The sequence below is a fragment of the Lotus japonicus genome, chromosome 3 (genome assembly GCF_012489685.1).
Source record: "Lotus japonicus ecotype B-129 chromosome 3, LjGifu_v1.2".
Lineage (NCBI taxonomy): Eukaryota > Viridiplantae > Streptophyta > Magnoliopsida > Fabales > Fabaceae > Lotus > Lotus japonicus.
In genome coordinates this window covers 8,508,730-8,580,333 of record NC_080043.1, presented here as the reverse complement: position 1 = coordinate 8,580,333, position 71,604 = coordinate 8,508,730, and the positions used below count along the sequence as shown (strand labels likewise).

General features: G+C 35.9%; 7 protein-coding genes and 1 non-coding gene across 9 annotated transcripts in view; 4 read left to right on the top strand and 4 right to left on the bottom strand.

Moving 5' to 3' along the window:
• Positions 1-2, bottom strand: part of LOC130743540 (uncharacterized) — a 654-nt gene extending 652 nt beyond the window's left edge. Inside the window, exon 1 of the mRNA XM_057595787.1 lies at positions 1-2. This exon is cut by the window's left edge and continues 652 nt beyond it. Coding sequence (XP_057451770.1) covers positions 1-2 — 2 coding nt within the window.
• Positions 3-9,365: 9,363 nt separating this feature from the next.
• On the top strand, positions 9,366-10,969 carry LOC130748758 (uncharacterized). Its single transcript, XM_057601999.1, has one exon. It carries the CDS (start codon positions 9,724-9,726, stop codon positions 10,609-10,611), a length of 888 nt encoding a protein of 295 aa, XP_057457982.1. The 5' UTR covers positions 9,366-9,723; the 3' UTR covers positions 10,612-10,969.
• Positions 10,970-14,820: 3,851 nt separating this feature from the next.
• On the top strand, positions 14,821-14,892 carry TRNAQ-CUG (transfer RNA glutamine (anticodon CUG)). Its single transcript has one exon. It is a non-coding gene; the product is annotated as a tRNA-Gln (tRNA).
• A 1,758-nt stretch (positions 14,893-16,650) lies between these two features.
• On the bottom strand, positions 16,651-32,302 carry LOC130742634 (trafficking protein particle complex II-specific subunit 130 homolog). Of its 2 annotated transcripts, none has more exons than XM_057594734.1 (21): positions 32,049-32,302; positions 31,539-31,768; positions 30,652-30,833; positions 29,507-29,690; positions 29,274-29,364; positions 28,953-29,113; positions 27,923-28,012; positions 27,644-27,805; positions 27,358-27,419; positions 27,115-27,205; positions 23,719-23,882; positions 23,400-23,610; positions 22,631-23,176; positions 22,331-22,543; positions 20,350-20,731; positions 20,168-20,258; positions 19,942-20,026; positions 19,381-19,570; positions 18,298-18,647; positions 17,483-17,573; positions 16,651-17,343 (listed from the first exon to the last, which is right to left on the bottom strand). In XM_057594734.1, the coding sequence occupies exons 1-21, from the start codon at positions 32,110-32,112 to the stop codon at positions 17,162-17,164; spliced, it is 3,822 nt and encodes a 1,273-aa protein (XP_057450717.1). In that variant the 5' UTR covers positions 32,113-32,302; the 3' UTR covers positions 16,651-17,161. The 2 variants fall into 2 exon arrangements, with proteins under 2 accessions (XP_057450717.1, XP_057450718.1); XM_057594735.1 differs by having other exon boundaries at positions 18,352-18,647.
• A 2,143-nt stretch (positions 32,303-34,445) lies between these two features.
• Positions 34,446-37,991, top strand: LOC130746317 (uncharacterized). The gene is made up of 7 exons (XM_057598898.1): positions 34,446-34,971; positions 35,876-36,016; positions 36,142-36,255; positions 36,354-36,527; positions 36,876-36,991; positions 37,446-37,527; positions 37,632-37,991. Exons 1-7 carry the CDS (start codon positions 34,522-34,524, stop codon positions 37,650-37,652), a joined length of 1,098 nt encoding a protein of 365 aa, XP_057454881.1. The 5' UTR covers positions 34,446-34,521; the 3' UTR covers positions 37,653-37,991.
• A 2,466-nt stretch (positions 37,992-40,457) lies between these two features.
• Positions 40,458-41,183, bottom strand: LOC130746318 (uncharacterized). The gene has a single exon (XM_057598899.1). It carries the CDS (start codon positions 40,908-40,910, stop codon positions 40,599-40,601), a length of 312 nt encoding a protein of 103 aa, XP_057454882.1. The 5' UTR covers positions 40,911-41,183; the 3' UTR covers positions 40,458-40,598.
• A 9,142-nt stretch (positions 41,184-50,325) lies between these two features.
• On the top strand, positions 50,326-51,908 carry LOC130743539 (uncharacterized protein At5g48480-like). Its single transcript, XM_057595786.1, has 2 exons — positions 50,326-50,758; positions 51,719-51,908. Exons 1-2 carry the CDS (start codon positions 50,499-50,501, stop codon positions 51,906-51,908), a joined length of 450 nt encoding a protein of 149 aa, XP_057451769.1. The 5' UTR covers positions 50,326-50,498.
• Positions 51,909-55,839: 3,931 nt separating this feature from the next.
• Positions 55,840-57,859, bottom strand: LOC130748751 (NAC transcription factor 56). The gene is made up of 3 exons (XM_057601994.1): positions 57,546-57,859; positions 57,158-57,465; positions 55,840-57,065 (listed from the first exon to the last, which is right to left on the bottom strand). Exons 1-3 carry the CDS (start codon positions 57,730-57,732, stop codon positions 56,502-56,504), a joined length of 1,059 nt encoding a protein of 352 aa, XP_057457977.1. The 5' UTR covers positions 57,733-57,859; the 3' UTR covers positions 55,840-56,501.
• Between the last annotated feature and the right edge of the window lie 13,745 nt (positions 57,860-71,604).

Sequence of the window (71,604 nt, the reverse complement as noted above, 5' to 3'; positions counted from 1 at the left end):
ATGGCTGCAAAAACTCGAAAAAACAATTAAACAAGAGTGAAAGCTGATTGAACCGGAAAGAAATAACCGGTCTGGGTGAACCAAGGGCCTTTGTTGGACCGTGAATATGTAACACGCGTGACTGGGCTGTCACGGGTTTGAAAAAAAAAATTGCAGGAGGGAAGACCCGAATGAGAGGAAGCGGGTCTGACTTGCTTGAGCGGTTCCTGGCGATGTGAACGGCGGTCAGAGGAGGAAGCGACGGCGCTCGGGCGTGCTGGAGGCAGAGACGCACTTGTGTGAGGAGGAGAAGAGGAGTGTTGCGTCTCTTACGGTTGCTGGGCACGGAGGAGCAGCGGCTGGTCCAAACAGTGGCGAGCACAGACGGTGGCAGTGACACACGCTGGTGGAGGAGCACGAGCGTGGGAGATGGACAGCCACGTAGAGGCAGCGCAAGGAACGGCGCGGCGCGGCACGGCGAGGAGCGGTGCGGCGTGAGAAGGAAAGGAAGCACAGATGTGCTTGGCCGGCAGCGGTGTGACCCAAGGGAGGAAGAAGGATGCCGGCAGGGAAAAACAGAAGCGGAAGCAGTAGGGATCAGTTAGGTCGTGATACCATGTAAGAGAATAGTATGATTTGAATGGGTGTCATTCTCATTGATAGCAATAGGGTATAAATACAAAACTGAATATACAAAAGTCAAACTATTTCCTATTTTGCCTAGCTTAATTACAGGAATACAATCAATAGAATTTCAGGAATAAATCATATTCTATCACAAAATCATCTTCTTCACTCTAAAGCTATTCACAGGGCCAAAGTGCTGGGTTTATTGTTTAGTTTGACTTCCTGCGATTTGGAGATAACACATTATATATCTTTCTTATTCAGTGCAATCTATATTTTTTTCCATAAAAAAATTGGAAATCGTGGCTTCATTTTCACCATACTACAATTGTTGTAAAATAGTAATTTGGTTGTGGAGAAACATTTAGTGGATTTTTTTTTAATTGTCGTATGCCATTATCAATTTTTAATCATATTTTAGTAAGTAAATTAATTGATGGATGTTCGAACACACTTGAAGACTACCTGATCCCAGTATTAACGAAAAAAAAATGGCCAACATTAACCAAAAACTTTATTTTAACGTATTAACCAAAAACTAAGTAGAGAAATAATATTTGTTAACCATAAAATTCCATTCAAAAAAAAATTAGTTAACCATAAAATACGCATGTCAATATGGTTTACAAAGAAATTATAATATGCCCGTAACGACCAATTCTTTTCAACATGTACGGTATGATCTGATAGACTACCTAACCTAATCCAACCCGGGCTATGAGTTGGAAAATAACTAATAATCTACATTATAATTAATTGAACCCAACTTGTCATTAGATATGAATTAAGCAAATTGACTTGTTTTTTTTAAGGCCAATTGGCTGGATCAGAAGGAGCAAAGGTCAAGGATCAGATATGTGCTCTTTAGAACTTAGAAGGATCAATTTTTTTATCTAGATCCAAATATGCATCGTTAATATTATCTTTTTTTCAATTGTTAATTGGCACATGAAAAACGTAATGGCTATTTTGGACAATCAAAGGGACAAGCTAATCATAGTCTAGGAACTGTTAGAGCATCTTCATCCCTGTTTTTAATTTTTAGTTCTAGTACTATTCACGTGGGGTAGAATCGACACATATGTTCTAAGCAACTCTAACAACTTTTTCATATTTATCTCCAACCACAAGTTCTTAATTTTGAGTTCTTAACATTATTTATCTAATCTCAGTATACCACATTATTTATGCATTTTATTTTCATAAAGCAATAAAAAAACTCATAAAGTAATAAAGCAATTTGGATGAGAGAAAAAAAATGTTTTTATGCTATGAACTCATATAGCAAAGTCGTTTATATATATAAAAACTGATTCTTATTTTTAATTAAGAACTAAGACCTCCACGTCAGTCATCTCTAATGCTTAACAACCCGATTTATAGTTCTTAACTTAAGAACTCACCTCTAAAAACTAGCATTGGATATGTGCTTAGAGAAGTAGTCGAAGAAGGACGATTAGTCGTTTGCACAACTTTGATGAAATAACTAAGTAAAATTGGGCATGTATATCTAGAAGAACAAAATGAATGCATAGTAGTACATAGGGGTGGCAATATGGGTTGGCGGGCTGGGTTGGGCCCAACCCGCCACTAACCCGTCGAAATGCGGGTTGGGTTGGGCTAGCCCACTTTTGGTATTTGGGTTCAAAGTCTCAACCCAACTCATATTTTGACGGGAAAACGGGTTGGCGGGCTAGCCCACTTAGAAAATGTAGTGAAATAAAAAAAGAAATGCAATGAGAAATTTTAAGCAATCTTTCACTTTTTATATGTTGACACATGAAAAATGTAGAATTATACTTGTTCTTTATCTTTAAATGTTATGAGTTCAACTAAAAAGTCTCACCAATAGCAATAACAAAAAAATATCTATCATGTGTGGTTATTAAAAGTTGTAAAACTGTAACCTCACTAGCAACAAGAGTTTACTTTAGCCAATAATAGTCAATCATCAATTATAAAATATAATGTCGAGTAGTCATGAAAGTTTTAGACAAAACATAACCTACGAGTAAGAGCAGCAACTTATATTGGTGAATCCATTGAAGGGAGTTTTCAAAATAATTTTTTTTTAATTTAGATCTGTCGTATTATATGCGCACCTTAAAATAATCTACTGAAAGAATAAAAATAGAAAGAAATTTTTAAAAAATTCAAAAAAAAAGTGAAAAATGGGTTGGCGGGCTAACCCAACCCAACCCGTCATTAACCCGCCAAAATACGGGTTGGGTTGGGTTGACCCACTTTTAAATTTGGGTTCAAAATCCCAACCCAACCCGTCAAAAAAGGTGAGCTAAACGGGCTGGCCCAGCGGGCCAAGCCCATTTTACCACCCCTAGTAGTACATCTCTTGTTTTTTGGAAGAACATAATGGGTTGCTCTCTAACTTGGGCCTCTCGGATTGGGTTTGGGAGCTACACGTTCATTTAGAATAGAATTGTAAATGGATTGTGAAAGCGTCGGTGGATGAGTGAGAGAGCGATATCGTGATATTCTTGTTCGAACTTGGGTTTCAAACGTCAACATGAACGGCAGTAGTAGCATAGTATAGCATCAGCAGCATGGATGCCAACCAGCCTCAATCTACGCGGAATTGGCTTTTGGCTTTTGCTTGCTCATTGCCGCGTTTAACTCCTTTTTCGGACCCACTTACTTCCCTTTCTCAAACAAACTTGGGATTGCCACCAACATAACTTTCACTTTTATTTTGAATAGATACCTTTGTATTGAAAAAAATGAAAACGTTAGCATATTGCCTTTGTTCGAATGACAAACATAAACACCAGCAATTAAGACACATTTGGCAGGTATGAGAATAATTCCTTTAAAACATTAAGATTAAATGATTAGGTTTGTTTTAACAAATTCTTCTTCATACATATCATCTAGATATCAAGTCATAAACTAAATGGTTAATGAGTCCAACTATTTACTAATTGTATTACATCTTATTAATAAACACCGCTTTTAAGATTGGAGTGGAACATATTTTTATTCATTAAAAAAACAATAATAAAAAACCGTTGACTATGGTATTTTTAATTGATAAACTTATTATAATAATTGATAATTGATATTTTAGAATTTCATATTACACTAACAATATACAATTATACATACACATTTCTTAATATCTTATAATCTTTTTAATATTTTTTTAATTATAATATGGTTGAGCTTCTAATAAGCTCCATAGGATCATGGGTACTTGAGCTCAACTATTTGATCTAGGGATTGTCTTTTCTTCTTCTACCTTACTTTCTTAAGGGCAAATTGCTTTCGTAAGTATGGTAAAGATCAAAGACTTATTTAAGAGTGAGGTTCTAAATAATCAAAATTTCAACCTCAAAGTTAGGTACTCGTCAGGTCCTTCCTTTTCTTCTATGTTTATTCTTTTCTTCTTCTTCCAATGTACTTCATGTAAACTAATCATTTGAAGCATGTAGAAGATAAATCTTAAGAATTGTTAGTTTTCATAAATAAAAGTGGTTGCAGAATACTAAGCTTTATCCATGATGGAGATTGGTCCTCTTTGAAGCTCCCAAAGACTAGTCATCCTACTGTCTCCATGGAGCTAGCCCGTAATTACTAGCTGTCACTAGTCGCCTTAGGTCCCGATCCAATTTCTCCCGCGCGTCCTCCATAAAGCCAAAATGGGGCGACCATTAAATTGAGTCGTCCTAATCCACAAGACACCTTACGCGAAAGATGAAGGCAAAGGGTATCTTCACTAAGCATTCGCCATGGCGCTATCTCGAAAGTCTTTACTATGCCTCACCACGGCTCGCCGGTTCAGTGGATGAATCCAGAAGACACCTTGGTTGAAGCATGAAGAAAAAGTGTGTTTTCACTAAGCACTCGCTATGGCGCCATCTTACCGGTCTTCACCATGCCATCGTCATAGGGTCATCTTGCTAGCTGAGTCAACAAGACACCTTACTTGAAGCATGAAGGCAACATGTGTCTCCACTAAGATCTATATGGCGCCATCTCGTAGGTACCCTGACTCTCTATGCCCCGGTGACCTCTTGGCTATTGTCTCATTTGAGACAGTTTCAAAACAGTACCAAATGCAACCAATTAAGGCATGACACGTGTTAATTCTATTTTTTTATTTTTTATTTTTAATAGTAACTAGATATTCAATCTTTTAACACCAACATTTTACTAAACTAAATTTTAGTCCCAATTAATCTACATTATTATACTTTCTTCTCAAGATATCATAAATTAAGATTTAACCCATAACATTTATCAAATTATATTTTAAATCTTCAGCAATCAATATTTTATGTGGTATTTCAAAAACTATCACAAATCTTGACTTTGTAACCGTTAGTTCAAAAAAAAAACTTAACAACCATAAAAAAGAATTCAACCACGTTAAAAAAAAAGAAACTTCGTCCTTAACATCATCTCCATTAGTTTACCGCCGCCTCTCGTCACCGCCGCTCGCTGCAAACCGCCGCCAGTGACGCTAGCCTTTCGCCTACAAATCCTCTTTTTACGGTCGAAATTATAATTTATTACATCTTGAGAAAAAAGTATAATAATGAAAATTAGTTGGGACTAAAATTTAGTTTAGTAAAATGTTGGGGTTTAAAGATTGAATATCTTGTGACTATTAAAAATAAAAAATAAAAAATAGAAATAACACGTGTCATGCCTTTATTTGTTGATTTGAGACTGTTTTGAAACTGTCTCATTTGAGATAATACCAAAAAATTACCCCTATGCCCTCGCCATGGCGTCATCGTCTGCCTAGTCAACAAGTGCACTAGACACATTGCCTGAAGCATGAATATATTTGAATGGCCAGAGATTTTTATTTTTGTTATCCCTTTTGTTCAATTTTTTGAGCTTAATCTCTTCCCTATTTATTAATATATTTAAATTTTAATATATATATATATAATAAAAATTATGCTTATGTTATAATGATTTTAGAATTACTAAACATAACACATATGGAACGTTTATTTTCATGATCTATCCTATTCTATTTTGTGCCATTCTTTTAGTCATACTCATATATAGTTTGTCTCGAGTTTTTTAGGCATTTTAATCAAAAAAGTTGACAACTATGATAAATGGGTCATTAAGTCAAATATATATTATCTAACTCTGGTTGAATGATCGAAGAATCTGTGGATGGTAAATGGAAGAGGGCAAGTTCGTTTTTCAATTATCAGAATTTATTTTATTAAAGTGAAAAGCGTGTTGACATATAAAATTGTAAGTAAAGCGGCATTCAGAATCGTTTCCTAATGGATCGCTGATATTATACTTCTGTTTATGATTCCCATAATAATTTTAATATGTTAGCAGTGTTCTGGTTAAAATTTAAAAATACAAAAGCAGTCTTGTAGTTATGAATGCTTTAGTTTTTAATAAATAATCCCTTTTTCTTAATTACTTCATCAATATTTATAGGCTTTGATCAATAATAAATTAATAATAATAATTAGTCAAAGCGTAGTAGTTGGCCAACTCAATTCGCACGACGTGTTGCGGCGGTGCGGCCTAATGCCTGCAACGGCAGAAGTATAATTGGAAAGAAACCTAAAAACGGGGGGGCTTTTGTGAATTTTCTGAATCTGAATTGTTGACACGATGAAGAAAAAGGCTGATGGAATGGATTAAAAGTCAAAGAAGGAGTGTTACAAAATAGGTTAGGTCCGATTCAATTTGATTTCCTATTGACACAATTTTGTGGGTTCAAACTTCACCTCAATTTGTTTAGATTAATGATCTTTTCTTTTGGCACATCTAGATTAATGATTTATTTTGTCCGAATGATAGTTCAAGTGGTAAGAGATATGAGACATATGAGTTGGGCGGAGGATGTCCAATGATCAATCCTTAGAAGATACTATTTATCTTTCCGATGTACAATAAAAAACATATTAATGGTCTATTTAGATTAAGTTGTTGCAATACTTTTTTTATTGAATTTTTTTTCAGGAGTTCAGGTAGGGGATGCTTTCTCTCCACTGTTTTTCAACATTGTGGTTAATGATATATCATGCATGTTGAATCAGCTATTGGAGAGGCTTAATCTAATACAAGGTGGAAATTACTTTGGGCTTGCACGTAAACCACTTACAATTTGCATATGATACTTTACTTTTTTGTGAATTTGTGAATGTGACCTGGAGAAGAGCGCATGAGGCTTTCCATGGAGGTTTTTCTTTTCTATTCTGGAATGCGTTCGAATTTTCAAAAATTAGAAATTATTGGTGTAAACGCGCCAAATGATTTGTTAGTGGAGGCAACCGATTTTCAAAGCAACTAACAAGTTTCAAAGCAACTAAACTTGACCGAAAAACACATACATAAGCTTGGTCACACTCCCATAAACATACACAAATTTTCCTTTTTCCCCAAATCATTTCCAAAGCTATTTTTAAAACTGAAAAACAACAAATCAAAACTTGATCAAAATTATCAAAACTCAAACCCCTTTAACAAGGTTCGGTCGAAACCCTCATTTTACCAAGTGGATTTTTTTCTCACACAACACTTAACCAAAAATTGCAAAACTTAATCTCAAACATCAAGCACATAAACTAGCTTTTCAAAAGTGATTTTAAAACTCCCCAACTCAAGCATGCCCCACGCCCTCTCTTTTTCATTTGTAAGACAAGTTTTTTTTCTAAAACCATATAGTACACAAGTTGATGAGGAAAAACTAGTTTCAAGATCAAAATGACTTTTAGCCAAAAAAAAATACTTTTCTCAATGGATTGGGTGGGACCTGCCATAATAGTACTCGCCCAAAACTGAGCTTGGAGCGACCATGAGAAGGTTAGGCGAGGCCTCTACGGGGCCCTAGAATGGCGACCTTCCACTATATTTAGCTAGGGCAGGGACACTTGACCCTCGCACTGCTAGGAGGCACCCCGTATGCATTAGACTTAGAGCGTGCTCTTGTACGGACTCTCAGACTGAGGATTTATAAGGCCCAAGAGTCTAATTAGGTTAGAATTAGGGTTCGGACGACCCGACTATAAAAGGAAGGTCATTTATTGTTAAAATGACTTTTCTCACTTAATACATGACAACTACTCTATTTGACCTATTTCTCTGCTTGGGTTTCCTTTTAGGGTTCTCTTGTGCTACACAATTCTCAGCGAGCCAGGTGCAGAAGGCGACTACTACAAATTGGTTCAATGTTAGGTAAAATCAGGGAAAGTCAATGAAGATTTACATGGCTCATTTCAGTAAGTTGTGTCATATCAAATAGAGGATGCAAAATCCTTATTGGTGTGCGGTGTAACATTCAAGCATGGTCTTCGGATTGGGTCCTTATAAATGAACTAAGGGCACACATGAATTCATTTTAGCTAAGGAGGATGACATGAACGTTACGGGCTAGCTTGCTTTCAAATATAGCAACACATTGTTAGTATAACCTTTTATCTATTAAATGAAGAACATATTATATATTGATTTTAAATTTAGCACTTATATGTACTTAATTTATAAGTGAATTTTCCTTACAAAATAAAACAATTCTAAGAGAATTTGTTTGAGTAACACATATATTCATACGTTATATGAAAACATATCTAATAATCTATTGATCATATCTTAGAGTATTATATATTAACTTAGAGCAATTAAGGTAATTTAAATTATTACTTATATTGATTTATTTCCTTATTTAATAAGGATTATAAATCCTCATTTAATAAAAATCAGGATTCTTCTAATCACTAGTAAATATTATACTATCTTTTATCAATCGAATTATTTCTGTTTTCACATCATAAATAAAAAAGGAATGATAAATATGTGCACTTCTTTACTCCTATAATCATACCTAGTTGCCTAGCTGATATTTTTTAAAAAAGAAAAAGGAAACAAATCCAGTAATCTACGGACTGATAATTACGTTTTGCAAGTAAAGCTGTGAGTAGTAACAGTCACGTGACAATATTTCTACCGGAAATTCTCCTCCAATGAAGCCAACACAACAAGGATGGTAATATTCTCGAGACATAAAAGCACCTAGCGTAATATCCAATTTACCACCCAATGAATATCATGCTTCCAAAGGTAACACTCAGTTTTCCATTTTCTTTCCCCACACAAAAGAAAAAGTCCATATATATTACCATGAAAATTATTCGCATTAATTATAGGTAATAATCAATCCCTGTAAACTGATGTTGCAGGCTACCAACGGCGAAAACAATGACCCAATCCAAGCCCTTCTTTTTCCAGCATACAACCTTGTTTTATACTCTCTTTTATTATTTCCCAAGTATCCCGACGACCGACAAACATGAGTCTAATCCTCTAGCTTTGAGAGATTATATTTTACGTAGTATATTGCATCCTCAAAGAATCGATCACTGGATCTCATCTCCCCCACCCAACTCATATGTCTCATACCTCTTATCACTTAAACTATCATATTAGATAACACTTTTTTTGTTTTATACTTTTTTTTTTTATCACTCTTCTTGATTGACCAGTCAAATTTTTTCATATAAAACCTATTAAATTATATGAGGTTCACTTTCAATTTAGTGCGATTTATATGAATTTTAGCCGTTACAAAAAGAGTGTCAAATAGAGTGTCGCTCATCAAAACCCTTATTCAAACCACTCCAAACCAAAAAAAAGTCAGTAGCAATTAGCAACCGCCCAAGCCGGTGAACCAGTAAACTAAACCCTTCAAACTTTCAAACACTCTCTCTCTCTCTCTCTACCCCACCGTACACACTATATAAAACGCTCTTGACCCCATTAGCATCTCAGTGCTCATTCATTCATTCACTCACTCACTCATGCTTTCGTTTCGCTCCTCTGTCCTCACTCGCCTCTTAAACGCAGTTTAACGTCGCCGTTTCATCCCTTTTCTCTGTCACACTAGTGCCAAAACGACGAATCAAAACGCGTTACAGCACCAGAATCCAAACCTTAAAAAAACACTCACAACACAACTGCGCCGCCATAGAAAAAAAAAAACCTGGATCTAGTTCTGGGTATTGTTCTTCCAATTTCTCAAACACTCTTTGTTATATGCCTTATGATAATGATATTACAGTAAATTGATTTGATTTGTTGCGAGTTCGCGACGATTCAGTTACTAACTGAATCAATCAAATGGGGAAATCATCAACAAGTAGTAACAGCAGAGATTGGAATCAGGTGTACGCGATCTACGGAATGGAGCAGTGGCACACGCTGATTTTTCTCTTATGTCAAGCGATCTTGTTCTCAGTGGTTTCAGTTATGTACTTGATTTACTTCAACACAATCTGCGTTTTCTTCCAGAAGATTCTCTCCGGCGCGGCGGCGGCGAGGTTCGCCGCCGGGTTTACCGGCTCGGTTGTGGCGCTGTCAGCTCTGTGTCTGTTTTTCGCGGCGGCGAACTTCTTCTACTCCGCTGTGCCGCTTCATTATGACATGGCGCAGAGGATCGTCTCCGCCGTGCACGACTGGTCCTCTGTGAAGCTAGCTCTCGATCTCGGCTGCTGCGGCCGTGGTGTTCTTCTCAACGCGGTGGCGACGCAGCTGAAGAAGGAAGGGAGTTCGGGGCGAGTTGTGGGGCTGGACCGGTCAAAACGGACGACGATGTCGACGCTCCGGGCGGCGAAGATGGAGGGAGTTGGGGAGTACGTGACGTGCCGTGAAGGCGACGCGCGGCGGCTGCCGTTCCCGGATAATTACTTCGATGTTGTGGTTTCCGGCGTGTTTGTGCATACTGTAGGGAGGGAGTATGGGCAGAGGACGGCGGAGGCTGCGGCGGAGAGGATGAGGGCGGTGGCGGAGCTGGTGAGGGTTTTGAAGCCTGGTGGCGTTGGTGTGGTGTGGGATCTGGTGCATGTGCCGGAGTACATGGCGAGGCTGCAGGAGCTGAAGATGGAGGATGTCAGAGTCTCAGAGCGTGTAACAGCTTTCATGGTGAGTAGCCACATCGTATCATTCAGGAAGCCCAGTCAGCACGTGCATGGACCCGCTGAGGTTCGTTTGGATTGGAGATTAGGCTAACTTGGAAAAAAATGGAAAATTTTCCTTAGTTTCTAATAACCCATAGAGAAATATCCAAATATATATATTATTATATATTATATATATAGTATAGTATATAGTATAGTATACCCATTTATAAATATTTTGTCTAGGGTGTGTCTTTTTTTGTTTCTCAATGTGAATGTGTTTCTGAAAGTGAAGAAATTCCTGGGGAGGCGAAGTCAAACCAGATGTTGAGATTGATAGAATTGGAGCTTCTGATTTATGTGTATATTATATTATTTTCATGATTTTGTAGATAGCAATGAAGTAGTACCACTAATGTGTAATGGTGATTGTGTAACACTAATTATAATTTGCATTGTGTTATGTTTTAGTATGTTTTTCAGTTTTTCTGATTTTGCATGCTATGGATGCAAAAAAATTCTACTGAATGCAACCAACAATGTCTAGAATAACTGATAGATACTTGAGTTTTTTAATAATTTAGTTGAGAATTTGTATCCTAAATTCAGTTTATAGAAAAAGATTTGATGCGAGATGCGTGTCACTTAATGTGGTCTTAGACTTCGAGAAGAATAATATTACAGGGTTGGTTATGGCATGCCTTAATGTAAAATAAATTTTAACTGAATTGGAAAGGGGGGAAGATTTGTGATGGGCAGAAAAGCCGCTGATTGTGGTTGAATTGGAATTTGGAAGAGAACAATAGGGATGGAGACTAGTAGTTTTTGAATTTTGAGCTTGAAGGGGTCACTGTCTTATTTAATACTGGGGGGTCGTGTGTGTTACCTCCATGTGAGAGTGGATTTTATTTAAAAATGTTGAAAGGCGATGGTGATGAATGGGTGGGAAAAAGTAGCTTAGTGATATTTCTTTCCAGTACAATTCAACTTTGTGGACCTTGAGGGTTGAAATGATGGTGTGGACCGGTAGTGGGAACAGGTTGCTGTTTGAAGTATGGAGAGTCGCAATCGGAGATTTTCGATGGTGAAGCATTAATAGTGACATGCTGGAGTTAAGGCATATTTAGATATACAGTATAAAATTACGGTGAATTCGACTTTTGATGGATAAAAACTGCCTATAAAAGAAAAACCGGATAAAAACAATTTCTTTTAACGTTATGGCTTTACTATGATTTTTGTTTCAGCATTATATGTTTAAATCTTTTCCGATGTATATAAAAAAAAATTATATGTTCATACATGCACTTACTTGAAAGTTTACATGGTGGTTTGTTCAAATGACCGCCTTTGAGTATCTCTATTCATGCTTCCTATTTTGGTTTCTTAAACACTACTTATGTGACCCGAAATGCCACATAGGACATAAGTAATTCATAAGAAACCGGTGTAGATTTTGCTTCAATTACGGTTTGTTATTTTACTATTAGTTGGGTCTCACAGTATCACATATATTTATAAGTTTTATACTAGTTGATAAATGTAAGAAAAACACATTATTTTAATCTAAGATCCCAAAAAGTAAAGTCCCTTATGCAAGCAACGTTTCTTATTTTTCAAAAATGGCTCTCTAACTCAACCTTCTTTAAGGGCATTCAAAAATAAGGAATGCATCTTAGCATCTTCGGCTGGTTTAAGAAACTAGTATTGGAGATGCTCTCAGTACTAATGTAATGGTTCACAGCCAAAATGGTTTGCTGAAAATTACTCTAACCTCATTCAGCTTTGATTAATGTATTCGTGCATGTTTGTTTCGGCATTAGAGTTAGTGTAAACATGATTTCATGTATCCGACTGCATAAATAAAAAAGTTAGAATATATCACATTAAATTTAATATGTATCGAAGAAGTAGAATTTTAACACATTAGCTTCAACATAAATTCACGTTAACTTCAACAAAAATTTAAACCTACATGAAGTTATTTAGTAACATTGTTTTGTTCTATCGATTTGGGCATGATCTGCAAATTTACTTGGATGGCCAGTTAATTGAACAATAACATGCATGCTTGATTGCTTCACTGTCAGTGTCTCACATGCTAGAAAAAAACGTGCTTAAATGAATTCCCAGCAGATATTTATCTTGTTTGATCAACTTTTCTTTACTCATAATTAATTTTAAAATTAAGAAGCAGGTCACAATTTTTTAATATGAAAAAAATTTCTTTTATTTGTTGCTCTGTCACTGTTAGGCGTTATTGATCATGTACTTGCTTACTCACAATTAGTAAATGAGCATGTGATATGGTTCTTAAATTCCTTTTACTCCATTGCCATTATGATGACCTTTGATTGTCTAGCACAACTGCCTTTCCCAGGACGACATGGTGCATGTGCTCCTCTAATCCTGACACAAGAGGAGGGCATGGGGCCATACTTCCTATGTCATAATCATTAATCAATAACGACCAATGGGAGCTCAACATCTCACAGTAATAATTAGGGATGGGTAATGATATATACACACCTCTTTTTTTATACACATTATTTCAACCTATTTTTATTTCTATCTCTCTCCTCTTATCATCTATCACATCTTATACTTTCTCACTCTTACTTTTTCTTTTCTTCCTATCTCTCTCTTCCTCCACCTCATTCCACCTCAAAATGAGGTGTGAATAAATAATTATTGAATTAGGGATGGAAGTTGGATGGGTTAGATTAGCCGAGTGAGCTTCCAGGTTCAATCTCCACACAATACACTTTAATGGAGGGATGATATGCATTAATTGTGATTAAATCCCAAATTTGGAATAGTTGGTATTCAAAGGGTGATCGGGTGCCCAATAATTATACAAAAAAATCACAGTTGAAAACATTTCAAAACTATTTTAGTGGATATACATTTTTCCACTTATAACGAATCATTGCATGTTATATAAGTAATAATTTTCGCTTTATATTTAAATTAAAATAAAGATATTTTTAATGTGTTGAAATTCAATTGAATGACTGTGTAAACAATATTTACATTAACGATGTACACACCTTTAACTCTTAATAAAGATTTAAATAAGATTTTAGTCCCCACATTTACACTTAAATTTGGTTTGGACCCCCTTACCATCAATTTTTTTTATAGTTTTAGTCTCTAGTTTTAAATATAACATTGGTTGTAGTCTCCGCTTTATAACAACTCAATGTCAATTGATGATGTGGCTAATAAACGATCACGTTGTCATCGCCACTTGCCAAGAATGTTCTTATATGGTATATGTTCTTTTCAAAACTTCGAGGCAAGACTCAATGACAAGCATACACCATAGCTCCAAGTATTAGTGTTACGGTGTTAAAGTGAAGATGCCATAAACCTATTATCTTAGCCTCTTTATGCGATTAAGAATGTCTCTGAGCTTTTAGTTGTTTGGGTGTTATACTTAGAGCGATTTATTAGGTTATTAAATGTGATAATGATTAGTTAGTGACCATGAGGTTACATAAGACTATTTAATTAAGGGGTTACCCGTATTTCAAATTCACGCATGTGACACGTGTTTATTCAGTTTGAAGTGTCCCTTGGTGATTATGTCTAGTTACTATGGATGGTAAGTCGGTGATTAGGTCACGCTACCGTGAGCGGTAGCTTGGTAGGCATACAACCTGCCAAACCCTTAAGACGTGTGCTTATTGGGCTTCAAGTGTGTTCTGGAGATTAAGTCAGGTTACCGTTGTTGGTAACTTGGTGACTAGGTCGGGCTACCGTGAGCGGTAGCTTTGTAGGTGCATAACCCTCCAAGCCACTCAACCTTGTGCTTATTGGGTTGGAAGTATGTCCTGGAGATTAAGCCAAGTAATCGTGGGTTGTAACTCAGTGATTAGCTCGGGCCAGCGTGGGCGGTAGATCAAAAGGCACACAACCTTCAAGCCCTCAGCCTTGTGCTTACATGGGCTTTAAGTGTGTATATTTGCTCGTTTTTGGCATTTCGGGTAAGTCAGGACACTTAGAGCAGCTCTTGTGCCAATCACTTCCATTCCTCTTATTAGACCATCTGTAGCACTCATAGCTACAACTCTAACGCTATTATTTCCTAAACGATTAAAAAGAGGGTTTTGGTTTAAAAAAAAGGAGGTGATAAACTAGGCGCTGATTTTAAGGGGACCTACAATTTATTTTTCTAAGCTCCGCCACTAACTATGTAATTCAACTTGTGAGCAATTTTTGACCCCAAAAAGGAAAAGAAAAAACAACTATTGGGCAGTCAATGGGTTAATAATTATTAGTTGTACTAATTGTTTTATAGCCGAAATTACACAAGCTTGGTTCCATGGTCTAGTGGTCAGGACATTGGACTCTGAATGCAGTAACCCGAGTTCAAATCTCGGTGGAACCTGTTTCTCTTTTTATTTTTTTTGAAATTAATGACAGCAATATTGTCTGATTTGTGTTGGGTGAAGACAATTTGGTACTTTAGTTTGATTGCTAGGCTGTTTAATTTTTCAGCTATTCAAGCCCTTTTTTTTTATCTTTTTATTTTGGTCAATAAAGCCTTTTTTTATTGCAGGGTGCAGCTCAAAGCCAGAGTTGTTTCTTGTACACCCATAATTACTTTTTTTTTTATTAAATTTCAATCGCAATTCCGATTCGGGTGTTATGAACACACTTATAATTACTAATAACATATCAAATTTATTTTTTATTTCAATAATTCTAAAACTAACTTTTAAATAAAAAAATACACACTTTTTCTATTCACCAAAAAAATTTACACAGTATTTGGCACGTTTAAATAAAAAAAATGTTTACATTCTAAAATTGTTATTTACATATCTTTGAATTCATTCTTTATCGAATTTTTTATTCATACTTTTTTGAAAGAAAAGATTTCATTTCATTATGAAAAACTTTGAGGTTCGAACAAGTGACAAGAAGGGGAGGCAACTCAAATAAAAAGAAGGGCGCAAAATCTCTACATAGGAGAAAAATATAAGCCCACCAAAGCAATACCCAAAAACAACATATAAAAACTACACAAAAAGAAGGCTCCCAAAACCAAGAAACAAGCAAGCAAAACAATCTCACTCAAATACTCAGAAGAAAACATCATATCCTAAGTTCTTCCTCCAACCCGCGAATAGCTTGGAGATCATTGTCTTGGTACTCAAGTCCTCAAACTTTCACAAGAAGCCATGCCTTTTTGATATAGTAAAATACTCTCTAGCAGAACCTGCATTTGAGGGCCAAGGCTCTAGCACTACTATAGAGATAGGAACGTCAAACAAACCATTCCTCCCCTCCAGCAAAGGCAAGGGTCTAGCAACATCGGAGGAAACCACCACCATGGACCGAGAATGCCCGCCCTTTCTTTAGACTTTTAGGATGTCCACGAGGCCTAGTAGAAATCCCATTACAACCCGGAGCATTTCAGTGCTCTCCATCATAATTCAGTTTCTGTTCACAACATAATACTTCTAATTTGTTTTGAAGTTATCGTTTAATTATATGTGGAAAATGTTATTTTCATTTATCGCAAATCATTCAGTCAAATAAGTTATATGAATAAGTTATAAACTGGTCAAAATCTATCACAAACATAATCATAATTCAAACTCGTGCGTTTATGTCGAAAACAAACTTGGCATCCCAAAATCCAGCCAGTAGTTTCCAAATTGTTTACAATGAGTGATATTTCCTATTTAACTAACACCAAATATTAAAGTTGGAGGGAAAGGATGCACTTACACTAGTGTAATACTTTGGTGGTCTAACACCTTTAAATAACTTTTACCGGGTTATTATACCTTGAAATTCACCGTTAGATTGAAAATTACTTTCACAAAGATTATATTTATAAAATTTTAATCGTTAGTGTCTTTAAGAATTATTAACATCATATTAACATTTTAAAATGTATGAAAAAAAACCATTTGATTATAAACTTATAATTATTAACATTTTACTTTCAAAAAAAAAACATTTTACAAAATTTGTCACATAATAAAGTTGATGAATAGCTAACTATACGGTTGGACAGATAAAATAAAATACAGATTTTGTTTGAAGTTATTAAAACGGTGTAAAATACACCAGTGAGTTGGCCCCTTCGAAAAGTTGGGAGGGAGAGAAAATAAATGTAGTCAGCAAGTAAATGTCAGGCAATAAAACGAAGTTATGATTGATAACAAAAAATATTAACCAGTGAGGTAGCAACTTAACACAAAATTTGAGTGTCAAGTGTCTATTGTTCCTACCAATATTTATCATTTTTAACAAAGGACGAAAAAATGTTATGGTCTGTGTATCTATCGTACAAGGAAGTGCACAAAAATCCACTGTACAAGAGTCAAGGTGCTGACACAACACTGCTGCCTGAAGGCCTTAAGCAACAAAAATCAAACTATGGAGATAGTTCATGCTATAACAGAAAAATTACACTTTCCTATTTCACTGAAACCAAAAAAAAAAAAAAAAACTCTAATCTTTCAAACCCAAAAATCATCCATTAATAGATGGAGCCTCGACCGCTGCTAGGTCTAGAGGGGAGTTATGAGCATCATAGAGATCTTTGAAAGGTTTGCTAATCCTTGTCGTTGGAGAGGGGCTAATGCCTGCTCAAACTTCATATGGAACGAAGGCACTCAAGGTTGAATGAAATCATAAGTTCATGAATCAACTGGAATGCAGAAGGATGAGCTCAGAGCTGGAGGCAAAACACAAATCAGATGTGGCCCAGCAGGTTTGCATCTTATATTTGCCTCATCAACATCTGGTAGCCCAAGTAGAGGAGGACGAACATAACCAGCCACCAGTGGCATGCATAATACTGAGATAATGATCCGTGCACCTATCATGATGAAAAAGAAATTCAAATATCAATGAAGGCATACCACACTACAGGTAATTCCAGCAGACTTAGCACCAGCTGTAAAATATGTTCTTAGTTAATTAAAAGGATATTTTCCCGAACTGTCATGGATCCATACCCTGTTTTATGGAGAGAGACACATGTCCTCTTTTCCTCCCAGCTATCATCCAATTTCCGGAATTTGCATTTACCTCGTAAAGCACCTCATCCTGTCAAATGAAAAACAAAATTATAGTTCAAACAGAATATAGGAACATTAGAAGAGAAAGACAATATTGGCACAATATTTATCCAGGTTCAGGACTGAAAACACTCTTTAGACATTAGATATTTTTAACCCCTTTTCTTATCCAGCTTCTCCAAAGAAAATACAGAGACAGGGACGTGGAACATGTTGACATCATTCTACAAGAATACTCATGTATGGGTCGCAGTTTGGGAGGAGGAATAAAATTGTTGAGTGAAGAATAGGAACAGGTATAAGTTCTATTGCTATATTTAGAAAATTAAAGAGATTATGGAGGGACCCCATAAAGGGAGAATGGTTTTTATTATGGTACCAACTAAAATCAACCCCAGAAATATGAGCCACCCGATGGTTTCTAGTTTCTACCAATGATTTCTTCCTTGCATTGTTTTTGTTCCTGAACAGTTGATAATTACCTTCTAACATCTGTGTTTCACAAAAACTAGAGGGAAAAATGAAAGAAAAGGGCATCTTCTTCCTGTCCTCTATCAATTTGTTCCATTAAAAAAACCAGAAAGAAAATATGTCTAAACATTAACCATCTGAGATTGTTTAAGCACCTAGCATATTAGCTCATTGGGTGGCACAGAAGGATTTGACTGTATCTTATCAGTGAAAGAAGATATAAATTATGCAAAAAAAAAAGAGTTGAAGCTGGAATTCAAAATAGCAAATACACCAGTTACCAGGGATCTAACATGTAGCAAACATTCTTCTTTCTTCTGTTTACGAAGACTTACACTCTGTTGGGAGACTTCTTTCTCATCCAAATATTTTAATCTTTCCACCCTCCATTGCATTTTAACCAGTTGTCCAACTCTTAGGCCATCTGAAGGGAGAGGAAGAAAACCAACGGCTATGCACGGATCAAGAACAGGCCTTTGCAAAGTAATTGCAGTCTTGAAGATCAACTCCTGTCTGACACCATCAACTCCAGTAGATTCATTCAAGAAAGGACGATGGGCTCCTGATGTTCTATCACCAGAAATTCCATATTTGATATTTAATATGCTTTCTGGTTGCTTCGTAGCTTCTTCTGCAAGTTGTTTTTGAAAATCAAATCAGCTAATCAATAGCAGAAATCATGCTATTACGATTTTCACTAATATACTTCTATAGTTCTATTGGAATAAAAATGTGCATCACAGGTAAATCATGCTATGGCTAAGATTGTCAACTAGAAAAAATGCCTGATGCTTTGCATACCAGTTTTTTAAAAGAATTATAAGGGCTATAAATTTTGCATGCCTAAGGACAACATTTTATAGGCATGTCCCTCATTCTTAATGAATAAATCTCATAATTAAAAACATGAGTGAAGTGAAAATGAGTACTGAGGCAGTCATATCAAAATCACATCAATAGACAAAAGCTAGAAACAATACCATCAGGGTTTAACATAGACTACAGGTTTAGATACAAGGACAGGATTTTTTCTTGCACATTCAGAAAGATTGATATGGAACCGGTAACTATGAAAGAAAAAACATATTAATAGAGTTATTAACAGCAGCGGTTGGCCCAATTTACTAAACTTGAATTCGAACAAGACAATCAATCGGAAACCTCTGAAAATTGATAGAATTACGGAAATGCACTTCCAGTGATGTAAAGACCCACTAGGATCTGTGATTAACAGTTACAATAATCTGCATGATAATATAGTCATTGTGATACTTGGGGCATGCATCAGATCAAATCATTTGGTGTAAATACAGAAAAAAGCAACAATAACATCATTTCACTGATCTCTGGCAAAATTCACTTACCTTCTGCATTTGTTTTGCCTAGGCAGATACTAAACAAAATTCCTGCTTTGGAAGTGGGAGATATGATTAGTGGGAAGAAGCTTGAATTAGGTCTACCATCAGTTTGTCCAGTATGAATAAATCCATCTTGAAGATCAAGCCAAGCATCATATACGGTCAATGTAGCCTTTACTTCAGAGTGAAGTATTACCTAGAAGTCACATGAACGTGAACCAGTGTCCTTATCAACAGAAAAGAACAAGATAAAGTCATAGAATTTTTAGTCATTAATTGCCTACTTGAGATAATATATTTACATTTATCATAAATGTATAAATTAAACGAGTAGAAAGTTCAAATGAACTTCGATAGACTTTTGGTATTTTGTTGCCAATTCAATCTTGTGATAAATCAACAAATCCAAAATCTCAACCTGTTTCGGAAAGGCATAAAAATGGTTTTATATCTAATTGGGGCTTGAAGTGAGGACAATGGACAAGCTTGCCCCACTTTCATGTCGAAAATTGGAAATGGAAAAACCTTTCAAGCATAATTAAATAATAATGATAAAAGGATCCATACCTGCAGAAGCAGGGTACCATCATTGCATTTATCAGTAACACGTGTCCTTACATAGAAAGGATACGTAAAATGCACTGCTAGGGTCCTGGATATCAAAAAAGATTATTATGTAACAAAAGGTAGAAAAAGGAACAAAATTTCAAAACCAGTAGTTGGCACTTATAATTCAACAGTTGTATGATCCAACTATGGTGGTTAAACATATTAATAATGGAAATGGAAAAACCTTTCAAATGTCTGATTGTGGAATGCTCCAAATTCCAGTTTCAGAGCTATTGTTCTCATTCCATCTACAATACTCTCTCTCCTTGTTGTGCCTGAAAAGAATAAATAACCCAAATAAGTGCATATGGTTAAATATAAAATTCACATAAATGGAGCAATCAAGATATCTAGCAGCATCATAACCTGAAGATGATCCTCTGCAGAGCGTATCACTGATGGCACGAATCAGAACCCAAAGAACAGAAGGAGTGTCACTTGCCCAATTGGGAAACACTACTTTACCATCATCAAGAGTCAAACGTTCAAATCTTTTCTCATAATTTAAAGAATCTACTTGAGCACCACCCTGGCCATCATCATTCTGTGATACGCAAGCACAGCTTTCCATCTCAATTATGTGTGACTTTTCAATCTCCAACCCTGGACCAGTATCAATATGCAAGACAGCAGCTCTGAGGGAGTAATTTAAAGGTCGAACTAAAATGCCAAGCCATTGGTGTTCATTTATTAACAAAGCAGATGAAACAGCAGCTTCAAGATCAACAAGGGCTCTAGGCTTGAAAACCTACAAATTGATAAATGGAATTGTTAGATAATTGACACTGACTATTTTTTAAGACAAACAGCACCACTTAAAACAAATGACACATTATATTTACCAATAACTTATAGAAAAAGTTGAAAGGAATATTGTTTCTGTTTGATAATACGGTCGACGTGTATCACACATGACTTACAATATATAGATAAGTGTCCTAATCGATCTCATCAATAGATTTCCTAGTCTATCTCAAACATTATCTATAAAATTAAACCTATCTAGTACATGATAACACCTAGCATAAAGCATATCTCAAATCTAATATTAACTTATCATAAAGAATATATCTAATATCTCAACACTCACCCTCAAGCTGGGGAATGTATATCAATCATTCCCAGCATGCAACTGAGTTCTTGAAATCTCACTATGGAAAGTCCCTTAGTACATGTGTCATCATAACAAGATGAGGAAGCAAACGATGGTCAACGGTCAATGACGGTAAATGAGTGGCAAAGAGGTTTTCAATGTATCTGGCACACAAAAACGCTGAATATCAGAGTGCAAGTGCAATAAAGGGTACCCAATTTCGTTCGCAGTGAAAGTGGTACGGTCTCAAGGCCACAGTGATGGTGGCACAGTTTCAAGGCCACAGTGATGGTGTTCAATGGCTGTTATCAGTCTCTGGGAGCAATAAAAGCAGCTCTCACTAGGTCGCAATGAAGGTGACAAAAGTTCTCAGCACCTAGGTGCAATTAAGTTAGCAATGCTCTGTAGGTCGCAATGAAGGCAACAAAAGTTCTCAGTCCGCAATGAAGGCGGCTGACAGTTAACAACAATGAGCTGGTATGGGCGCAAGGCAATAAAAGTTCCAGGTCCGCAATGAAGGCAGCTAGGATTGAGTAGAGAAAGCAAAGCCCCCCAGGGAGTAGGGATTGGGAGCTCTGTTTCCAAGATGAAAGGAATATTATTTTCTGATTGATAATATGATTGATGTGAGTGATGTGTATTACACATGACTTAGAAGTACAATATACAGACAAGTGTCCTAGTCTATTATTCTCAGCAATAGGTTTCCTAGTCTATCTCAAACATCACCTACAAAACTAATCCTATCCACTGCATGATGACATGATAATACCTACCGTAACTACTTATTAGGATATATGTAATATTGTAGTTTTGGTTGTATGAAAATTACTGAGGGTGCGACGTACTGGATCATTACTCTTGTAATTAGTTAGCAGCAATTGTAACTGTTTCTGTTAGACTTGTAACTGATTGTGTTATAACCAGTTACGACTTACAAGTCATTTGCTATGCTTGAGAGTAAATCAAGCTTACTACGTGTATTCAGTAATCAAGTAAATACAATTCAGTTTAACAAAACTTCAGAATCTCTCCTTTCTTTTTATCTCAGTTTCTCTTCATCTTTAACACTAATCTTATCAAAACATATAACATATCTAATATCTTAACAAATTATTTGGAGTTTAATTGGGTATGATGATCAAGAGGAAACAACAAAGAAAATAATGGGAATATAATGTGAATAAAGACTCCCTATATCCTATTGCACCATCAGAACAGATTCTATTTTTTCATCCTGAGAAGAGAGGCTACCTTCAAAATAGGTTTAGCTGGCTTTTCATAACTCATAAAATCATCGCAATCTGCAGGACCAATTTTTGAAAAACTATGAGATCTAAACCTCAGCTGCCCAATCTGCCCAGTAAGAACTCCAAGAACATAGGATCCTGGTTTGTGAGGTGGTAGATCTAAGGTAATAGTATTCCGACCAGGCTGTAACACAATAGCTGTAGAACTCTTCAATGCCTAAAACAACATAACAGAATTTAGGGAGGAAATCATTAACTTACCACTGTTGATGAAATGAATGAAATAATTCCCAACAACAAATACCTTTACACCTTCATCAGCGTTATTTGTTGCCATTAATGTAAGACTGATTGAATCAAGAGTTATATCATCTGGAAAACCACTCCAAACAGTTACAGAAAGGATACCAGGATCCCTATCACATAACTCCAATGGAGGCCCTGGATTTCCTGAAAATGTAATTAATGATGATACATCAAGAGGTACAGGGTTCTTCATTTCACTATGAGCAAGACGGAGCACTTCTGACTGAAAAGCTTGACGCTCCTTGGTCGAAAATAATTCTTCATCAAGAGAAAGTAACCTCACACAGGATAGTAAGTAGCCTGCTTGATCATCAAGTATCTTCTGACACTCAGCTAAATAGGGAAGGACCTCAGCCAACAGGTCCTGCCATCCTTCACCAGAATACAGTGCACAAACCTTCTCATATGACTTTGCAGCTTGATCAAAGTGTCCACGCTTAAAGGCAACAGCAGCTATCTCACCATCAAGGACCACTCCATGTCTTTTCCACCAGGAACGATGGTAATTGTCAGCAGCACCTTTAGTTAGCTCTAAATATTTTTGCTGCCCAAAAGATGAAAGAAACAAATGAGAAAATTAATGGAGATGAAGCCCAAATGGCACTAGGACATATATTAACAAACATATTTACAAGTCAGGATGTGAAAACAATGATAAAGCACACATTTCAAGACAAGACATTGATATAAATTATGAGAAACTCTTGACAAGAGATCCTTGAAAAACATTCCAATTAGCTTCCACTATCCATCAGCCCAATTAATACCTCAAACTCCTCAGATGATGATAATGATTTCAACAGCTCCTGATTAGAAATTGTCTGCTTCAAAGCATGCTCAGCGGCAACATAGATCTCAGCAAGCCTCATAGGTCGGTCAATTGATCCATCAAAGTTTCCTGGTGAAGAATTAGTGCGTGACATGGAACTTGCATGTACTTTTTGTGGTGACATCCTGGAGGACGCATCGAAACCTGATCTGTCAGCACACAAATAAAAATGATAAAAATTAACAGAAAATCTAAGAATTCTAAAAAGTTAACTTATTAACAAGATTCAATCAGGACAATATATAGAATTCCATTACCCTTCCACTGGACCCTGGCGACTGTCAAATATTTCAAACACATTTCCAGCTGAAAGTGAAGCCCTCCGCCTATTGGCTTCTCGTAGAAGTACTGTAGGTTCCAGAGGCAGGGGTTTCCTCTGGATACCAAAGTGCTTGGCTCTAGGAGTTGTTTGGAGAATCAGCTGCAGAGATATAATCACATTATTTAAGGTAAACAACTAAATATACGATGGATTAAAGGGGAAACTAAAATAACAACATTAAAACCTAAAACATGTGCTCAATAGATTTCATATGTATATGTCTTTCTCATTCTATCGTAAGTAAAATTCCAATTCTATTAAAGGCAATAAGTGTTTTAAAAAAAAGCAATTTTTTCTCTTTTTAACATACTTAATAAGTAAACCTTTTTACAAAGGAAATAAAAGAAATAACAAGGAGCCTCCAACCAAGAATTGAGTGCAATAGATTTTGTGAAAAAAGAGGAATTGAAACATTTACACGAGAACATAGCCATATGTTGATCTTAGGTGCCTTTGGCTGGTGCAAAATTAGGCATGGTGATGGGGCATGGTGGATCGGCGCAGGCACCACAGGCCCAATAATATTTAGAACCCTAACATGAAGCAAGTCTTGAAAAGTTGAAAATGAAGTGTCTAGCTGAATCCGGTGCACTTTCTGTTAATGTAGCTCATGTCTCTAATCAGAATTAGGCATCTGAGGCTACAAATTTTGATCATCACCTTCTTCTCAATATCAAGGAGGTAGAAGTGGCAGATTTGGGCGTTTTCGTGGAGGTAGAAGTTGTGATTCAGGCAAGTTGTCTGTTCAATGCCAAATTTGTAGAGTGATGATTTGCTGTTACCAAGTTCCTGATTCTTCTTATCAAGGTCAATGGCATTCCAGGCCACCCTCACGGCCTCAACAAATGCACTTTCAACAACACCAACCTCCCAGATCTAATACATCCAATCAACCTCCAGCCCAAGCTTACCTTATTGCTCCGGATATACGCACTCAGCAAGCCTGGTTCCCTGATTCAGAAGCAACACATCGTGATGCTAATAATCTCACTGATGCAATACAAGTTCTAGCATCTTATCAGACACAAATTCTCATGGGAAATGGGAAAGGTTTTCCTATTCACTCGGTTGGTTCTCCAATATTTTTCTCACCTTTTCAGCCTAACAAAATTCACCGTGTGTTGCTAGTCCTTCACAAAATTATCTATTTATTCATCCAGATAAAATTCACCATATGCATACAAGAGCAAAATCTAGTATTGTCCAAACCCGAGTCAATCCCACTCTTCTTCTCACCCATATGGAACCAACTTCTCATAGTCAAGCCTTGTCTCATCCCCATTGGTTAGCAGCTACGGAGCAAGAATTTATTGCTCTACAAAATAATAACACCTGGCCCTTGGTCTCTCTTCCTATGGGGCACAAGGCTATAGGGCGCAAGTGGGTATTTAAAGTAAAAGAGAATCCAGATGGCACAATTAACGAATACAAAACCAGACTAGAGGCTAAGGGGTCTCACCAGCAGCAAGGACTTGATTTCTTAGAGACTTTTTCTCCTGTCATTAAGCCTATTACTGTTAGATGTATTTTAACCATTGTTGTCTCCAAATAGTTTCCTTTACTTTAAATTGATGTTAACCCCTGGATTTGACGTGGCTGATAAGTCTCTAGTTAGCAAGTTCAAGAAGGCTCTCTATGGGCACAAACAAGCCCTTAGAGCTTGATTTGTCAGGTTAACTATTGCTCTAACTTCACTTGGTTTCAAGTCCAACAAGTGTGATCCTTCTTTATTCATCTATTCTGCACAAGGACACTGTATATACATTCTCATCTATGTTCTTACTAGAGATGGTTTGCCACTGATTCAGCAGCTAATTTCTATGCTTCACTCAAGTTTTGCCCAAAAGCAACTGGGTTCTCTTGATTATTTTATAGGAATTCAAGTTCACCATCTCAAAGATGGATCACTCCTCATATCTGATAGATCCCCAAATAGAGAATGGGCTGAAACAACTAACCCAAGGCCCAAGGTATGGTGTGTGTATGTGAGGAGAGGAAAGAAAGGAAGAATCCAGAAGAAGAGTGAGCTGGCAGTGTGAGAAAGGAGTGCTAGGATGAGTTAGTTACGGGAATCAGGGGGGGTATGTGTATAAAGGGAATTCTGTTAGCATGAGGGAGACATCTGTGAGTATTGCTTTTGTTAGAGAGAATAGAGAAGTTATGCTTTCTCTATAGGAGCCTAGCTCTGGAGTAGTAGTGATACTACTGTAATCATCTTCCTTTCACATAATTCCATTAAGCAATTTTCTCCCATTATTCCCTTTTCCTTTCTCTGTTGCATTGGTTCCCATCAATATCACAGACAAAGTATATTCAGGATCTACTGTCAAAAGTGCAAGCAAAGAATATTTCTACTCCAATGGTGTCTAATGTCAAATTAACAAAACAAGGGGCTGATTATTTTGAAGATGCTACAGTTTATAGGTCAGTCGTAGGGGTGCTTCAATATTCCACTATAACCAAACCAGAAATTTGATATACAGTAAACAAAGTTTGCAATTTAGTCTAAGCCCCTTGAGAAACATTGGAAAGTTGTTAAGAGGATATTAAGATATCTAGAAGGGACTCTCAATCATGGTCCTCACATCAGACCCTTCTCTCTTCAGAAGTCTATTCCTATTATTGACAATTGTGATGTTGACTGCGCATTAGATCCTGATCACCGCAAGTCAACTTCTGGCTCATGCATTTTTCTAGGCTCTACACTAGTGTCTTGGTGGTCCAGAAAACATAGTCTACTTGCCCAATCCGGCTAGAGGCTGAGTATAGAAGCCTTACTAATACAGTAGCTGAGATTTTATGGTTTGAATCTTTGCTTACTGAGCTACATTTGTCATGATAATTGATATACTCCTCGGGCTTATACTGATAATCTCAGCACATTGAATATTGCCAATAATCCAGTCTTACATGCAGGAACTAAGCATATGGAGCTGAACAACTTCTTACACAGGGAGAAAGTTCTTCAAAAGAAGCTTCAACTATGGTGTTATTGTTTTGTATGTTTGAACAAAGAAAAGTAGAAAACTCTCTGTAGGAGTCGTAGGAGAAATGGGACAGCAAGAAATTACAGTAATTTGGTTTGATTTATTTCTGGTGTTCTATCAGGTAACTACATTTTGCGTTGCTAGTAATCTTATGCTTAACATTCAACAGAAATATTTGAAAGAAGGTGTGAAAAGAAATATATATATATGTATATATATATATATATATATATATATATACATACATATAAAGGTATGAACAATTTTTTGTTAAAAATTATACAATATCTGTTGGGTTATGAAAAAACTGAGCTGTCATACTGACAATAATGATTATCATTTACCTTTTCTTTGTCAAGAACCTCTGATGATGCGTCAGCAGGGACTGAAGGCCAAACAGCTGGCTTAGGCCAAGGTAGCAAGCTGAGGGAAGCACTGCTCAAAAAGGAAAGAAACAGTGACCAAACATGGAGAAAGAAACCAAATGTGATGTAACCAGTTATATAGCATCATTTATTAATGGAATCAGAATTGATCAGATTAAGAAAATGCAGAAGATTATTGGCTTTTCAAGTTTGAAAATGCACCTGTTGACAGGACTTCTTTCTATTTCAGTTCCATACCCAACTAAATAGGCAAGCCTCATGAACTGCCAACATATATAAAATCCAGGAAGCAAAACTAGTTAACAATGGTATGGCACACAATAAATGTAGCCAGTAATCAACCTAGCAAGAATGTAGGGGAGGAGAAAGGGAGTAAAAAGATGCCTCTGATTCAATTCCATTTCCAATCTAATGGTGGATTTAAGAGTGCATCAAACCAAAATAGATAGACAGTCTATTTAATAACTTCATGAGACAAGCTTTATACCTTAACTCTACCAAGAGAATATAGGTCACCCAGAAGAAGAAAAAACTCCTTCTCTATGTCAGGCACCATCAGTCCATCATTATAATTGGAAGTGGTTGCTTCAACTAAGGCCAAACAAGCAGTTATCACCCAGACTTCCCGCATACAAAAAGGCAGAATACGCTGACAAGAAGCATTGTATAGAAATCAAAATGAGAAAAAAAAAATTAAGTTCAAACTGAAATAATTTAGTAATACACACATGTAAAGAGAACTTATGAACAACACAGAATCAAATACCTCATGCAATGCCAAGGATTTCGAGAAGCTTATTATGAATGAATAACCTCGTGATGCAACCTCAATGGGACGATTTAGCTTGAATAAGAGCTGCAAATGACAGTAAAGCAGCAAACATAGAAAGTTAAACAAATAAGTAGTTACTAGTAACTAGATGTCATGAGGACCTAATTAAGCATTCCTTGGGATTAGGGACAGAAATAGGTAAGACCATTCATAGGGGCCTATTGCGTAACCTACATCAGGCAAGGCCATGCCAAATTAATAAATAAACAAGACTTTTTCAAAAGTAAATTTAGTGACTAAGCTTAGATTATTCAGAAGTCCTTGTAAATATAACATGCCGGCGTATTTAAATAAATATAATTAATATATATTTATTTTATTATTGGTGGACTGGAGGATGGTAAGTTGACCATAAGGAGGCGGATTGAGGCGGCCCAGTTTGAGCAGACCAGATCGACGAGATGGTGTCATGGCGAGTCCTTTTAAAGACACACTTCGCCTCCATGCTTCAGGCTCAGTGCCATGGGGACTTGTGGACTGGAATGGGGCAACCCAGTTTAATGGTCGCCCCATTTGGGCTTTAGTGATGGCGGATGCGATGGAGAGATTGGGCCTGGATTCACTTAGGGCGACAGTCAAAACTTATGGGCGAGCAGTACGAGCACAGTAGACCAGTGCTCTCCCAAAATCCTGATTACAGAATGCAATGAGTCTCTTCTACTCTCCTCTTCTCTATTTATTTCTATCACAACTAACAGACCCACTAACAGCTTAACAAACCCAATAACTATAACTGTTATTCTGTTACAACTTACAACCTACTTTGGGTTATGATCCCCTACATTCCTCGTATTTTTCCTCACCTAGAACTTATTAATGGGAGGCCTCTGCCTATCAAGAAGCAGCCAAGTTTATAAACATTAAAGACACGAAATAGACAACAATTTAAATTCGCTTTTCAATTAGCCTTCTAATATATGTAACATGTTTTGCACAAAATAATAGTAATTCAGCTTGGGCAAACCTTTGATTGACAGGCAAATAGATACTGTCTGAATTCAAACTCCCTGAACGAATCCTCTTGAACAATCTGTGTCAATGCTTTGTTTCCTGGATTGAGAACTGCCGCCTGATCATCACCACGCTCCCCCCCTCCAAAGTCTCTTTGCTTTCCACTCATGTTAACTGCATTAACTCCAGCAATATTGGGATCAGTTTTAATAGCTCACAAATCTCTCTGTCTAACACAATATTTAATTTTCCATGAAAAAATCAAAAGCATGATACATCCATGTAATGATCATCTTGACAACAACAGCAGAGAAGAAAACTAAGCATCATGCACCTGTTTCAAGATAGCAGAGTTCAAGTTCATCATACTCCCGTAAGGCATCTTCATGAAGGTGACCCATTTCAAATATAAATGCCAAGCTTTCCTGAGTACAGAATACAAATTGGTTAAAATAAGTCATACACTCCTAGAACAAGCAGACATGGAAAATTAATAAACAAAAAAGGTTGGGCTTCAGAACCATTTATTGCACTCTCAAGTCCAAACTTCAAAAGACAAGGATCAACCTTTAGTATGAAAAAATTACAGAAGTTCCAGACTGGCATGAGGCGCTGTTCACTGAGCTTTCGTATTTCATCCTCATAAAACTGTACACGCCTATCCAATGTATTTCTAATGCATTCGGTTATCTTTGATTCCAGGTCCTCCCAAAAATTCGCTTCAGGGAAATGCATATCATATTTGCAGCATCTAAATGAGGAATGTTAAAAGCATCAATTGGGAAGGAAATTAAATTTTATCAGTAATACAAATAAAATGAGCAAGATTTACTTTGGAAAGAATTGAAAACGAAATGCTTGAATATCCACTTTTTTTTTGTGGTTTTTATTTCTGTTTTATTAAGTGTTAACTATCACTCCTTACAGCTTTTCTTTTATCCTAATTATACCACCGAATCTCAGCCATTGACGTGTAATAGGAACAGTTGATTCTATATCATTTATGGACTTTCCTTTCTGCTAAGTAAAAAGACAAATAGATGGAAGAATGATCCTACTGAAAGAAATTATAAGATTAACCCTTAAAATTGACCTTCCAAGCTCCACTTTTGTTTTCACAATTGTCAGAGTATACAGCACCTATGTGAAGCCTGTTTCTGAAAATGTGTTTCCACACCAGTTAGCTTTTATAGTTAATTAGAGTAATCTCTCTTCTGTTTATGTGTTTCTGTGTGTGCTATCATTGTTATAGAGTTGTGCCCGTTAGCTGTTAGAGTCAGTTACATCATTTACATACTGTTGAACTCACACAGTCAGTTACAACTTTGTTAGAACAGAGCAGAGACAACAGAGACTATATAAATACAAGAACCTCTCAGAAGATTCTGCCATAAGTTCATTATAGATCTCTTTCTAAAAGATTACCTCTGGTTTTTCCATAATAATATTATCTATCACTTTCTTTCATTTTCCATCATTTTCTATTAATAATTGCCACATCAAGTTCATAACAACGAAAACAGTATGCAATTAAATGGTTAGTAAGATTCTTATACAGTGACCATATACTGTAATGTCTATAATAATAGACTAGTAACTAGTTAACCTTAATTTGAAAAAAATTTAAAGGAAACTGCCAACAAACAAGAATTTCAGCTTTTTGTTGGGTAGGAAAGAGTATAAGTGTTGGAAGTTTAATTTCGCAAATTCACCTTTCTCTTTTTTTGGAACTAAACTCGACTTCAAGTTTAGCATAAACCTTCTTTGCCATTTTGCTTGCCTGATCATTAGCTGGATGAGCTTTAGATACAAATACAATAAACCATTCCCTTTCATCATTTTGGACAATTAATTTCAGGCGTGGTTTAAGGATGGTTTTGAACTCATCGAGATCCTGGGAAGAGAAAATAAGAGTTAAACTACAAAATAGATTCCACAACTGAATTTAACAATAAACAAAACTATTTAGATGAAACAATTTTGAAAACCCAACAATCAATAATTTTAGAATTAGGGCTGGGACTAATTCTACCCTGAAAACTAGCATAGGGGTGATGATTGTTCTACCCTTTATCAAGACTTATTTGGCAATATTTCTAGTCAATGTGGGACCTTACACGCCACTCACATGCAGGGCTGAACATCTGGAGCGTGAAGTTCACAAGATTATAAATCTACGGGCGGACCAAGAAAAGGATCTAGGATAAGTTCTTGTACCATCTTAGAATTTGGGCTAAACCTAACTATATCCCAAATGTTCAACCTTTGAACCTTGAACCTGTGCCTCGACCGGTTTGATGACTGATCCAGTTTTCTAAACATTGGTTCTACCTTTTATAGGGACTATTTTGGCCATATCTATAGTCAATATGGGACCGGATCTTAACACACACCCCATCAGTATTTGTCACATATGAAAGCCAAAAGCAGCATATCAAAGCATGCATAAGAAGTAAATGAATCACATTATAACAGAAAATTATAAACAGTGGCAAACTTCACGGTGGATCTCCCTAATCGACCTGAGATGTTATAATCTAAACAGAACAAAATTTCACTAGAGCCTAAAACAAATGTCATCACCAAGAAACTACTTTACCTCACAGGTAACCAGCACAACAGTTGCATACGGCTCTCGAAACCAGAACAACAACTGCTCCTGAGGGAACCGGCTCCGCAGTCTCGAATCAGTAGTTAATATGAACTCGGCCGGCAAAGTCTCCACCAAGACAGGGTTCCGCGTCTTGTTATTCAAACTCGCCTTTTTAAACGGCAATCGCGCCTCGAAAGCAGGCTTTACAGTTGGCCACAAGTCACTCACATCCTCCACTGCCAATCATTACCACCAAATATGAACACAATCACACACAAAAACATCTAGATCAATGACAATTGTAGCTATCATTGACCAAATTCATTAAGTAACAACAACAATTACATTGAAATTGTAGAGTTACCGAGCTTAATTGATGGAGTGAATTACATTAATATGAATATGAATTCAACTAAATTTGATTGAAAAAAATCTTAAAAAAAAAAGTAAGAACATGAGCATTTGTAGCGAATAGGAATGTTGAGGGAACAAGATCGGATCTTAGGTCGAAATTACCTGAAATGACGAGGCGATCGGAGGAGTTCTTAATGGTTTGGAACTGAGCGAGGAAGTTGGCCATGCTGGATCTGTGGAATCAGAGAGTGAAGAAGTGCAGTGGTGAAGTGAGTGAGAGTGTGCGGATCGGGATCCTCTCCCGCAAAACCGTCGTCTACAGCCTCCTTGCAGCAGAAATTATTTCAACCGTGCGATTCATCATTCTAATAGTTTAGTTACTACTTACTAGACGTGCTTTTTCATCTGTGCACTGTGCACCACCGCAGCCGGAAAATACCCACACGTTTTAAATGATTTTTTTACATCCGAAAAATAAATTAACCTCTCTACAAAATAAATGTTATTTTTTCGAGCGCATACATAATTATTAAAATGTTTAAAAAGTTAGTACATTTTCTTTTATGTGTGTTGCTAAATTTTTTATGGTCTTTAAATTAAGAATTTTTATATAAATGAATATATATTTGTTATTTTGCATCTTATCAACCTTATTTATTGTTTCCATGAGGAATCACATAAATCATTGTGTGGGAATAGCTCTCGGCTTCGACCCCCACACAATACATTATGGGGGAGAGATGAAAAATTTTAACTGTGACTAAATTTCGAATATGACGACATCGAAAGGGTGAGCGGGTACCAGATGTGTATACCAAAAGAGGAATTAATCATTAAATGATCATATACACAAGACAGGGCAAAGGAAGACTCATTTCATTACATCAATAAGGTGTAAAGATGATGATTGAATCGCAACCTCAATATCCACGTTCCACGTCAAAGAGAGACCACATCCACATCCACGGTCACTTCCCCTACAATCCACAAAATAAATATTCCCAAAAGCCTCAAAACCACGCATATTTTGCATCTTATCAGCCTTATTTATTGTTTCCATGAGGAAAACAAGGTCGGGGCGACATAAAGGAAACGATAATCCTCAGCGAAAGGACTGTCTGGTTCGCTCCCATACCGTGACAGTTCCAATATAAGATTTTTATTGTGCCCGACGAGAATGGTCACCGGCCTCCACCAATCTTGCATAAGAATTGACAGAATCATCAACTCACACGCAGCTCTGATACATCCCCCTCCCGCCTGTCCCCATCTCTCTATTATTTGAGGGACCCCATAACCCCACCACTTCGGCCAATACCTCTTATGACTTCATGTCAGACCCTCCAAACCATCTACCAGCATTGGTTCGAAGCTCCCATCACTCCTCTTTTCAAATCTGGTTTTTTTTGTTTGTTGTTTTACCGCCCCAAACTTTTGATATTCCGATGCTTCAGCTTGCCACCACTCTCCTCTGGGGTCTCCCCTTTCTTTTGCCATGGGTCCACCACCACATGGGTCACAATCTCTTCCTGCTCCTACATAGTTGAAGGTTCTTCCCTGCATGGTTGTACCCTCGACACATTAGGGGTAGAGAGAGGTTGACGCCTGCCCCTGGGTGGGAGACAAAAGTATCATTTCCCCTACCGCTTCCTGAGGCACTTCTGAAACAAAGCTATTTTTAATTTAAAAAAAATAGTATCTAATTTGATTATTTTAAAAAGAAAATCTATAAAATAAGCATAGGCACACAATACTAGTAATAACTTATTCACTATAAAAATATTCTAATGTAAAAAATTAAAATATGACATCCTATTCATTTCCCTCTAAAACCTCTAAAAAAGTACTCCCTCTGTTCCAAAAAATTTGTAGTTTAAGGTTGTGGCACAAAGACAAAAAAACACAATTATTGATAATATAATTTAACTAGATTGCCCTTATTTAATTTTACTAATATGATATACAACTATTAAATTATACTTAGATAGAGAAGAATGTAATTCATAGAGTAGAGTTGTGGTTGGTTAATATGAAATGTGATAAGTGAGCGAAAATGTATTAAATGAGAGTATAGGTGGAAAAAATTAGCAAAAAATGCATTGACTTTCTAAAACAACAAACATTTTGAAATATTGAAAGAATGTCCAAAATAACAAACTTTCTGGAACACGGAAGGAGTATCTCACAATTAATTCTTTAACGTCAATTTTTTTTTTTCAAGAGGAGGGCATCGACGTCAAATTGAAGTCTTTTTCATACAAATATGAATTTTTATTTATTTGTGGCGCACTTTATCTATTTAATTTTTATGATACCAAATGGATATATCTTCCTGTTTCCTGTGGCCACCATTGGGCATTGCCAACATTTCACCGTCACCAATAACCAGCTACAACATCTTTATACCATGACTCACATCCTACTTACTTAACCTACACCCTTTCATTCTCAACCAATCAGATCAAAAGTCAAAACTCAAAACACTGACTTGACCACAAGTCCACCACACTTCACACAAACGCGACACACCGGATCATCAAACGACTATAAACGAACGCGTTTCGCAGCTCACCGAACTCGGAGAAGAAAACTCAGCAACTCAACCCGGCGACTCAGAACTCCGCGACGCGCCGCCATGGCGTCAGTCCACAGCGCCGTCGCTCCGCACAGCCTCTTGCCTTCAATTCCCAAACCGAAGACCCCTCACGCGAATGCGCAGAACTTTCCGGCGTTGAGATTTTCCCGGAAACCGATTTTCCCGGGAAACAAACTCTCAGTGGCGGCGAAATCGGCGGTGGAAGATGCCGACGTGGTATTGGTGCAAAGCAGCGATGTTACGGACCAGCAAGAGGGCGTAGTGGTGGTGAGCCGTGTGGAGATGGAAGGTGGTGATTTCGTAGCAAAGGAGGGGTTGTTATCGTTGGAAGGGTTTTCTTCTTCTTCTTCTTCTCCGGGTTTGGTTGGAAATGGGAGTGAGGAGAGCATGGAGAAGCTGATTGATAGGACTATCAATGCTGCTATTGTTCTTGCGGCTGGTACTTTTGCTGTCACCAAGCTTCTTACCATTGATAGTGATTACTGGCATGTAAGTAAAAGGAACTGAACAATGATTATCTGCTGTTATGTTCGTTTTCAAATGAATTTGGTTTTATTTGTGGAAAATTTGATATAGAAATGCTATCTTCAGTGCAAATTTTGTAAATTTTGAAGACTGCAATTGAGTGATAGTAACTCTTGGTGATTTAGTGGATGCATGATGGTTAATGGATTATTTTAGGAAGATTTTCATTGTTTTCCCATTGAAGCAAAAATATTATTTCTTGCTAATTTAAACAAGCTAGTTGCTAATTTAGATTGAAAATCGAGTTTGGATTGCTTGTCAAGAAGTTACTTATTGCATGTTTGTGTTGGCGTTAGAGCCGAGGCAAACGTTATTTCACGCATCTCAAGCATAGGAAGAAGCTATTATTTAACACGTTGAGTTTAACGTGGATCAGAAGTAGGATTTTGACGTGAATCTACGTTGAGTTCCACGGAACTCCCAACATGCATTAGTCACTGCAGATCTGTAGCAACTGCATAGATCTCAAGTATTAAAATTTGCTCTAAATTAATTAAAGTATTAATAAATAAATTAGTTAAATTATTTTTTGTGGCAAGATAAATAAACTGCACACCCTGCACCGTCACGAATGAGGATCCTCTGCACTTACAAAACTAACTGCAGGGTGAGAAGTTCGTGATCTGGCCATTAGAATTATTTCAGTTATATTTTTGGTAACATTTTACTAAATTCAAAACAAATTTTAATAATTAAGATCTCTGCAGTTGTTTTTGCAACTGCAGAAGATCGTGATCCGTGGATTCCCTACTACAAGGAATTTGGATCGCTTGATAATTAAATTTACTCTGTACTGAAATCCCCCCCCCCCTCCTTTGGGTTGAGGATTTACGTATCTTCTGTGGCTTGCTTTTTTAACTCCATGTAGGGATGGACACTTTATGAGATTGTAAGATATGCCCCTCAGCACAACTGGACTGCTTATGAGGAAGCTCTTAAGACAAATCCAGTTTTCGCCAAGATGGTGATCAGTGGTGTTGTTTACTCTGTTGGGGACTGGATTGCACAGGTCAGTTTCTGTGTAGTTGTTGTACAGCTGAGTTTCAATTTAGTCCTAAAGTTAATCATTTTATTATGCATTGTATTTGTGGCTTATCTTTTTATTTATTTGTTTATTTTTATTTATCATTGTAGTGCTTTGAAGGAAAACCTCTCTTTGAGTTTGACCGTGCGCGGATGTTCAGATCAGGCCTTGTTGGTTTTACTCTACATGGCTCTCTTTCTCATTACTATTATCAGTTTTGCGAGGTAGACCATAATAATATGTTATTTTCCTTGTTCTGCTTGGTTCTTGAAATTTCTAACTTCATGGTGATATTTATTAAGTAGCTTTCTCATTTAACCAGGAGCTATTTCCTTACAAAGGATGGTGGGTAGTTCCTGTCAAAGTTGTCTTCGATCAAACTGCATGGTCGGCAGTTTGGAACAGTATCTATTATACAGTTGTAGGATTCCTGCGTTTTGATTCTCCGATCAATATTTTTAATGAATTGAGGGCAACATTTTTTCCCATGTTGACGGTACGTGAACCTTCCTTCCAGCTTTTCCTATTTCATATTTTGCATTAAAACAGTTCTTCTACTTTGAGAACCAGTGAACCACTAAATTATATCTTTTTGTTGAAATGAACATGTTCTAGTAGCTGAAATGATGTTTTTCTTTTGCTGTTGATAATGACACATCCCATTTTCTTGATTGTGTAGCATCTTCTAAAGGCATTTAGTTGTACTATCTCTTATATGAAATTCTACTAATTCATGCTAGATTGTCAACTTATAATACTGCTATCTCTTGTCAGGAAACACTGTTAGTAATAATGTATCTTTAAACTTCTTGGTTTTGATGTTTTCTTAAATTTTCTTGCACAGGCAGGGTGGAAGCTGTGGCCATTTGCTCATCTCATTACTTACGGTGTAGTACCAGTTGAGCAAAGACTTCTTTGGGTGGATATGGTAGAGCTTATTTGGGTGACCATACTTTCAACGTACGTCTTTCTGGATTTATTTTGAAAAATCTGCGTATTCTAATTTGAATATTAATAACTTCATGCTATACTTCTGGGACAAAATTTGATATTTCATTGCCTTTTTCATTTGCTTTTGAGGGATGAGTTTTATATATAAGTTTCCTTGTTGTAGAATTTGTAGAATGAAAAGCAGAAGAGGTGGAAGGTAGTGAATGTGTATTACGTGCTTACTGCACAGTGCACATTGGTCTTATTGCAAATATTTAAGATTGCTTAACAGCACCAACCAATTAGTTCTATACTACTTTCAAAAAAAAAAAAATAGTTCTATACTTTTGATTCCTAGGTTTTTTTGGGGGTGAGGGGGATTTTGTATTACTTTCAAGGCTTTCAATTACCAAATTCACCTTTGCTTGTCAATGCCTACTTATGGAAATGCTGAGGCTCTAACATGGGTTTATGTGCTCTATAGATATTCAAATGAAAAATCAGAAGCAAGAAACTCTTCGGTACTTCCTGAAGTGACATCTACTACATCTGTTCACCCTCCTGAGGTATGTGATAATTAATAATTATTATGTGCTAAATTTGTAAAAAAAAAGTGAAATAAAATTTATATGCGTTCTGGATCCTTAAAATCATTTCTTATGTTTTCCAGGAGAAACGAGAAGAGTTATGACCAGAAACAGTGGGAGAAAATGGCTTTGCTCAATCAGATTGTTGAAATAGTATATAGCTCACAGAACCATGATTTGGACATAGATTTATAATGCAGAAAGTGGGAAATGCTGATTGTATATGTCTATATGTTGCATCCCTCGGAAATTCATGTATGTAAGTAACATGAACTTTCCTGTAAGCATTACACACTGTAATTTTTTTATAAATAGATAATTTATGTTTAAGCTTGGCTTCCATTAAACTGTATATATTAGAACGGGGGCTGTCTAACATGTTATTCCAGAAAACATGAAACGTGTATGTGTATGAGTATCTTCACACAAATGTTCTTCATTCATGCCTTGGGATGGTGAAAGTTCTGATGAGTGATTAGGTCTTTGAAGGATTTAGAGAATTGCTATGGGACGCAAACGACTTTACTTTACAAATAGTGCTCGTGTAAGAAGATCTACTATGCATGATAGTAGTTGTTAACGGTAGAGCAATAATACTGATGATAGCCAGCTTGAAGAACTACATTTGCTTTATAAGAGATATAGGAGTGTGGTAGTTGTGTTAGCAAGATTCACGGATCTTAATCTCTGAACTTGTCAATGTGCTCTGTACTACACAGAGAACCACCAAAAGAGCCTAACTGTGAGTGGTAGTGATAGGAGGGAGGAAAAGTGTGTGAGGAGGAGAGGTTTGTGGTGGTGGTGGGGGGTGGTGGCTGTGAATGGGGGCAGACTGGCTGGGAGAGTAGTGATGAAGAAGTCATGAAAAGAAAAAGAGGGGAAAAAATCATACTTGGAGGATTAAAGACTATCACAAAGGCGAGGCAAAATCCTTCTAGAGAGGGTAGGATGGCAGGAGGGGTGATTGTATCATATGAGACATAACACAATGAGAACTGCACCATCCAAAACCCAGACATACAGACCAAGCAAAGCGCATATATAAACTGTCACAACACCGTAGCTCAGATGAAGATCCCTCTCTTCCTCCCCTTTTCTACCGTCACTTCTATTAAGCAACTGCATCCAGGCACAACTGAAGATTAGATGACCATTCAAAGAACAAACAACTAAATCCTTTTGCCTTACAACTTTGCCACTTCCAAGACCCAAGCTTTACCAATTCCACAATCCTTTCATTATAAAATTCTGCAGATTTGAAAATAACTACATTCCTCGCCAACCAGGTAGACCAAATACATGCACAACAAACCGCCAACCATCCAAGCCTTTTACCTTTCTTCCCTTGCATGACACTTGTGTCCACACCTTGAACCAGCAGCCACTTCACGTTGAGCAAACTCTTCAGGAAAGAAAATTACTTTATTACTTTAATAAACAATATATATTAATCATATTAATGCAGAAGATAGATACAAACTAATCATATTACTCTTTTTTTTCTTGTACCAAAAAAAAAACTAAAATTTTTCAAATCTCTCCAGCTCCTCAAAGTCCTCACCATTCTTGGTGTAAGGGAACTCCGAAAATCATTCAGCACCCTTCCTCCATTGCTAAATGCAGACTCTAATGCAATCGTAGAGACCATAATGGATAATACCTCTCGAACTATACTTGAAAGGATGAGAAGTCTAGTTGAGTTGAGATTCCACCAATTTAGGATATCAAACTCTCCATTTTTATAAGACTCACAACCGTCATTCAAATATTTCTCTAGCTTTGAGCCTCAGACGTAGCATCAACCTGGGTCTTGTGTCGCACGACCACATGCTCCCTCGTTGGCCTGGTGCTGCGCGACAACATACTTCTGTGGAGTTCCTGTGCAACGCGTCGATCTACTCCCGCGGAGGTGAATATGCCACAATTCTCCAGCCTAAGTGCCGTGACGCTACTATGTCGGTTTTTACACCGCAAAACTACATGCACGATTTCACTCTAGAAAAGCTTTCAAGATTTAGCTCAAGGATGAAACAACATAACCAAATTTTGAAGTGTCAACAAAAGAATGCAACCCCTTGTGAGACTAATGAGTTTCCCTAATTTCCCTAATTTGTTCTCTTCACATGAATGTAATCCCTTTCTCCCCTCCCCACATCAATGTAATTGTATGACGTTTGCCCTCAGTCCCTCACATTATATATAGGAGTCTCTTGCACTGTGTATAGGCATGTCCACTTATGGTTTCCTGAGTACTAGTTCAAGTGAAATTGCTAAGATTCGATACAACAAGTAATCTAAACATTCTATATCCTATCTTTTTTTCACCCTTCTCGTTTAGTCAGAAGGCAAGATGGTCCTTGGTGAAGGATTAAAAACCAAATGGTCCTAAAACTAGAGACATGGTTCTGTATGCAACATTATACTAGCTGCTACTACAGCAAATTTTGATCAAAGTGAATAAGGAAAGATAAGATGCCGGATCCATTTCAACGAAAGCAGAGCAGTGTGCAGTCACCATAGAATCTGAGTTTGCAAAAGAAAATTAAGAAAACAAAACTTCATTACTTCAGATTCCTATAATAATTAAGGGACAGAAGCAAACAATTGCTATCAGATTCCTGTAATACGTACAAAATCAAATCACCAGATTTATCGAACTTAAACATCACCAGTTGAATTAGAGCAAGGGAAGACAAATCTGTTAGGAAGACAGGGGAGCTAAATCACCAATGGGTCAACACCAAAAACAAACAGACACTACATGTTTATCCAAAACCTTAAGCTTTTAGGTAAAGATGTGGTGTTGGATTCTCTGTGGTGTCTTGTAGTAATTGTGCTCATAAGTCCCCTAATCAGCTTTAAAGAAGAACAGAGAAGGGCCTGAAACTATAATACCCAATTGCAAAAAATGGAACTGTATCATGTGAATAATTGAATATATAGTCAATAGTCATGTATAGAATCATCTAGTTTGATTGGATTGCTAAACTCAATTGTACACACATCCAATGAAAAAGTAAAAAAAAAAAAAAAAAAAAAGAAGAAAAAAATCAAGCCATGGACATATTAGAGAGCCTGCTTGGAGTTGGCTTGAAATTCAACCATCTAAGGGCTAAACGCCGTGGTGGTGGTGTCAGTGCCCTTCTTAAAATCTCTTTACTCGCCACACGCTTCTTCATCCTCTCCCCTGGCACCACATACCCGTGGCGTGCACACCGGACCGAACCGGGCCGGTTTGAGCACTTGCAGGCCGGTCTAAACCGATGAGACATCGGCAAGTAACCGCCGTTGTGACCCTCACCCATCTTGTGCCCTGAAATTGATGCCTTTGGTGGAAGCTCTGAAAATTGCTTGGTTTGCATTTCCCTTGTCAGTTGTGAAAAATATTAGTCCTTTTTTACAAAGCTATGAAGCCTTGGGTTTGGAAGAGAGAGCCTTTTGGAATTGGAGAAAAAATTATTTGGTTTTGTGTTTGGGTTTGGAAGTGGAGATTTATATGGGAAGGGTTAAAATTGATGAGGAAGGTTCATTGGTTCATGAATGAACCTTTGTTTGGGTTTGGAATGCTTGCTTGACTAGAATTTTGAAGACTAGGTAAGGTAATGGGATTGTTGAAGTGGAAGGAAGACCGTGTAAATTAAATTAGTGGGGATAGGTTAGGTGTTAAGAGATGATTGACCAGGTTTACTTGTTGTTTTCTTCAGTGCTGGCGTGTTGTGTGTACTTGGTATTAGTCAATTTACTATTGCTTGACACACGAATTTGAAATTCGACCGTTTGATGATTCCTTTCGAATAAACTACTAACTTATTATTGGCTTGCTTCTCACGTTTTGGAGCTGGAGCTAGTCAGAACGTTCACAAAGAAGGTTCTCATATCTGGCACTGGGCCATCAAAGCCACTTGGCATTTATTGATTGAGGTCACATGATGGAAGCAAGGCTTGTGAATGCTTATAATCATCTAACATTGTGATCCATGTACACAATATTTATTTATGCAGAAATATGCGATTTGTGATGATTTTTTACGGTCACAAATTACAAAGTATTTTTTTATATAAAGAGTGATGTTATTTACTATATAGTTTATTATTTTTATAAATTAACTTTACAATTTGTGACGCCGGGTATTGCGGGTGTCATTAGAAATGTGTTGTTCAACAATCATTTTTAATTATTAATTTATAAAAGAGGTGAATCAGCTCCACGTATCATATATCTGCATATCTCACTACTTGTCTAACACTGATCAATTTTTGTTCACAAATTGCGCCATAAGGCTAAATCCCATCTGAGATCTTAGTTGGCTAATTGTTGGGCACATTGGGTGACTTGGAAATACCAAAACCTCTTCTTTTCTTTGTATCCAACCCACTGCCACCTAGCTACTTGGTCTTTTTTATGAGGGATGATGATTATGATTATTATGTATTATTTGTTTCTCTTTTGAGGACATCCTGGATGCAGCTTCTATCTATTATATATTTACATATTCATTTTTAGTAGTATCTTCATTTGAGATTTCTTGCAAATAATTGGACGGCACAGTACAGCTTCTATGATTAATGTCACACTATTATGTTTTTCCTAAAGTGGGTTGCAATAATTATCTTGCCTTCTATTTTATTTCCCTTTCTCCCTGCTGGTGACACAGGGTTACATGTTACCAAAGGAAGGAGAGGCCTAACATAAACAGTGCTTTTATGGGCGGGATGGGAGACTTAGCCTACATGCTCTGTGGTGGTAGGGGAAGAGCCAAATTTGACTTGATGATAATTGACTACTTTCCCATATATATACATTTGCTTTTATGGGTGGGATGGGGAGACTTAGCCTACATGCTCTGCTACTTTCTAGTTGGCAAGGTGCGAACTCATCTTAACATTCAAGAATCAAGACCTTCGGTCTTTTCTTCTCACAATACTAGAAAAGACATAATTTATGCATAAAATTTTATGCTTAGTGACGGTTACCAAAGTGATGTTAAATTCGGGAGTTTTTTTTTTTTTTTGATTTGTTGATAGTTTAAACCGCTATAAAACATTCTTAAAATTATGAGCACCATTTTCTTAGTTGCGCGAAACTTTTGTTATTCCTTCCGTTTATTTTGCCAAATGCGATCACTCGTTCTACGTAACCATTCTTTGGAACCCTAACCTTTGAATCCCTCACATTGGCAATCATCATTGGTCTTTGAGGAAAACAATGCACGGACACGGGGGGGGGGGGGTTTGGATTGTATTTATGAACTTCAATCGTGATTGACTAGATCTCTCATGGTTTCTACTGATAGCTTTAAAGATATACATTGTCTACTGGAACAAAGGGAAAACAGTAGAATTGATTCAGAGAGCAACGGACAATGTACACAATTATTTTATCATGTTCACCCAAAGTCAGAGGGCTACGTCTAGTCCTTGATATCCACCAAGCTTTTCACTATCAACCAAGCATCAAAGACCTCTCCTTACAAGTATTCTTAGGATTTCTTCTCACAAGTATTCTTTTACAATGCCTCTTCAGGGACAACAAGTATTCTTAGGACTTCTCCTTGCAAGCATTCTTTACCATGCCTCTTCAAACACTCATAAGAAAGGTTGTCAAACTCTCGAGTTGACTCTTAGAATCTTACGATTCTACATTTCTAGGTCCCAAAACTAGTTAACTCGCAAGTAAACTCTTGTTGACTCGGTAAACTCACATAGACTCGCGATTCTACACCGAGTCTACGAGTCACAGAGAAAACTATTTTTTTCCCCTAAATTCCCAAATTAAATGGGGTAATTTTAAGTTTTCACAAAAAGCTTTCAACAAAGACTGAGAGAGAAGATAAGGTTTCTCATTTCAATCCAACATTCTCATTCACCTTCGAACCCTAGGATAAGAGGAGACATCACCGCGGCAAGTCGTCGTTGTTGCTTCAAATTTTGAGCTTTCTCTAAGACTATGCACTCTTGGTACTTTGGTTGTTTATGTATTTTATTGAACTTTGGTTTATTATGAAGTTGGATGTTGAATTTACTTGGTTAATTTCTCCTTGGTGGTTACAGTATGTATTTTTTATACACCATGACAAGTTTTATTAAGGCTTTTATTTTGGTAGACTCGTAACTCGACGAAACGGGTTTACCTCCCCAAAACGAGTTTGCGTAGACTATCGAGTATGACAACCTTGCTCATAAGTATTCTTATGACTTTACCCTACATGTTTTCTTGTACTAGTCTCATCAGACTTCCCAAAGACTAATCTTGGGCTACTTGAAGTTCAGTTCATACATGCTGAAGAGATGAAAATAAATCTTATACAAACGCATTCATCTCTAAGAGTTGTATAGGATAGAGCTGATCGATTCAAAGTGATCTCAATCAGAGTCTATATAACTTGATCAACTTGTAGTGTAGACATGAAGGAATTATGATCACAATCACTTTATGTTTTTCTCTCTAAAACTTAGAATTTGTATCTTTTCATTTGAGCCTTGTCTCTCTTCTTTTTCAATCTTGATTTTCCTTTGAGGTTTTCAAGTACATATTCTCATTGACATAGAACCTCTTCTTCCGAAAGATGTATGAACAGGCTACTAATATTGGATGAAGAAGATCGCGGCGTGAATTTCCACTTATTAATATAATATGTATATATCTCTATATTTAAAATTTCAATATTGAATAAATTATAAAATAATATTTAATGATATTAAAAATTTCATATTAAGTAGTAATTTATATTGAGTAGTAACCTGCCATCGAGTGTTTTGTATTTTATTTTGTATTTTTTTTATGTTTTCGCTCTTAGTTTGGATTGTCTCTATGTTGATGTTTTTGCTTTTTTTTTTCTAAGGTTTATGTTGTATTGTGCCCTTTATTGAAAGGACCTGTATCTCGACTGCCTTTAAAATCAATAACCTTTTGCTTTAAAAAAGTAGTAATTAACTTTCATATTAACATTTCCTGAAATATATAATATATTTGTTGTTCCTTTGTTGTCATCAATTTTGTTAAAAACAACCTGATGTCCTAGCCGATGTTGTGACATCTGCCTTGGTGAAGGCCTGGACATCCGCCCCTGCTGGCGTGCAATGTGGGTCCCTTTTGTTATTGGTTTGGAGGATGTGATTTGTTATTACTTGAGATTCAAGTAACTTATTAAAGGGAGATATACGCGGGTTGTTTATTGTTGGAACAAATCAGTGATTGGAGATTTGTTTCTATTCTTAAGTTGTTAATCACTCATATCATATCTTGGAAGATTCTGTGCTGATATGAGTTGGATCAGAGTTGTTCTTCAGCCCAAGAAACCCTAGTGCCGCCTCTGCTGAAGTATAAATAGAACAAAGACCTAAAACGTGAGCCACCAGAGCTAAGATTGAAGATCAAGTGTTTTAGGATTGTAAGTTGTGTTTTGTTCTTGTTATTTGTGAACTGTTCTTGCTCCCTGATTCTATAAAGCAAGTTTCAGTTCTGTGTTGTGTTTGAGTGTCAAACAAACTCTGTGTTATTGTTGTTCACCAATCATTGTGGCAGTGATTGAGAGAAAGTGAGAGGGGCTCTCATACTTAGGTTGAGATTCTAAGTAGAAATACACTGGGTAGATTAGGAAGTGAACTATGAACTGAGTTGTTCATGAGTGTCTGTAATTCCTGAATCTTGAGATAGTGGATTTCCTTTCTTTGGGTGCATGCAAACCCTCCAGACATAGGTGAAGTTTCACCGAACTGGGTTACCAATCTTCTGTGTTCTACTTTATTATTTTTCTGGTTTTGTTACTGTTAGTCAGTTGTCGAACCGGTTGTCCCAGCATCGCGTTCGACATCTGTCCTGTGTGAGAACCGTATTTTCAATTGGTATCAGAGCAGGCACCCTATTCTGTTGGGTGAGCTCCAGGGAATATATACTGTTCTCAAGGACAACATTATGGATGGAAGAAGATCAATCTATATGCCACCAATTTTGGATGGTACCAATTATGACTACTGGAAGGCTCGAATGGTGGTTTTTCTCAAATCTATGGACAGTATAACATGGAAGGCAATAGTCAAGGGGTGGAAACATCCTGTGATAGCATCCACAACTGAATTGAAGCCTGAAGATAAGTGGACAAAGAAAGAAGATGACGAAGCTCTTGGAAACTCCAAAGCCTTGAATGCTATTTTTAATGGAGTTGACAAAAATATGTTCAGGTTAATCAATACATGTACTGTGGCTAAAGAAGCATGGGAGATTCTCAAGACTGCCCATGAAGGAACATCAAGAGTTCGTATGTCAAAGCTTCAGCTTCTTACAACTCAGTTTGAGACTATGAAGATGAATGAGGATGAATCCATATATGAGTTTCACATGCGTATAAGGGATCTAGCCAACTCTTCTTTTGCCCTAGGGGAACCCATGTCTGAAGAAAAGTTAGCAAGAAAGATTCTCAGGTCTCTCCCCAAGAGGTTTGATATGAAGGTAACTGCCATTGAAGAAGCCCAAGACATCAGTAACATCAAGGTTGATGAACTCATTGGTTCCTTGCAAACCTTTGAGATGTCTCTTAATGGTAGATATGAGAAGAAGGCGAAGAGTATAACTTTTGTGTCCAACACTGAAGAAGATGAAGATCAGAGGGACAAGGATATTGATGCAAACATTGCAGAAGCTGTATCATTACTTAACAAAGCGTTGAAGAGTTTGGGCAGAATGTCAAATACAAATGTCCTGGACAATGTGTCGGACAATGTGAAGAATACTGAATTTCAACTCAAAGACAAACATGGGAATGATACAACCAAGGCTATTCATGTAAAGGCTCTCATTGGGAAGTGCTATTCTGATGCTGAGTCAAGTGATGGTGATGAGCAAGAACTAGTTGAAACCTACAAATTGTTGCTGGCTAAGTGGGAGGAATCATGTACGTATGGTGAGAAAATGAGAAAAGAAGTCAAAGATTTGATTGCTGAGAAGAAGCAACTTCAGAGTAATAACTCCAGTTTGCAAGAAGAAGTAAAGACCATCAGCAAGTTGCGTGAGGAGAATGAGAAACTTCATATCACTAATGCAAAACTGCAGGAGGAGGTAACATTACTGAACTCAAAGCTTGAAGGTATGAAAAAGTCTATTCGTATGATGAATAAAAGTACTAATGTGTTAGAGGAGATTCTGGAAGTTGGGAAAACAGTTGGAGATATGGAGGGGATAGGCTTCAGCTACAAGAGTGCAAAGAAGTCTGCTTCATCTGAAAAGCAAACTAAGCAACCAATGTCAGACCCAATGTCGCATCATTCTGTACGACATGTGTACCCTCAGTTCAGAAAATCCAAGAAATTTACTTGGAGATGTCATCACTGTGGCAAACTTGGTCATATAAGGCCCTACTGTTACAAGCTATATGGATATCCTCAGTCTCATGATCAACCAAGGACTAATCCACAAGTAGCTTCATCAAGGAAAGAGTGGAAACCTAAAGAAGGAGTTAGAGTCAAGTTCTTCGGCGAGGAAGAGATGTCTCCACAGCCATCTAGGGTGAATAGATCATATTCAAAGGATGTTGCTCTTCTTAAATCTCCGAGTTCTGGTGTAGATGTTATGAAGGAATGAAGGAAGAAATTTGTTGCTGCAAGTTCTCTTGAAGTCTCAAATGCACCAACAACTGTTCATGCAAGCATAGGTGAATCTGTAAGTGCAGATCCTAATGTTATTGTGACTAATGTGATTCATGAGATATCAGTTGAATCTGTTTCTGTTCCCAATGTTGAACCTCATGTTGAGACATTAGTTGAGACTACTTCAGATGTGAATATGGAACCCTCTGCTGGAAATCCAAACCCCATTGTTGACACATCTGAACTTGATCTCCAAATCCATCAATCTGCCTTGGGTTCTGAACCATCTACCGTTTGTAAGAAGTCAGTTATTGAAAGTGTTCATGAATTGTTGTCATTCTGGTCTTAGAAGTGATGGTTTGTTTATGCTGTGCTACCTTTGCCAAATTTGTGTTAAAAAGGGGGAGTAGTTTGGTGAAGAATCTGTGTTGTTTCTGTTGCTGTGAAGACTATGTGTGATTTGCAAGTGTTAGCTTTGGTCTGTAATAAGTTGAAGACTCTTTCAAGACAAGGCTAGTAACTGGTTTATGTTCAAGCTGCTACTGTTCAAGTTGCTACTGGTTTTCTAGTTTACACTTGTTGGATAGTTAGTGTGTGTGCTGCTATGCATATGGTATTTATACTTCAAGCAGTCTACATGGATGCATCATTTGAGGGGGGGTTCCTCTATGGTTGGCTACAAAGATGCATTGATTTGAGGGGGAGTTTTTTTTCCGTTGCTGACTCTATGTGATTTACCCTCTCTGGTTGTGAAGTTGTTTTTAGACAAAATTTGACAAAGGGGGAGATTGTTGTTCCTTTGTTGTCATCAATTTTGTTAAAAACAACCTGATGTCCTAGCCGATGTTGTGACATCTGCCTTGGTGAAGGCCTGGACATCCGCCCCTGCTGGCGTGCAATGTGGGTCCCTTTTGTTATTGGTTTGGAGGATGTGATTTGTTATTACTTGAGATTCAAGTAACTTATTAAAGGGAGATATACGCGGGTTGTTTATTGTTGGAACAAATCAGTGATTGGAGATTTGTTTCTATTCTTAAGTTGTTAATCACTCATATCATATCTTGGAAGATTCTGTACTGATATGAGTTGGATCAGAGTTGTTCTTCAGCCCAAGAAACCCTAGTGCCGCCTCTGCTGAAGTATAAATAGAACAAAGACCTAAAACGTGAGCCACCAGAGCTAAGATTGAAGATCAAGTGTTTTAGGATTGTAAGTTGTGTTTTGTTCTTGTTATTTGTGAACTGTTCTTGCTCCCTGATTCTATAAAGCAAGTTTCAGTTCTGTGTTGTGTTTGAGTGTCAAACAAACTCTGTGTTATTGTTGTTCACCAATCATTGTGGCAGTGATTGAGAGAAAGTGAGAGGGGCTCTCATACTTAGGTTGAGATTCTAAGTAGAAATACACTGGGTAGATTAGGAAGTGAACTATGAACTGAGTTGTTCATGAGTGTCTGTAATTCCTGAATCTTGAGATAGTGGATTTCCTTTCTTTGGGTGCATGCAAACCCTCCAGACATAGGTGAAGTTTCACCGAACTGGGTTACCAATCTTCTGTGTTCTACTTTATTATTTTTCTGGTTTTGTTACTGTTAGTCAGTTGTCGAACCGGTTGTCCCAGCATCGCGTTCGACATCTGTCCTGTGTGAGAACCGTATTTTCAATTGGTATCAGAGTCAGGTCCCGTGTTCGAATCCCACGGAAGGCATGCTGTGCAGCTAGTTTGGCTGGCAGGTGCTGGGGGGGATTGTTGGGTCCAGGTGGGCCAGCATCCTGCCTGCTAGGTAGCGTTCGAAACGGGGCGCTGTCTGCTCGCTAACACCAATTGGTTTTGGCGTAGTGGTAAGCGCGTGATCCTTCAATATTAAAATTATTATATCTTATGATATCTATTTTAAAACTTATTAATTAATTTATTTAATAAAATCCAATAGCGTTAAATGTATTTAACTTTTATCGCTTCTATGCTTTATTTTATTTTTGCTTATGTTTTCCTTAGTTTCCAGGTCTCTGCTACTGGCTTTGGTTGGGTGTTTGTTGTTGGGGATTTCAGGTTTCTTGTTGGGTTTTGTTATGAGCTTGTGGGGTTTTTTTTAGAGATTCTTAGGATGTTTTGTACTGAGCTTGTAGTCTTGAGAGGTTTTGTTGTAGTTGGAGGTTTTGTTGTTGTAGCTGAGATTTTACTGGCTCTTACTAGTTTGGTCATTGTACCCTGTTGAGAGGGGATATATCTCAACTTCCTATATATATATATCATTTTCAAAAAAAAAAATTTATCTGAGGATAATGATTAATTCAACTATTAATGTACCAAAAGAAGTTAGCTTTACTAATATAACGAATTTAAATTATTTAATAGGCTTCATTATATAATATATCTCTCTCTATATATATACATGTATTATTTTAAATAATATATGTCTATAAACTGAATATTATTTAATAAACTTCATTAATATAATTCAACTTCTTTTATGCTCTCTTTTTGTTTCTCACAAGATTAACATATTAAATCATGTGATATGTAACAAAAAACATAACTTTTAATCTTACATGTTTATGATTAGATTATAAGGATATGATTTACCTTCACAATTTTCACATAAGAAGATCATTCTCATCTGATAAATTCTTTCTTCGTATATATAGATATACATATTAGCAACAAAAAAAAATAAGTATTCATTAATAACAATGTTAATAATCATTGATATTAGTAATGTATGGATTATCATTTGTAAATAATTAAATTTTGATATGAGTTTTAATGGTCTAATGATGTTTTAGACCATTAAAGATATACATTATTACAATATTAAATGTTTAAATTACTCTAACCAACCAAAATGAACAAAAATAATATAAATTAATTATTTATACAACCTCAAAAATTAATCTCATGTATTGCACATGTTTTATTATTATTATTATTTTCAAAAGCACAACTTTGATTCATGAAAATAACAACTATTATTATATTATGTTTTAAATAGTAATGTCATTATTAAATTTTGTTTTTCCAAATTTTTTTCTAATTTAACTTCAATGACTTTTATGAAATTTAAAAAAAAATATTTTATAAAACAATGCTTTATATAAAATATTATATAAAAATTAAGTACTACATTTTCCATTCATGATTTTCAAACAAAATTAGTAAAATTTTAAATTAAGTCCAAAGTCTTTACAATTCCCGTTTTGTCCTCAATTGGCCATGGACGGTTTCGCTTCTACGCTTCTATATATACACGCATATTGCCCCCTTTTCAATTTTCATTCCCAACATTACTACTATTTTTCTCTCTGTCAGTTTCTCTCATTGTATTAGGGTTCTTCTAGTCTCTCTCCATCTCTCTCGTTGTCTCTGCTTCAATGGCTTTGCATAAGATTGAGAACTCTTTCGCACCTACCGTATCATTCTCTGCTGTGAAGCCGCTTTTAAATGTGGAGGCTCCCAAGGCGAACAACGCCATTGCGTTCTACAAAGCCGCGTTCGACGCAAAAGAGGTGGGCCGCATGCTGTGCCCTAAGCGCAAGGCGAATCAAGAGATTCCTCTCATTGTCTTGGCAGAATTGATGATCGGTGGTTTCTCTATTCTGGTCACTGACTTCGCTCATGACTCTGACAACGCGTGAGTTTTTTTCTCGAATCTTCTAATAAGATCGGATAATAATGCATTGATTTTTTTCCCTTAAAGTTCTGGCCGTTACATTGATGTTTTATTTTCCATTTTTCTTTATTTATTATTTATATTGCATCATTTACCAGTTTTGTTTTTTGTACTTATCTTCCATGAAATTGATGTTATTATTTTATGCATGTTTTGAGGATTTGATGTTTAAGGTGCTTGTTGTGGTACCTTGAGTCAATTCAAGGCGTGGTATCCAAAATGAGTTAAATTAGTTGTAAAAACTTATATATCGGTTAAAAGTTTGATTTTATTAAATCATAGTAATGTAGTATTTCATTGCCAGAGATGTGAAATTTGTTTATTGTGTTTTTTAACCTTTGTTCTTCCGTCAAATATGGTCATGTGACGCGCATCACCATCATCATCATTCGTCTTCACTACCCATCCATTTTTCATCAAAAAAATGAATCATATGGAATGGAGTTAATTGAAAAGTAAAATAAAATTTGAGAAAATGTAAAATTTACGTTGAACACCATAGTAATAATCTATTAAATAACTTAATGTCGATATCACACCTAAAAAAAATTATGGATACCATAGAATTTGCCATTGTTTAATATTGTTTCTCAGGTCTAGTGATAGTTATTTTGTCGTGATATGTATTTTGTTTATTTATTCATGATTTTTTTTGTTTACAGTTGAACGTGATTCTATTTTATGGATTTTAAATAAAACTGTACTTTTATTTTGTTTCATGTTTGGATGTTGTTTAAGTAAAAATTCTTTCTTTTCTAAGAAAAAACTAGATTAGATAGTAAAGGTATATTATATTTCTACAAATTTATTTCAATATAATTTGTTAATGTTGGGTGAATATTCACTAGAAAACGTCACTTTAATTTTCACGTTTGGGTGAATATATTCACATCTTTGGCCTTCTTTTTGTTTTTATCTCAGCCCGAAGACTGGAGGGCTTGGTGTGTTCCTACAGACTGAGGATGTAAGTGCTGCAATTGCCAAGGCTGTGAACGCTGGAGCAGTAGAGGACGAAGAGTTTGTCGCAGGTGAGGGGGCGATATTTCGTGGTGGGCATATGAGAAGGGTCAAGGACCCATACGGCTTTGTTTGGACAATCTACTCCGTTTGAGAATGAAAAGTGGAGTAAGTTCGAGGCTTGTTATGACCATTTAGAAATTTAAAGAATAATGTTTTGAACTATTTGATAGACTAAAATGGGTTCATGATTGAATTTAAAATCTCTCTTGTAATTTTGGAATTTTCAAAGTTGTGTTTATTCCTGTTGGTATACCTTTGTTCTACCTTTTTTTCACTTAAAACTTAAGTTACGATTTCTTTGTTCAAATAAAATAGGTTTAGAGATAGTCATGTGAGCTTGGTAAGAATCTAACATAATGATTCACAGATTAACTAATAAATTGAGAAAGGGGTCTCAAGAAGATCATAGACAAGAAGGGTTGAATTGTGTATGTGAAGTCTCTATTTCATATGGTTGATAACTCTCCATTTACTGAAGTTTGTTTATCTTCTTTAAGCATTGCTCAGAAGATGTTGCAGCGAATTAACACGATATTTGAGAAATAAAGCACGTCTTAAAAAAGGATAGAGAAAAATACACGGACATTTATCCTGGTTCACTCAATGCGGGCTACATCCAATCTTTGACATTACCAAGATTTTCACTCCACCGAGTCAAGTATTTTCTGAACTTCTCCACAAAAGTATTATTTTTTTGTTCTTGCATGAACATGTATATCCTAGATCTAGGGTATTGTGCAGCCATTGTTGGCATCAAGAGAGAACCTGATTTATTATTAATGGGGTCTTGTGTTTTATAGGGCGCCAGGGACCCTAAACCCTAAGTTTATTACAAAATATGTCTTACAACAGCTTAATGGGCCTTTAATCAAGACTATCCCAACTCGCTAGGATTTTGTCCAAGTCCTAAGAGGTTGACTCGCTTGAGATGTTGGTCTCGTTCTACGCAGGTTGAGCCACCCAACTTAGGATGAGACCGGTCCACATGCTCGCAAGACGCTAAGTATAAAGCATGAGGACGAAGCACGTCTTAGACTTGACTCATCAAACCCCTCGTGTCGTGACACCTTCAACAAGGCGCAAGTCAACTGCAGGACTCGCCCAACGATATGAAGATCCTGCAAGCAAGGGGCGCGGCGGCAGCTTTAGGACGTGACGCCCTAACCATACCACATGCCCGCAAGACGCAAGGCCGAAGAATGAGGATGAAGTGTGTCTATACTCGAACTCGCCGGTCTTCCGCACCTACACCTCAAAGCGCGACGCTTAATCCGCAAGCCCACACCGCGCTCGAAGTATGAGGACAAAGTGTGTCTTAATTGTCTCAATGAATACATGCTGTCCTTAGATGACTTAAAGGGACTTCGGGTGGTGACTAATGGTGATTAAAGGGGGAGATCCCCCCAAAGGAGTAGTGAGATGTCAAGTGTGTTAGAAGTCTCACACTAGCTATGGCCAAACAAATGTACATAACGGGTGGAGCAACCCTCAACTCTTGAGCTAGCTTTTGGATTGAGTTAGGTCTCCCTAATTCTAATATGGTATCAAAGCCTATCCTATATCCATTTGTTGTGTGAAGTCCTCCCATATTTGGGTCACCCCTTGATGTTCATTCTCCATATGTCCAGCTCTGGATGTGAGGGGATGTGTTTGAAGTCCACATTGACTAGAGATATGACCAAACAAATGTTTATAAAGGGTGAAGCAACACTCAACTCTTAAGCTAGCTTTTGGGTTTAGTTAGACCTTTCTAATTCTAATATGGTATCAGAGTCTATCCTAGATCAATTTGTTGTGTGGAGACCTCTCATATTTGGGTCACCCGTTGATATTCATTTCACACTCCAGATGTTCAGCCTTGAGCGTGAGGAGGTGTGTTAGAAGTCTCACATTGGCTAGAGATAGGACCAAACAAGTGTTTATAAGGGTAAAACAACTCTCAACTCTTGAGCTAGTTTTTAGGTTGAGTTAGGTCTCCCTAATTCTAATAAAATGTGAGTAAGAAGTCTTATATTAGATGAAAAAGATAGTGTTGAACACTTTATAAATGAAAGGACCCATATGTCCAATGTTTTAAGATTTTAGGTGAAAGGTGCGATGTTCAATCCACTTACGATTTTCTCTTTAATTACCCCAATGTGAAAATCCTCTAGTTAAATGTTAATCGTTATTTTATATTCTTAAGTTGATTGGACCTGTTAACATGCATGACTAAAGAGCTCTGGGCCCAATGGGTATGGTCCGAAACAAATACTCATACCATATATGAATTAGTGTATAAATAAAGCACTTTTTATCAGCAAAATTCGTATGTTATGATTTATACATGTGTTTATCTTTTCTTCTTTTGAATAATTGTATCATTCATAGATAAGATTTGATACATATAGGCTATGTGAAAGCATCATGCACAACTCAAGGATACCAATAGCAATAATAGTGCTATTCATCGCTATGATATCTATTCCAAAATGAAGCGCAAATCATGCAAAATTTTATAAAGTGGGTTTGTATTCTTTCCTGAAAATAGAATGCAATTAAAAGGGTATTAAATTTGTGTGGCATTAGGATAATGATTCCATTACATGATAGCGAGAATGGTCCCTTAGAGTGTTAAGAGTCAAGCCAGAAAGAAAGAAAGCTCTAGCTTCTAGTGAGGTCGACTTTGTTGTCTATTTTGTGTGACCTCTGAGTGGTGGAATATACTTAACTACGTCTTATCAATCCCACGAAATTAAGAAAATGACACCCATGCTCAAATATCTTTATACCCTTTTCAGATTACATCAAAATCTGGTGAAAGTGGGAAACAATAAAGGTAAAAAGCATTATATTCAACTTAATTATTTTTTGACCGCACTCTCCTTCACTATAAAAAAGTTTTTAGCTCTCATCAGTCATGGTCTACTATTAACCACGTTTAGCTAATTGTAATCCTGCATTGAACTTTAGGTTTGACAAAAAAATTAATTCCAGGTATCTTTCAGGAAAGAGATGTATCCTATGAACGTTTTCATTGATGGGTTTACTGATGTGAAATTGTTTGTTTTACAGCTTGAATCTATGCTTGGAGATTAATCGATACCATGTATATGCCTCTTATCTCTACTTAACTTGTCCTATTATATGTATATCTGTATATATATACATATATATTGATATTGATGTGAGCATGTCAAATTAATTATGATTAGGTAGGGTGAAGTATCATACTTTCTGTAGATGAGGCAAACTAGAATTATCTGCGTGAATTAATTTATTGGTTTAGTTGTTAGAAAAATAAATAGGGTAAGTTATCCAGAGATATGAAGCTGTACGAGCCAATGTCAGATTTAGAAGGTAGAAAATAGGGAAACAAAAATAGACAGCATGAAAACTAGCTCCTGATAATCATAGAATCATGGCATCACAAGCTAGAAATCTTTAATAACATTAATATTTAGCCTCATCACAGTCCAGAAATCTTTAATTAACTCTATCTTCTATGGGTAGTGCATCAACATCCACTAAGAATTAGAGCATAGCTCCTATAAACATCTTAAATAATAAGATAAGGGATATGATTAGCAAATATTTATTGTGTTTGAAAATCAAGCATAAAAATAATAACATAAATTTTTTATTGATCAGTATAAAGTAATAAAAGTTTTATATCATCAAATATATAAATACAAGTTATGAAAATAAAAATTGTTTTCAAAGTTGATCATGTGATCAGTTGGAACAAAATTCATAATCTGGATTGGTGTATCAAAATATAAAAGGTCCTTACAAGTTGCACGTGTAGATCTTCCTTCCTATATATATCAGTACAGGAAGCAGTGAAAATTATTTCATAACAAAGAAATTGGTATGGCATACTCTTTATGTGTTATTATTTAACAATTGACACGTTCAAAGATAATTTAGATGATGATTCTTCATGATAAAAGATATGAATTACATGCAGAAGATGAACCAGAATTGGTTTCCATCTACTGGAGTACTTAATCAATTTAAGATCCCATTACTATTGAGCTAGCTTAACCTTCAACTCTTCAAGCTATAGCAATTAACTGATAAAATCAATATCAAGCTCTTGAGAGAACAATACACATAATATAATACATCCACAAACCACACTCCCTAATTTTTTTTTTTCAATTCTTGCATCAATAGATCTTGTTCTACAGTATATGTTCTATATATACAAGGTCCTCTCTTGTATCCTAAAGCAATAATGTATATATATAAACTACTGATCCTCTCTTCTTCTTTTTCCTTTTTTTGAATTTTTTCTTCATTTTTGACTATTTGTACATGAAGAGAGAACCAACATTATTATTTATATACCAATAAAACAAGCAAATATCTATATATATGTATAAAGCTATATTAAAGTTTAACTAAAAATATCCATGGCCTCACCTTATGCCTTGTCATTGCCTGCAGCTGAAGAAGTTTGAAGCCATCTAATGGATTAAACTCTAACTTGCCTCCATTCCTAACAAGCAAAATCTCAATACTCCACTAAAATCTTCACAATCTAGCTGCTCTCAGGATCGATCGAGCTAATCCAAGGTATTATCACACTACAAGAAATCTCGCTGTTACCCACGACGATTTCCCTTCTTGATTCTTTACTTTAATATCTCCTTGTGCATCAATAATATCACCATCTTCATCAATAATATCAATAATTGAGCTATCCATACCAATTCATTCCTGTTATTTGATATGGTATTGACCCCAGCATTGTTTGTTGGTGCAACGAAGGGGTTTGAGGAAGCTGATTAAGAAGAGAGGCAATAGAAGTAGCAGTGCCATTCTCTTGATCTGTCCTCACAATACCACTTCCATGATGATCACCACCACCAACACTGCCATCCAAATCGAACCGCTTGTTCGACGACGACGTCCCAGCCACATCATCCTCATTCCAGTACAGCGACGAGAGGGTCCTCTTGGAAGCGTTTGAAAGCTCCGCCTTGGAGTTTGAGAGGCTACTCGCATTCGCAGCGCTACAGATCGCGCCGTTACTCAGCATCATTCCTTCATACAAGTGGTGATCATTCTCCAGCAATGCACTGTTGGTGTAGCTTGATGACATTTTTGAAAGATGAAGCCTTGAATTCATGTGGTGGCCCACGTTGATGGAAGATGGAACCCCTCCAATCATGTCATCCATGGATTCTTCACGCTCATGTTCCAGCGGTGATCTGTGCGTGTTGCTCTTCTTATAGATCCGGCACAGAACCCAATCATCCAACTGTTATTGTCAAAAAATTTGTTAAAACTAAAACAGAATCAGTTAAGAGCTAAAACAGAAACACAGAATCTGCTACTTTGTTACTCACTCACCCTGAGAGAGTTTTTCTTGTTACCCAAGTCACACCCGGGAGGCCTATTATTCGGCTTGTTATCAGCGAGCCTGTACTCATGCATGATCCAGTTAGTTTTGATCCCTCTCGGCGGCTTCCCGCCGTAGAAAACCAAGGCTTTCTTCACACCGACTTTCTGAGTTCCGTTAGAGGTCAACACAGGCTTATCAGTCCCAGTCGCCTTCCAGTACCCGGACGTCGCAGCCCGGTTAGGTCTCGCGCCGTTCGGGTACTTCCGGTCTCTGGGACTGAAAAAGTACCACTCCTGTTCTCCAAACGTTGCCTTAGCTGTTGAAAATGAAAATCATTTCTAGAAAAACAACAAAAGAGAGAAAAAGGGAAATTATGTGAAATTGAAGTATATATACCTGGAAGCTCCCATGGATCGAACTTGTAGAGATCGACCTCGGCGATGATGGCGACAGGGAGAGGAACAGAAGCTGCTTTTTTCTTGAGGTAGTGAACGACGAGCTCTTCATCGGTGGGGTGGAACCGGAAGCCGGGAGGGAGGTTCGGCTGTTGCTGCGAGCCGGTGGAGGAGTCGGTGCTCTCCATGGTTAAAATTCACTGAGATCGGAGGTTGTGGTGGCTATGGTTATGGATTCCGGAGGAAGAGAAGAGCATGTTATTTTCGTTGGAATGAAATGCGTTTGTAGTTTGTGTTACCCCACAAGAGTGTGAAGCCTTTGTTTTATATTGGTACGGCAAGGGAGTGGGCAGTGATTGCATGCGTGAAGGTGCATGGGAAAGTCCAATGGGGTCGTGGCGTGTGAGGGTATCAGGGGTGTTTTGGTCTTTTTTGGGAGTGGGAGGTGGACCAGGGAATGAGGTGGCTGCGGGTGCATGGGGTGGAAGTGGGTACCTGATGATGACGTGAACTGGAATTCGGGCCGTTGAGAGGTTGACACGTGGGATTCCAAATCATGGAAGTGACGACACGTGGGTGGGACCAGGAGTGAAAGTGCCATTTCTTTGCCCCCCTTTAATTTTCACTGATAGAGATTTTAATTATGGTTTGTGTTGTGATTTGTGAAAGAGAAAAATTAATTAATAAAAAGGGTCAATGGAATTATGGAAGGATAAGAGTGAGGTGTGGCTGTGGAGATAAGATTTTAGCCTTCTTCTCTCTAGCTTTTGATGCGCAAGTAGCACCACTAACGAGAAAATTACCTTGCTAATCATGTGGGCCCCATGGCATAAAACCCGCTTTCAATTTTCAACCATAGGAATGGTAAGAATTCATCATTATTAGTTGTGGCACTGACTTAAATAATAATAATACTCCCTCCGTTCTAAAATGTAGGTTGTTTTAGGTTGTGCACATTGTTTAAGAGCTCATTAATTGATAATTTTTTTTTATTAAAATACCCCTATTTAAAGTTGTGTTATATTAAGGAGAGAGAAATGTTATTATTGATTAAGTGGATAGTGAGAGTTGTGATAAGTGAAAATTAAAGGTGAAAATTAAAGGCTGTAAAAGTTTATCCATACAACTTTGTTTTTTTTTATAAGCATCCATTAAACTTGATCTCTAATTCTTGAGAGGATTAATCCACTAAGTGAAACTGTTGAGAATATTTAGGGAATAAAAAAATAATAATAATTAGTTGTAATGTTTAGATATTCAAAATACATTTTGAATTAATAATGAACAAACCACGTTTGGAAACACAGCTTAATTAAGCGTTTATCATCATAAACGCTTATGACATAAGTGCTTATTCATAAGCTATTTTAAAATATTTATTGAAATAAATTGAAAATAAGATATATATAAGCATAAGCTCTTACTATTATGAATAGCTTATGAAAATAAGCTCAAAACAGCTTATGGTAGGCCATAAGTTGTTTGCATAAGCTCTCCCAAACACTGACATAAGAGCTTATGCTATCAGATAAGCTCAAATAAGCTCTTTCAAACGGGGTCAAAGTCTTTCTCATAAGTTGAGATAAAAGTTTATTGTAACCAAACACATATATATATATATATATTTTGAAAACTAACCAAACACATATTTAATTGTATTGTGATATACAGGGCTGACCCAACACTAAATGAGGCTTAAAGCCAACTTTAAAGTGAGATCTTTTTTTTTGTCTTTTTAACTTAGTATTAATAGTAAAAAGAAATATTTTTTTGAGGCCTTTTTTCCTTAGTAATTTTTTTTTCTTTAGTAAATTTTTTTTAGGAGGCCTAAAACCCTTGCTTGGGTGACTTTACCTTTGGGCCGGCCCTGCTGATATGAGGAAAAAATTACACACCTCTTTTGAGGGAGAAAGACATGTGTGCATGAGAGGCAAAGTAGAAATGTGATTGGAAAAAGAGATGGAATAGAGAGAAAATGTGAAAAAATATATTGTGAGTAGTTTAATTATGCATTGATATTGTAATACAATACTACCATTAGAATCATCAATTTTCGACAATTGTTAAAAGAAACATGCAATTATTTTTCAAATGAGTGATAATATTCTTAAAAAAAATTAATGTCATAATTAAATTAGAATTTGAAAATATTTAAAATAGATAATTAATGATATTATTAAATGCATGTGAAAAACTCTTTATAAAGAGTATATATATTAAATCTCATTATAAAATGCTAGTAGAGGAGAAAAAGATGTGTTAAGAGTACTTTGATGATTTTTTTTTACATTGTAAGAGCAAAGAACATATTTGAAAAAGTAAAGAAGAAAAAAACATTTGTACGCTAGCCCCACCATGATGTGGATGTTACAGCTCAAACATGTTTACCTCTTGTGAAGAATACCAATTAAAAAAACAGAAATTAAACAATGGTTACAAATTATTATGATTAGTTAAAAATTAATGGTAGAAAGTTAGTATTTTTAACGTGTATATTATAATGATTAATTAATAATTTATGGTTAAAATTATAATCAATGTTGTATATGTATATGTAAATTAAATTTTCAGCTTGTTAAAATTTTAACCATTAATTAAATGTGTAAAATCAATAGTTCTGATACTTTATTTTATGCTCCATATACAGTACACTTTAAAGGATTGACTTAAATATATGAAATGAATTAAATTGAATTATTGCAAATAATTACTAACGAAAGAAAAGAGAGATGGGACAAACCAAGTTGGATTTATTCAAAATTTTCATGAGAAACAAAAATGATTAATATAATTCAATAAAGACATAAACGATGTTGGTTTTTGACACAAGGAAATTAATAATTAATTATTTTTCCTTTTGATCTCTAGCTATATGCTACACTCTATATATTTCTATAAAAGAATGCATTCCACTTATACTAATTCCATTCAACTTGCTATAATTGGCATAAAAAAGTCCAAGTTCTCTTATAGTAATTGAACTTGAAAATATTACTAATATATTTAGGTGGACTCTGAGGTAGCCTCATAAAAACAGGTTATATCAACACCCTCACTACATGGATAGATGGTGTTTGCATTCCATGCTGAATTGGATTCTTTTTGCAATTTAGTGGTTTTACAAAAATGATCCTATTAACTTTTTTATTTCTTTTAGTTTGACAAACAATTTTCTCATAAACTTTCTTCTGATTTGTAAGGGATTTCAATACTTCTTTGATTACCATTCTTTAAAAATAAAAGGGGCTTGTTTCATTCTGATGATACCGGAGTTATGTTTATCTAGTCTGTAAGTTGTCACTCATATTAACTTTTTTTAATGTTAATTAATTATTGTTTCTTTTACTTTATCTATACTTAAATTGTAGGTTATCAATTTTTTTTATTTTTAGTGTCTTTGAGATGACATGGAAGAAATCTAAAATAAAATTTGTACAAGCAGCATCACTTATATGGATGGATCCCTGGTGTTTGGACATATTAACGCTGAGCTGGATATATTTTTTATTTTAAGAAAAATGATCCTGTCGATTTATTGAATTTAAATATTCTCTCATTAAAACTTTTGCAGATTTTGAATTTTCCATGCATCTTCTTATTTCTTTCCCCAGGTCCACGATGATACTGACTAATTGTAGTTACAAGAATTTAGAGTTGAGAAATTCAATGTATAATTAAAAGCTACATTAAATGCTTGTGCATAATTTTAAAACATTTAATTATGAGGAGGGTATGTTAACATTTGAAATTGGAATAAATTCTCATCAAAGCGGTATCGGTTCCAGAAAATTCTGTACAAAGTATATGTTTAAAGTCATTTTCAAATTTTTTAAATAAGCAAGTCATTTTCATTTGATTAAGTTTTTTTTTTCTTGTTAATAATCACAAGTATAAATATGGGTAAGATGGCACAAAAATATTTTAACGCATAGCATCAACTGAGATGTGCCATATGTTGAAATTTCTTAAAATACGTGTTAAAATATTTCTTAATCACTTAAGAATGTGTTTGTGAGTTGAATGTATTTTAATGGGTAGAGAAGAGAAAATGGAAGCGAATGAAGGGTTCACACTAGCTTGGGATATTTTAAAAATGAGAAAGAGTTCGAGGAATTTTTGAAGCTCCTCTAAAACTCTAGCTCCTTTAGTTGTTTTATAGAATTCTCCAAAATTGAGGAATTTAAACCTTTCAAACAATATATCCTTTCTTTTATAAGCAATATATTCTCATTCTTACTCATTTTCCATCTCATCCTCTTCCTCTTTCTACCCCGAAAACCTCACAAATAATATCCATATTTTTTAAATTTACTTTGACACTAAGTATATATGACTGTATGAGCAAATTAATACTCACAACCATTATTGCTAACTTCTTTTAGGGACATATAGTGCTTAACTTCAAATTTATCTTGTCTACCAACAATGTGTTAGCTTTTTTTAATCGAGTAGTACTGTAGTAGTAAATAAGGTAGATTTAGGTAAGGACGAAAATACATGTTGGAACTCTTTTTGGAGGAACTATAGTAATTTTCTATATTCTTCAAATAATAATAATAAAAATCTATTTTGGCTTTGTCTTCAAGTGAAGCGGGGTGAAGGAGATGTGCATGGAGAAAAAGCACATGAGGACACAAAAAGAGACTATTGCCTACAATGACCTGTGATCCAATCAAAACCGACGTCGTATGATGCAAAAATCTTGAAAGGGTTAACATACTATGATGGGTGGGGTCCAAATGCTGATTCCATGAGCGACCATATGGTCCCATTGTGAGTGATTTGCTACAGTACATGACCTGACACCAGGTGGAGGTAGCACAAGGTGAAAGAACCCCTAGTTGTCACCCAAACTCCCAAACCACGTCTTGCATCATAATCCACTTACCCTCATACCTATAGATTAACCCTTTAGAGTTTAGACTATTGTCAATGAGTAATTTTAATTGTGGTTTTTTCTTTTTCAAAACACCTCAGATCCATTCAAATGGATTTTAGTCCATAACTCTCGGTTTCAATTAATGTACAATGTTCTTAATTGTGTTCTTCCAAAGTCTTTGTGCTAGGGTCACTGTTTAAGCTGAGCGTCCTCCAAAAGACCAGGTTTGGGGCTTCCAAATTCGAAGAGTAGTACACATCCCCACATCCTAAGCAGTTAGCTTAGAGGACTTGATATGAAGCTCATTTTTTGAACCAGGTTTGGGGTTCCATTATTTAATATAGAACAATTATCTTTTATGACAACATCTAATTTACATATGTTTGCAAAACATGTATCGATATTATAAATTTTAAGATAAAATTACTCATATATCCTCATATTTTTCATTAGACCACAACTCTAGCCTTTACTCTAAGCCTCACTAGAACCCCATCACCACATTATAAAATTGCCGCTATTGCAAACTCTACTTCACCTTAAAATTCGGAGGTTCTAATCGAACAACTTCATAACATATTCATAAATAAAATTGAAGCTTGTTGTTACATACTCTTGCTATCACCCTTTCAAAAACCAAACACCACCACCAACTTAATGTCACTCTTCCATCGCCTGAATCCAGCCATTCAGTTTTAATTAGCCACCAGATTGAGGCTCTCAAACACCAGATTGGTCTCCCTTCAGCATAGATCTACAACACCAAACCTCCCCACACAATGTAAATAGGCGGGTCAGGTGGTGGTCATGGTCAGGGCACACGACGATATGATGTTGAGGCGACTTCGTGTATGTTAAAAGTGTAACATCCTGACTTGGCGACTGACCCTACTGTAACAACACAAGTCTTTTCAGCGTGTTTTGTCCTCACTTGCGCACTTCCCGAGAAAACTTCTCAGGAGGTCACCCTCCCAATATTACTCCAAGGCTAGCACACTTAACCATGGAGTTCTAATGAGTTGGGCTCCCGAAAAGAAGTTGCAACTTGTTGTTATGAGTAGTACCAATCAAATCTTTTATGCCCTCATCAACTGTATAGTCCATCCCTATACAGTCTCGGAATACCTCTTGTTCGGGTGTGAGATCGGTTCATTCATGTGCCCCTCCGCCTAGAAGCCTGCCAGGAACCGCTCCTTGTCTGTGCCTCACTGCACCGACGATCACTCCCCGCCCTTGCCAGCCCCCGGGCGTCACAGGCCCACCAGCTTCCGCTTGGTTTGACCCCCAACCACACCGTACTGGGAGAGGTCGGCTCTGATACCATTTGTAACATCCTGACTTGGCGACTGACCCCACTGTAACAACACAAGTCTTTTTAGCGCGCTTTGTCCTCACTTGCGCACTTCCCGTGAAAACTTCCCAGGAGGTCACCCATCCCAATATTACTCAAAGGCTAACACACTTAACCATGGAGTTCTTATGAGTTGGGCTCCCGAAAAGAAGTTGCAACTTGTTGTTATGAGTAGTACCAATCAAATCTTTTATGCCCTCCTCAACTGTATAGTTCATCCCTATACAGTCTCAGAATGCCTCTTGTTCGGGTGTGAGATCGGTTCATTCATGTGCCCCTCCGCCTAGAAGCCTGCCAGGAGCCGCTCCTTGTTCGTGCCTCACTGCACCGACGATCACTCCCTGCCCTCGTCAGCCCCGGGCGTCACAAAAAGCATGGTGCGACAGGGTTGCTGAAGACCGCCCGAAGTTATAATACCAGAGTGATTCTCGATCGTTCTGATGATGGAGCAAGGTTCAGTTGTTGAAGTATGCTCCGATGCGTGTGATATGTTCTCGGTGGCCGCCAGAGCAGGGGGTTTCTCACCGTCATCGATAATGGCAGAGTTTAAAGGTCGACAATGGAGGTTTTTGACTTGGTACGATAGGTTCGAGTGTTGAACTCGGTGATGGATAAGGGAGGATGTTTTTAGTGCGGGGTTAGAGATGGAGGTTAATGGAAGCTTCTTGAACGCAATTGTCCACACTTTATCGAATAGCTCTTACTCGAGAGGAGACATAACTACTACCTCTGTTCCTATTTATCTGTTCAGAGAGAGAAGAAACACACATATTACGGAGTACAATTAATATTATTAATTTTTAGAAAAATATTATTTGTTCTTCTATTTTACTCTCTAAAATTTATTTTATCTTTCTTAATCTTATACCCCCACAAAGATATTATTTAAAAAAATAGCCTTTAATACTCTCTTGAAAAGTTAAGTGGATAAATATAAATATAAATATAAATATATATATATATATATAAAAGAACAAATATTTTCTTCAAAATGTATAGTTAATAAGGAACAGATGTAGTAGAATATAATAATTTTGTGTGTTTATACCTAATGACCTAAGCTTTTGCTATAAGCTCAAGCTAGCTGTTTCTCCGATCATTCTGCATAATCCTTATTTCATCACAACAACCCTGATTAGAACATGATGCGGATCACAAAACAATTACTCATGCATGCGCTAGGTCCTCTTTTCCCTTCAATATTATTTTGTCTCTTTTCTTTTCAAAATTGTAGAATGTTTTTGAACTAAATATCTGAATAAAAACAAGAAACTAATTAAGAGACATCATCCTTTATCCAACACAAGATCGACAAGACATGACTTCTTTTATTATGGATTTTATTTTATCTTTTATAATTGAATAATTGTACAATAAGCAAAGCAATATTATTTTCAACGGAATGGGTCTTCAATTCTTTAATATTATCAATTAAGTCAGCGCAAAAGTATAATTTTAGGCAAAATCATTTCAAAAAAATCACTAAAAAGTTAGCACTTTTTATTTTTATTTTTAAATGTAGTTGGTCATCATGCTTGTGGATTGGCTTGACAGATCCTCATAACCGTAAAGCAACCCAACTTTTTAAATCTGCAATAGGCTTCTTTTATACATCTCAGTCTCGGAAATAATAATTATAAGATCACAGGTAGAGACATGAGCAAACATTAATTCCTTTCTCATATGTGCGCTATGATTTATTTGCAGTCATTTTTTGAATTATTAGCTGTTTTAAAAATAATTAAACGTCATTTTTTATAGAGGGACTAAAATCAAATTCACTTATAAAATTAGAAACTAATTTGATCATTAATCTAATTTTTTATCAAATTACTTAAGAGTTTAATGGATATGCACTAACAGTGTAACACAGTCATCCAATCAAAGCATGCCACATAGGAGAGATAATTACATTTGACTTTAATTTTAATTAAAAGAATAATATATTTTCTGATTTGGCGGAATTCAATTGGATGTCTGTGTAAAACTATTTTACACTGTCAGTGCATATCCATTAAACTCATTACTTAATATATTTTTTTTCTTCTCTTTTTTAGGTTTTTCACACGGTGATGACTTTGGGTATGAATGCATAACTTTTTTATGTTTTAGTCATAGAACTCTACCTCCAACTTTCAATATGTATGATTTAAAAAAAACTTTCAATATGTAATAATTAACTTTTAGAAGCCAATGTTTTATAGATTTCTCCGAAAGTAAAAGAAGCAAATATATATTTTGTTTTCCATGACGATGATTGACTTGATACCATTTTTAAGTTTGTATAATTAACCTCAGATTCGAGATGAAGATCTTTTATATGAAGTTATCTATCTTCTTCCAAGATTCTCCGGCATGAGTCAGATCTTCTTTGTCTCTTTGTTTTATCAAGATATGTAAATTATTTCCAGTGTCGGCCTAACACCAAATGATGCTTAAAGCGAACTTAAAAGTAAAATCTTTTTATTTTAGAAAAATATTTCTTTTATAAAATTGAGGTAAAAAAAATTTGAGGGACTTTTTTACTTAGTAATTTTTATTTTTATTTGTTTGAAGTCAAAAACCTTTGTTTGGGTGCTTTACCCTTGGGACGACCTGATTATATTTGCACCCTGTTTATTTTGCACAGCCACAATACTTTCACGGTTGTAGGTTGGGGTAAAGGGAGCCCAAAGTAGAAAGATTTGTATCAATAAGTCACACTGAAAGCCATTAAAAAGACATAGAAACATATCTTTATTTGAAAATTTTAAAATATTAAGCTTATGAGTGGTATTATTTCTATTGTCATCACATCACACATTTTTAACGGATGTGAAATTTCAAAATTCTCACCAATTTTATTATTACGAATACACGGTATATGTAACTTAATCATATCTCCTAAAAAAAATCATATCCTTAACGAAAAGACATTTACTTTATCACCTTGACAACTTCCCATTGGAATATTATCGGCCACTATCAAATTAGGGATGTAAGCGGGTACGATCTGATCCGTGAATCCGATTAAACCGATCCAAACCGAACACATTATGATGGGTTGGATTGGATCATCGGTTCGGTTTGATTTTTTTTTATTGCATCCGATCATTATCGGTTCGAGTATCGGATTTGAGGATTGAAAAACCGATCAATCCGAATCAATCCAATGAATTGAGAATTGTTATTTACATTCAGCCCAAACACTCTAACCCATTACATTGCCTATTTATATTTGTATTGGGGATGATGGTTTTATTTGAATTATAACGATTATGTCATTATCGAATGTTTTGTTCTTTGAAAATGTTGGATTTTTCTATATTTTTAACGTTTTTAGAATAATTTTCATGTGAATTTCTAAACTGACCATCCAATTTGAACAAATCCAATTGAAATCGGGTTGGGTTGGTTCAGGTTTAGAAGCAAAAATCAAGAAATGCAAACCAACTCAAACCGAATATGTTTAATTAGTTCGAACATTTAAACACCCTAAATTCGAATCAATCCGGTCCGATTACACCCCTATATCAAATGGTATAAATAGGTTTACAATCAAATCCAAAATAAATTAAAACAATGCAGTCTTAAACACACTTTCGAATTTTACGGCTTTTCATAATCCTATGATTTTAACCTACAATATTTAATTGATCGATAAGTGTATAGAACCACCTAATTTCAAAAGAGATTAATTTCTATGCACGTGTAAATAAGTTTTACATAATTATTTAATTACATTTCTCTATTTTTCTAGCTCATAATTAATTTTGAATTTAAAAAATAGAAGTTTGTGATTGAATGACTGTGTAAGTCTTTTTACATTATGAGGGCATAGAAATTAATCTCATTTGAAAAAGTTATACTTACATACATATATATATATATATATATATATATATATATATATATATATATATATATATATATGAGGATATATCATATGAGAAAGGTGTTCTTATGTGAGAACATGATGATAAATCATGACTGTTAAATCTAATCATGAACGGTTCAGATTAAAACATTAAGTCATGTGAGTTTTTAAGAAAGTCACATAACTTTTTTAAGTGGTCATGTGAGCATTAAATTGTTTTAATCTGGACCGTTCATGATATGATCCAACAGTCGTGATTTATTCTCATGTTCTCACGTAAGAACACCTTTCTCATATGATACATATCATATATATAATAAGTTAATCCCCTCTAAGACCATATGCAATATAATGGACCTGTTGAATCCGTGATTCAACAATAGACGGGGTCCAATGAGGTGGTTGAATGGGGTGTTTAATATTCAACATGTTGAATACATTTAACATAGTTGAATGAACCGTAACCGGTCCCACTCAACACACATGGCAAAATCTCATTGGTTGTTGTAATTTACATATTTTTATCACACCCTAATTATTTGGGATCAATTATTTCGTAGTAAATTGATTTTTTTTTTAATTTTTTTCCACCAAAATTCATCATTTTTTTATCTATAAATAGAGACTTGATTTATTTGATTTGAAAAAAAAAACAACATTTTTCCCCTTTAGTTTTTCCATTTAACCTCAAATAAACTCTTGTTTGTAATTCCAAATTAATTAAGAATAATATAAAATTACCTAGAAAAAATTAACTCTTAATTATTTTAATTTAATTTAAATCGATAATTGTTATTAATAATATATAATCACAAATAAAAACAAAAACATAAAAGAAAGTAAGAATATGAAATAAAAGTGGTGGGGTAGGGTGTTGAAGTTTACTAAACAAAACCATTGTAGTGAGCAAAAGTTAAATGTGTGTTAAATTATTAGGTGGAAGAGAGAAAAAATAATATGAAGTATAAAAAGTGAAAATATAAGGTGTTGAATGGAAAAACCATTGTACATCAGGTTAATGAAATTAGAAATGGGTAAATAGGACGTACTTTATTCTTCTGACACCAAAGTACAATTTCTTGTTCTTCTCTAGAATATATAAAAGATTAGTAGATTCTTTTTCATGCTTTTATTATACACACGACGAAAATCTTGGTAAAACAGGGAGGAGGTTTAATTATAGTACTAGGTTCGTTATGTACATTAATTTCCACTATTATTTCTATGCCTTTCAATATTTAGGAGAATAGTAGTGGAAAGAATAGTTTGTATAAAATTGCCTTTCGTAAACTGGTGAAAAGAATAGTACCAGAGAAGATAATTTAATTTGCATTTTGATTTTGGAGGATCGATGTCTAGCTTATATTGTAATCTTGGACCACATCTGTGTCCATGTTATCCCAAAATGCAACTCCAAGTAGAAAGAAACCTTGACAGTACCCAAACATAATGCACAAGAATCCAGTTTTGCTGCCTAGCACAGGCCCCATATATATAGACCTAACCAAAGTACTACCATCATTTTGTACTAGACTCTACTAATAAAATTCTTTCATTCATGATGAATGTTTTGAAAATCGAATCGGACTAGTTGGTCTGACTTAGAACTGGTTTGTTGACTGATTCAATTAGTTTAAAAATCAGCAGATCCAAGAGCTAACAAGAATCGCCAAAACCGTTTGAACCAGGCTAAAATCAGTGAAAATGAGTCAAGAATTCATTTTCGTTTGTTTAGGAATAAGAAGTTAGGCACTTTAGAAGTGTCTGTTTAAATTCAAGTCCTAGCTATTAATTTGTGTCCAAAATGATGTCATTCTCATCGAAGGTAATAGAGACGCTAATGAGGAGTTTCAAGGCGGTGGTGGTTCTGCTAGTTCCTGTCTCACGCTATTTGTTGATGTTATTGCTGACTCGGTGAGGTATCACCAGGTAAGGTGCCTTCTCTTGCAGCAGGGAATGTTAAGTTTGTTTTCGTTCAGCGTCAACGCAAGAACGTTGGGAGGAGATTTTGCTTTGCATTCATACGGTTCTGATCATCAATAAAGGATGATGCCTCAACTATCAAATCTCTTGATGGGTTCAAGTGGGGGGCTCTTCCTTGTCGGTTTCGTTCGAAAGGACCATCGGAAAGGGCAGAAGCGAAGATGAGAGGTTTTGTGCATCATGTTCAATCGAGGGAATTGTTTATAACATCCGAGTTTAACCAGTTCATCTTGAGTCTGACTGGTCCCACCTGACTAAATATGAAACACCTAAAAATAAAAAAAATATAATTAACAATCAGATAACACTCGAGATTAATTGGAGAAAAAACAATAAGCCCCACCAAGATAGAAAACAGAAAAGCACCAATAATCAAAAAGCTATTTGTTCAAGGTACCTGGTGACCTGATGAATAAAACCTAAGGAAATCTAATCCTAGCACTCCTTGGTCAAACCTGTTTTTCAGAATAGTTGCGCATAAAAACATATGTTTTAATTTTGTAAATTTAAAGTCTTTAATTGTGTGAATTAAAGTCCTTAATTTTATTTTCAAAATATTTTTAATTTTATAAATATTTTAATTAATATAAATTCAGTTGAACTGCTAAATGCATTGATTCAGTACTTGACTGTGTTGATGACTCATTCGAATTTTATAACACTGCTTTCTCACAGTCTTTCGGGGGAATTGTCCCAGCTTATTTGAACTAATTAAATTCAACTATTTGCTGTCTAAAAAAAAGTCCAACCCACCCACCTCGATCTACTGATAGATTTTATCATTTTAATACTCCCTTCGTTTCAGAAAGTTTGTTGTTTTACACCATTTTTCAATATCCCAAAATGTTTGTTATTTTAGAAAATCAATGCATTTTTTGCTAATTTTTTCCACCTATACCCTCATTTAATACATTTTCTCTCACTTATCACCTTTCATATTAACCAACCACAACACTTCTCTATTAATTACATTCTTCTCTATCTAAGTATACTTTAATAGTTGCACATCATATTAGTAAAATTAAATAAGGACAATTTAGTCAAATTATACTATCAATAATTGTTTTCTTACTCTTTGTGGCACATCTTAAACTACAAACTTTCTGGAACGGAGGGAGTACTTTTTTTGATACATTAGAAAGATAAATTGCACCCGTCAGAAATTGATCCCTAAACCTCCCCTACCCGACCTATATATCCCCAGCTCTTACCACTTGAACTATCCTACGGGAACTTTTCATTTTAATACTGTTCCAAGTCCAATAAAAGATATGAAAAAAATCGTTTTATACTTAAATTCACCACATAGAGTGTACAAGCTGGTGCCTTACCTCTTGTAGAAAACGTAACCTCCCCCTTTATTTTATCACTTTGGAAAGCAGAAAAAGGGGCAATATTAAAAAAAAAAAAAATTAATTGTGCGTGTCACCCCTAGTCGGTAAATGCATTTTCTTCTTCCAATTTTATTAATTCCCTAACAATTCTATTTTGTTTTGTCGCCTTTTGGGTTTTCACTTTTCTCCTAGTCCATTTAGGTAGTCACGGATAGATATAGGATAATTCATGGACTAAATAATAACATGTAATAAATTCATCTAACATGCAAGAATTTATTAGAATAGATAGTAGATTTATGTCATTTTGTACCATCCCCATCTCTCATTAATGGTTCATTTATACATATAGTCAAATTATGCAAACACCCCTTAACCATGCATATTGATTGCCCTGATAATTAGGTCAAGTGGTAAGAGTGATGAGACATAAGAGTTGAGTGAAATAAATGATGAAAAGTCTAGGATTTAAACCCCGAAAATAGACTAATTTACTAATAACTAACATTTGCTTATAAAAAAAACCATGTATATAGATTGAGATTCTCATTGTCAGGGTCGGCCCAACACTTAAATGAGGCTCAAAACAAACTTTAACTTAAATAAGAAGAAACATTTTTTACTAATTTTTTTTGAGATCTAAAGCGCTTGCTTGTG

Coding starts and splice junctions, on each gene's coding strand:
- LOC130746317 (XM_057598898.1), top strand. CDS start 34,522: ATGGCGTCAGTCCACAGCGCCGTCGCTCCGCACAGCCTCTTGCCTTCA. Junction 36,528..36,875: donor CATTTTTTCCCATGTTGACG/GTACGTGAACCT, acceptor TTTCTTGCACAG/GCAGGGTGGAAGCTGTGGCC. Junction 36,992..37,445: donor TGGGTGACCATACTTTCAAC/GTACGTCTTTCT, acceptor TGTGCTCTATAG/ATATTCAAATGAAAAATCAG.
- LOC130748751 (XM_057601994.1), bottom strand. CDS start 57,732: ATGGAGAGCACCGACTCCTCCACCGGCTCGCAGCAACAGCCGAACCTC. Junction 57,466..57,545: donor CGATCCATGGGAGCTTCCAG/GTATATATACTT, acceptor CATTTTCAACAG/CTAAGGCAACGTTTGGAGAA. Junction 57,066..57,157: donor ACAAGAAAAACTCTCTCAGG/GTGAGTGAGTAA, acceptor TGACAATAACAG/TTGGATGATTGGGTTCTGTG.
- LOC130743539 (XM_057595786.1), top strand. CDS start 50,499: ATGGCTTTGCATAAGATTGAGAACTCTTTCGCACCTACCGTATCATTC. Junction 50,759..51,718: donor GCTCATGACTCTGACAACGC/GTGAGTTTTTTT, acceptor TTTTTATCTCAG/CCCGAAGACTGGAGGGCTTG.
- LOC130746318 (XM_057598899.1), bottom strand. CDS start 40,910: ATGCAAACCAAGCAATTTTCAGAGCTTCCACCAAAGGCATCAATTTCA.
- LOC130742634 (XM_057594734.1), bottom strand. CDS start 32,112: ATGGCCAACTTCCTCGCTCAGTTCCAAACCATTAAGAACTCCTCCGAT. Junction 29,365..29,506: donor GTAATTTTTTCATACTAAAG/GTTGATCCTTGT, acceptor TTCTGTACTCAG/GAAAGCTTGGCATTTATATT. Junction 20,732..22,330: donor CAGCTAAACCTATTTTGAAG/GTAGCCTCTCTT, acceptor ATCAATTTGTAG/GTTTTCAAGCCTAGAGCCCT.
- LOC130748758 (XM_057601999.1), top strand. CDS start 9,724: ATGGGGAAATCATCAACAAGTAGTAACAGCAGAGATTGGAATCAGGTG.